Raw genomic sequence first — 60948 nt, 5'->3', positions numbered from 1 at the left:
GGCATATTCCACGATCTTTACAGTCAAGTCTGTGATTTTATCATAGATATTTTTTGTCTCGGTTGTTTCTGGACATCATCTTAAGTATGTCTGTTTCACAGAAATATTTTTTATAAACCTATTCACTTGGTGATTTTTTTTCTTTCTTTCTGTGTAATGCAGTAAAATTGCCCTGAATGCCAAAGGTGCAAAGAAAAGTAAAAGACAGCCTTCAAAGCAGAAGGCTCATCAGCAGATGAGCTCTTCCAGTGGCAATCATGGTCAAGTACCGGATGAGAGCACTTCCAGTGAAACATCTGAGGATGAAGGAAGGTATGCCTATAAGGAATGTTGAAAATAAAACTTACTTAATGATAAAAATTGGCCTGAGAGCTAGAGGCTAGTTTGGGTTTTTGTTGTGTGTTTAGGTTTTTTGTAAACCTGACGCCTATGAAGATTCTTGTTCTTTCATGTGACCACCTGATGTTCTTTCTTGTTCTTTCTTGTTCTTTCCTGTGACTACCTGATGCGCTTTGTGTTGACAAACACTTCACTTTTGTTTAGAGTGCTTTTGAACATGCTGGCCAAGTCAACAATGAGGTCACGTGCACAAATTCTGATTAATTACATGAGTGTGTGCACAGGCATAGAAGTATTTCATGTGTTTAAAAAGGGTGAGGTATCTCAGTTTTTTTCACTGCAGGTACCTCAGGATTTTTTTGCCCTGCTCCCCGCTCCACCTTTTCTCTTGCAGCTGTTCCCTCCTGACTTCTTGCCCACCCTGAACTTACTTGTGTGGGTTGTGGCAAAGTGCGAAAGAGAAGTTGTTGACACTGTTCAGCCCTAGCTAAAAATCTGGTGTGTTAGCAACACTGTTTTGGTCAGAAATCTAACGCACAGCCCTGTGTGGGCTGCTGTGAAGAAAATAAACTGCATCCCAGCCAGACCCAGGACACCAGAGAATCCAAAATTACAGTTCTTTGACCTGTAGGAGAAGGATTCTCAGTACTGAAGGGAGCTGAACCCCTGGTATTAAACAGGGAATGCACGTAACCGTAGAGCTCCATGTCTGTAGCTGTAAGATTTCTGTCACTTTGCGTGAAGTTTAGGGAACAGTTATTTCAACTGTTTGCTTAATATCTTGCAGAAAAATTAGCCTTCCAGTAGACATTAATAGCACACAATAATTGTTTCAGTCTTGAACTATATCTAGCAAAGTTACTATACCAGATTTTAGTTTAATTCAGTTCTGCAGTTAAGTTTTCAAAGCTACGGTAGGTATTATTCATAATGCAAAGTAAGCATTTCAGTACTGAAATATATTTCTGTTTTCTAGACCTGCAGCAACAACCAGGAGTGAAAGGAACGAGGTACTGTAAAACTAGTTTCTTGGTAAACAGTCTCTATCAGCTTTTAATCACTTCGATGGGAGCAGTGTTTATGTAGTGATCAACCAGATGTACAAATTGCTGCTGGTACGCAGCTTTATTGTATTTGAGACAAATCTGTGGGCTGTGAAGGAGAGAATGAATCATTCCTGCATTTGTAATGGTCTGTAATACTAGACAGTGGAATTACAGAAAGTACTGTATTTTTTGTAGGTCAGCATACCAATGGAAGTAACTGATGGCCCTGGTTTAACTCACTCATCTGACCCAACTTCAGAGGATGTCCGGTTAGAAGCTTCAGCCTACAAGGAGACTATGCTGCTGTTGGAAGAGCTTAGCGTGGTTCATACGGGTATGTTTTCAAGTCTCTGTCTTCAGCTGTTACAAGTTCCCCTTAAAACATGATTTCTTTGTAGGCACTCCTAAGTATTTTAATTTCATATTTTGATATAGTATCTCTTTGTGACTAGAGATCCCCCTCAAAAGCTGTGAAACTGTCACCTAACCTGAGATGTTGCCTGCATTACCAGCCGATGTGCCTTACGTTATCATTGGTTCTCTGTCTAGTCAGAGCTGGAGAAGCAGTTTCTTGCAAAGTACAGTTCAGCTCCTTCTAATGCGGTCATCAAAAGTCAGCAAGAGCTTTTTCTTCTTTATATCCCCTTGATGTGGTTTAAGCCCAGCCACACCTAAACACCTAAGCACCACACAGCCACTCACTTGTTCCACCCCAGTGGGGTGGGGGAGAGCATCGGAAAGGGAAAAGTGAGAAAACTCATGGGTCGGCATGAAAACAGTTTAATAGCAAAAGCCACGCACGCAAGCAAAGCAAAGCAAGGAATTCATCCAGCACGTCCCATGGGCAGGCGGGTGTTCAGCCATCTCCAGGACAGCAGGGCTCCGTCACGCATAACAAATACTTGGGAAGACAAAGTGCCATCACTCTGGATGTCCCTCCCTTCCTTCGTCCTCCCCCAGCTTTATATGCTGAGCATGATGCCGCGTGGCATGGCACATCCCTTGGGTCAGCTGGGGTCAGCTGTCCCAGCCGTGTCCCGGCCCGGCTCCTTGCGTACCCCCAGCCTGCTCGCTGGTGGGGTGGGGTGAGGAGCAGAAAAGGCCTTGGCTCTGTGTGGGCGCTGCTGGGCCATAAGGAACACATCCCCGTGCTACCAACCCTGTTTGCGGCACAACTGTAAAACATGGCCCCGTACCAGCGACTGCGAAGAAAATTAACACTATCCCAGCCACAACCAGCACCCCCCTCAACAGCTAATGACAAAGAGTACAGCAAAATAATGGCTTTGCTTAAAAATAATAAGTACATATATATAACAAATTTCAACTGTCATAAGATGCTTGCATATGTGCACAAGGCATTATATAAACATAAGCATCACTTACTAGGTCTCTTAAACTATGCTAAAATTTCATTAGGCAAGTGTTAACCTTGGCCGAAGGCCAAACTCCCCCCCCAGTGCTGCCACTGCCCCTCCTTGACAAAACGGGGCGAAAAAGCTGGTGGGTCAGTGTGAAGGCAGGGCTGTCACTTCCCAGTGACTGTCACTGGCAAAACAGACTCCACCGATTAAAATACATTTGGATAGTGAGAAACAAAGACCCCAAACCTGAGAAGGACACGTCGGCACCCCCCCTGCTCAAGCTCTGCTGCGCTCCTTCCCTGCCACCTCCCCAGGCAGCGCGGGGAGGCTGCGGTCGGCAGTCGGGACGTAGCAGTTTCTCTGCTGCTCCTTCCTCGTCCCTTTTCCCTGCTCCAGTGTGAGTCCTCCCCCAGGCTGCAGTCCTTTGGGGAAAATCTCCTCCAGCCTGGGCCCTCCATGGGTCGCAGGTCCTTCGGGAAGGATCCGCCTGCTCTGGCACGGGGTCCTCCGCAGCACTGCGCTGTGGGTATCTGCTCCAGCATGGTTCTCTCCGGGGCTGCAGGGGAATCTCTGCTCTGGCACCTGGAGCAGCACCTCTCCCTCCTCCTTCGCTGACCTGGGTGTTCGTTTGCGGGGCTGGTTTTCACATGCTTTTCCCCTTCTCTGCCCGTGTGGTGGTTTCGCCCTTTCCTACGTTTGTTTTTCCCGAGGAGCTGCCAGCACGGCTGAGAGGCTCAGCTGTGCCCTGCGGTGGGTCCATTGAAACCGTCCATGTCCAGCACAGGGCGACCCCTGGCTTCTTCTCACAGGGACCTTCCCACTAACCTGCCACCTGCACCTAATACAGCAAAGCACTGAACAGCTTATACATTGGGCAGTATTTGTGCAGCTTTGTGTCTTTTCTGTCTCAAAACAGGTTCTGCTACTTTGTTGAAAATGCAAAACATACTTCTTGAATATGAACAGAGAATAGAACGTCAGAAAAATCAGTATAAAGCGCTCTCAAGAGAAGTAAGGAAATTGGAAGATGAAAGGGAGGAGTCACAGTTCAGAGCGGAGAAGACTCAAGATTTGAAATCCGTGTTGGCTCACCAAGAAGCGGAATGGAAAAGGGGTATCCAAAGCCTTAAGTATGTAAATTGTGGTCTGATAATGTATTATCTTGTCAGTGGTTTTGTTCCGAAAGACACTGATGGTGCAGGCAACAGGATGAGAAGTTTCCAGTCTTTTGGGTTTGGGTTTTTTGAATCCCGTGGGCCAGTTATGCTATGAAGTACATAATGTGAGAGGGGAAAAACGTCCGGATACCAGCTCCATGTACAGTCTTCTGGATGTTGTTCTAACTTTGTTTTCTAGCAAGAAAAGAGCAAGAGAGTGTGTACGGGGAAATCAGATTTATAAGAGAGATCTGAGAGATGGTTGGGTGTGGGTTTTTTTTTCGTTTTGTCCTCGCAGCTTCAGTTGCCCTATAATACTAGGATTTCTGGTAACTCCACCCAGTGCAAGTCAAACCAGAGCTTAGAGCATTTGTTTGCTTACCTGTTTGTTTGTTGGAAAGGTCAAGTTTGGGATCGCCCCTTTCCCCACACTCCTGAGCTAGACCCGGAGGTGTGAGGTTTCTCATCGCTGTTGACATCACGTCAGACAGGGGTGGCCAGCAGGCACCGTAGGCAGTTGAGCAAGGACAACTGCAGAGCCCTGGCCTGGGAGGGGAGATCTCCTCGTGGTGATCCCCGGTGGGATGGCGTGGCTGGGGAGCTGGCCCAGCAGGGCCAGGCGGCCCAGGCAGAGAGCGAGCTCAGCAGGAGCCACCGTGAGCTGGCAGCTGGGGCGGCCCGCAGCGGCCTGGGCTGTCTGGGGGGCAGCAGTGCCAGGGCACTGGGGGCAGTGAGTGCCCACCCCTCCTCAGGGCTTGCTGAGCTGTGTCTCGAGCCCGGGGTCCGGTTTTTGGCCGCCCAGCCCAGGAGATCTTGCCCAGCCCGTGTGAGGTCGGCAGGGAGATGCCGGGCTGGCGCGGGGGCAGGAGCACCAGCCCTGTGAGGGGAGGCTGCGGGAGCTGGGCCTGGGGGAGTTGGGCCTCCCAGCGCGGGGGAGGGGAGTACGAGGAAGACGAGGCCTGTCCCAGCTTGGCCTGGGTTTGACTTCAGCAGGTGTTCAAAATCCTCAAGCATCTGTCAAGTATAAAGAAGTAGTATTTTCATTCTAAGTGAATTCTCCAAGCAGCGTTAATTTGTACTTTCGAAAGTTACACTTTTTATGAAATTACACTAGAAGTTATATGTAAAGCTTTTTCCTTGCAATATACGCCATTCAAATACAAACGTTTGTCAGTCTTTCAAGTAATTTTAGTGGTGGTTGATTCTTGTTTTGCAGAATTTCTAAAGCAGGCTTTCAATTGGCAGTTCTTCCCTTACGCTGACACTTGATTTTTTAAATTTTTTTTTTTGTTCACTGTTGCGAGTATATGGGAAAAAATAGTCAAAATAATGATCAAACAGAAAGCTGCTTGCTTGTTTGGGTACCGTGGGCACACCATGGACCGTTTTTTACCATGTCAGTGCTTATTGCTGATTGTTTCAGTTGGTAAAGAAGCTGACCTTCCATAAGGCTTTCCTTGTAAGTCAGCTTCAAAATGAAATTGCTGTAGTTTCTCCCAGAGGTAGATCCGACTGGGGTTTAAAACTGTTTTTAATCGTATTCAGCTTAAACCCCATGCATTTCTGAATCTGGTTTTGAACACTGACATCCTTCTGGAGTAAACAGAAGCTGCTTGTTCTGCCTGTGGTCAGCAGTTGTTTTAGACTTACAGAAGGCTTGCTGAAAAATTGTTGGGTCTGCCATAGGTAAGTGGCGTGCTGATTCACCAGTATTGCTTCTGGTCACTGAATCCGTAATGTGTAGGCAATGCTCAGTATACTAAGAAAATGTATACTAACCATAGTAAAAGTTTACGATGCTTTGATCTGATGAGACAACAAACTCCTTTTTCAGCAAAATGGCTGTAATATGAAGATGGATTTTTTAAATTTTATTATAGAAGTGTGCACACTGGTGTGTGTTTCCCTATACAAACTTACAAATAACTGATAAATCACTCAAAGTTTTTTTTCTGTATCTTGTACAACTGATACCATGCACAATGGCATGAAGTTAGAATTCTTTAAAAAGTTGAAAAGTACAGTAAAAATATGAACTCTGAAAACGTTTAACATTTTTTATGGTTTGAGTTGTCTCTGCAAGTTCATCATGTGGAATATCTACTTTTATATCAGTGCTTTTGTTTCTCAAATGCTCCGTTAAATCCCAGATCTTCTTTGAAACAAGAAGAAGAAAAGAGGCTCAGAGTAGAAGTGCTGTGTGAGAAAAGGAGAGAAGACCTCCGAAGGAAAGAAGATCAATGTTGTAAAGAGATGGAGGAGAAACAGAAACTTGAGTTACAGTCTAGGAATTTAGAAATGGAGTTAAGAGCACTGAGAAAGCTCTTGAAACAGGTCTATTAAATAATGAATTAAACTCTTTGTCTTATTTTCTGCTTCTTTTCAATTGTATTCCAGTATGCCTAGAGAAGGAGGCGCTTTGTTCACGGAAGAGGCGTTGGATAACAGTTGTCAAATTTTGAGAACAGTAGAGTACAGTTGGTTCACAATTGGGTGGTTGTTGTTTTTTTTTTTTGCTTTGCAGTTTATTATTCCCTTTTTCCTTTTTCAAAATTTAGGTTTCATTTGTATTTCAGGCAAAGCCTGACCTTTTTTTGAATTACTACAAAACATCCTGTATTTCGCCTTCTTAAATTTTCATAAGAAAATTTAAATTTATTTATTTATAGGTGGATTATCATAACGGTGGGGAATCAAAAATGTTTTCAAGTATGCAAGGGAGAATGGGAAGATGTATTGCTAGCTCTGTTTTTTCTTAAGATGCAAGCAGTTTTATTGTATTACTGCAGGTTGAAGAGGAACGTGATGAAACACAGAGACAGCACTCTCAGGAAAAGAGGGCCAGAGCCCTTCAAGAAGGAATTTTGAACAACCACCTTGGGAGACAAAAGGAACTAGAAGAAGAGACAAGAAGATCTATAGGAAAAAATTCAGAGGTAAGCAGATTTTTTTTCTAATAAATTACATTTCACCATGTTTGTTTTAAAGTCATAATAAATCTTACATAACTTTTTCTGTTTCTTGATGTTTATTTACTGTTTACCAGTGTAACTTATCTGGGTAAATACCTTTCTTGTTTTCTCTTATGTCTAAAAGTTCTGGAAAGCAGCATCACTCCTGTATGTACCTGAATTACTTGTGCAAGTCGGAAGCTAATAGAAGACACTATTTACCCCATTTCTTAACCTATCTGTTATTTTCCATTTCATAGACATTTTGTCATCGCTTTTTAGGCTTTCTAGCAGTGAAACACCTAGCTACCTATGGCAAGGTTGACCAGGAAGAAAGTTGTTTGACAGTGTTTGTGTTTCCATTGCTTTTATTTTTTAATTAGTTATTCCCTTATTGAACTTACTTCAAGTATGCCTTTCTTTGCCACCTCCACATAACTAAAATTTTATGATCGACTCTCAGCAATGAATTCAACTCTCTGTAAGAGTTAGAGTAACTGGAGGAGAAAAAGCAATCATAAACACTGTATTAAAAAAGATCTTGAAAAGAGTTTACTGAATTTCCTAAAGAATGTGCAGTGCCTTGAAGCCTTTTTGTTCTTGGCTGTGCTGCCCAATAAATGTAGGGTGAATGTGTTTAAGTGGGAAAAAGTTATACATACAATAAAGAGGAAATATACAGGACTATTGCATTCCGGGGGTGATTGAGTCTTATAGCTAACTTTCAGTAATACAAAAGGATAAGTGTTCAGAAGACATTTGAGAAGGAAAATACCCTTTCTGGCCTTGTTTTTACCAGATCTGTAGCACAACTAATTCAACCTTAAAGGCAGTATTATAAAGGCATGCACATACAAGAAAGCGCTGTCATTTTAAAAGCTTTGGTTGCTGGTTTAAGGGGGGAAAAAACCGTAACTGTATATTTGGGATGTTCATTTAGGTTTTAAGGCTATGTTGCACTTCCGTTGGGTACGTACGTTGTACATGTGCATGGGTTCACAGAGTAGCTTATTGCCTGAAACTTCATCTTTGAAGTCATGCTTCGGTACTAGAAATGTTAAAATGCAGTTTATTGCTGCAGGTTTTTTGTAGATTCATTTCCCAATTGGCTCTTTATTCATTTTCCCTGTCATTCAGGAATCCAGCACTGATAGAGAACAGGATCTGTTGTACAAGAATCAGTTACTACAAGATGAGATTGCTATGCTAAGGCTAGAACTCACTCAAGTAAGACTTAGGCACCAGGAGGAACAAGGAAAATATTTCAAGGAAAATGAGACCTTGAAAGAAAAAAATGAAGCTCTCAAAAAGGAACTTAAACTGCACAAGGAAGCATTAAGACAAATGTTTTTTCAGTTCAACGCGGAGCTGGACTTAGTAAAGAGAGAATCTGCAGTGCTGACTTCCAAACTTGAGCAGACAAACAAAAGCAAAGACAGACTAGAGACAGAAATTGAATCATTGCGTTCCTCCCTGAACGCTGCAGTTCAAGAACTTGAACTTCATTTGTCATCAGAAAGCAATGCTGAACGAAGATTTCCCAGAGAACGTGATGAATGCCTTTGCTTGCAAGTCGAGCTCCATCGTGACCTCTCTGACGTGCAAGAAACCAACAAGAGCTTGTCTCTGCAGCTGTGTAAAGCTAAAAGCAAAGCTAATAGGCTAGAAAATGAGCTTCACCAGTTGAAGCAAATGCTCGGAGAAAAAGCTTTGCTTTTAGAAATGACAAAAAAGAATTAAGTCAAGGCCAGTGTCGGGCAAAGGAATGCGATCATGCTCGACAACTTGAGAAAGATCCAGTAAGCAAACTTGTAATAAAACAGGAGTCCCTGCAGGAGCGATTGGCCCAGCTCCAGAGTGAAAACCTTCTTACTCCATCAGCAATGGGAAGAGATGCAGAACAAGAGGATCATGAAAGAAAAAATAGCGGATTATGGGCAGGAGCGTTTTAATGACATTTTCAACAAACTTAGAGCTGATACAGAAAAGCAAGTTTATCTAATAGAAGAGCGAAACAAGGATTTAAATGCCAAGCGTACTGATTTAAGGGAACAAGTCTTTAAATACGAGACTGACGTAGTAGAAAGACAGGTAAAGTATATGCGTAGAAAGAACAATTTAAAGTTTGTCCGTTCTTGAAATTAGTTTGTTCCTCCAATGTATCCGGTGTAAGTTACATGCATGGGACCAAAGAATACTCATTTGTCCTGGTTTGTTATGTTTCCCTCGGAATTGCGGAAAGTTTTGGCAACGGGGATATTAGTCCTCAGATCTAAGCAGAGAACAGAAAAAAGGTATCCAAGTCTAAGCTTTGATCAAGAAAGGTGATTCTTCTCTAGAACTTTTTTCCATCTATTTTCCTTAGTCCATGTTATGCCCTATAGAATAGTCTAAAGTATTTGATGGTTTTGATGTAAGTATTGCACAGATGACCTGAATGAGAGTGGTATAAAAGGAGGAACCATCCAATACACGAGGGCTGAGAAATGAAGATACAGAGAAGTGAAGTGGTTGGGGATAGATTTATATGAAGCTTCTACAGAGGGGAAAAAAGAGGTTCTCTGTAAGCTGCTATCAAGATTGAAGAGTATTAGTAATGTCCAGCTGTTGATTTCTGTATGTGTTTTGAGGGTTCTGAGGGGCCTGCCTGTTCCTCAAAGTTCATGTCAGACGGTGACCTTAAGCTTTCTCTTTTATGATGTGTAGCCACACTCCAGCAGTACTGTCAATCATTGTAAACTGTGACTTGCTTTGTATTCTTACTACCAAAATAATGGGTTCCTTTTGAAGATCATGTGAGAGAGTGTGTGTGTGTTATATGTATATAGCTATATATATATAATGAGCTATCCAGATTTTTGTAAACCTAATCTATCAGTATTTCTAAAACGAGCTGAGTAAGAAGACTACAAGAGGATGTGATTCAACATACCCTTAAAGTGTATCTCAAAGGAGCTTTCAGATATTTGTATTCATTTAATTGTATTTGTATAGTGAAGAAACAGAAGAAAGAACAATCTAACACAAAGTCCTGCCTTCAGTCACCGGAGTAATATTTGCAGTCAAACTGCGGCTCTTAGATCACAACAGATTTCTTTGGGTTTTGTTAGGCAAAAAATACCCGATTGCAGTGTGTTCCTGTGTATTGTTCAAGGAAGAACAATACCTGAGCCTTTTTTATGTGTTAGGAAACAGGAATCCTCATGAACAGCTGCTGATAGTCAAAGGTGCTCAGCTGAGAAAGATGACGAGAGGTCATCATCTGTGCAGATGCCTGCTGGTGGCAGGCAAAATTTCATACTTTTGGGTTCAATCTAGACAGGTCTAACCGTATAACAAAATAAGTTAAAGGCGTACTTCATGTTCTTAGAACTTTCTTCATGCTAATTTAACTGTTTCGTTAGGGCATGTTTGGACAACTGCAGCAGGAGCTTGCTGCTGCACTTAAAAAGCAATCTATGCCAGAAGCTTCACTTGAAGTTACTACACGCTACCACAGTGACCTGGAGAGAGACAAGCTGCGCTTGCAAAAGGAGTTGGAAAAAAAGGTGAAAACTAAGGTAGTTAATGTCTGTAACTATATGAATAAATCTGAGCGTAGCTGTTGAAAGCAGGAGCGAATGTTGTCCTTTTGCAGCACCTTTTGCAGTGTTCTTACGAAAACTGAAGTATAGAGGGAACCAGAGGAGCTTTGCAGGAAAGCTGTAGGGTGATTCTGTGTGTGTGTGCATGTCATCTTATCCCCCAAAGTTGTAACCTCATCCTGTCGCTTCTAGAGTATTCCTTCTTCCCACCAGCTCCAGCTGCTGTTCTTGGTTATGGTTCCTAAGGTGTGTTTTACACTCCACACCAACCTTGGCCATAGGTCTTGGATGGGTGGAGGAGAGCTTAGGCCTGTTTCTGTGTAAGTTACTGCATTCTCCTGCGCTCTTGTCTTTTCCGGCCACCTTACTTTTTCTTCTGCCACTGTTGCTTTCACAGACGCAGAAGCAGAACATGCTGGCTCTGACATCCAAGGACTTGCACAGCACGTGGGAGGAGCACTTGAAGTCAAGATCCCACCTTGAAGAGCGCGTTGCTCAGCTGGACGAGGAGAAGGCTGAACTGTTGCAACAGGTGAGCCCAGAAAATTCTCCAGGCACCGAGCCAATACCCAGGAGAACCACATGCACCTTCTGGTCAGGTTCTTACAAATCATTGTTTTCTGTTATCCCTGCCATTCAGGCTGCGAGTACCTTATCGTTTGGGGGTCATGGAGGAAGCAAATAAAAGCTAGATGGGTATCCTTGTGTAAGTTCTGGAGTGGCTCTGTTGGGAAGAGTTCCCAGTGTGGTTTGCTATCAGTTGAGCACATCGAGCAAGGCCACAGTTCCCAGTTCTTCCTTGGATTTTGTGTGGTCATCTTCTGACCCCTTGGTTTCTGGGCAGGTTTAAAATGCTTGATGTTTCCAGTGCGTGTGTGGAGGAGCTGCTGTATGTTTTCAGCGTAGCGGGAGCTTAAAAGCCTTGCCGAAAAACATACTGAAGGAATGCTGGGTAAATGAACGAGTGCTTGGGAAACAAGCAGCGCCTGCCAGTTGCCAAGGGACAGCCTTCCCCTTTTCTCCTTTTCTGTAGAGGGAAAATGGAAGTACAAAGTCAAAACAGCTGCCAGCTCTCCTCTGGTGTGGCTGAGAAAACACCAAGAGGAGGAAAACCAGCATGTGGCTAAGTAAATGGCCACACAGAAGAGGTGGAGGTAATGGCCGAGGGGAATAAAATGTTGAAGAACTCCAAAAGATCAGATTCCTCCACAAGCCCCTGCCTGCTGGTTGCTGGAAGATCCCATGAAAGCTTTGGATGGATCCATGTTCTCCCATGAAGTGCATACCTACGTAATCCCTACTATGAGCAGAGGCACTGCCAAAAGTGTTCTCCAGCATCTTTTCCACCTGTTATGTCTAGAAGAGGATGGCCTTTGCTTCAGCGAGGGCATCTGTTTCTGTAGTTACGTATTGGTCTGTTTGATGTGAAACCTGAAGGGATGGAATATCCTCAGGAATTCCGTCCCGTGGCATTCTGTGGAACGTGGCTAACGGATAGAGACGTCCGGCAGCTTCTCTGTGGAGAGCGCTAGATGCACAGACTGTACGTAGGTATTTTTCCTGTGCTCTGTTTGTGTGATACACTTTCAAAAGAGAAAAGAAAGATGTGAGAGTGAAAGAAAGGAAGTGAAGAAGCTGGTAGAGTTGAAACGCCCAGCTGAACTACGTCTGGCCCAAGAAATGAAAAGAAACCTCGATCTGCAGAAAGACTGTAAGAGGGACGGCTTTTTAGCATGGTGAAGAGGTATCCCTGCGTAGAAGTCATGTTTTATTAAACTTTAGTGTAAAAATAGGTGTACCTAACTGTGAGCAGATGCCGGCCTCGTGTTAGTTCTCAAGGTACTTCTGTACACCAGCCCCTAGTTTTCACTAGCTGCCAAAACAACTGCAGGTGCAGGTAGCCCTGCAGTTCTCCTGGGAAAAAGGGAGTCTTTCATTCCTCTTTTCAGGTGAAATCTGGACTCTCCAAGTGTATGTGGCACAGGAATACTGGTTTTTCCTGGTAATTCCTGGTGTGTCAAGCACGTTAAAGATGAAGCAAGCTGTGTCTGTGCTGTTTACATGAGAGTATGTGAAAAAGTCCAGTTTTGTTCCTTTGCTTCATTGTTTTCATGACTAGTTTGCTGTGCAGGTTGAAGAGGCTGCTGAGCAGAGCTACGAAGGAACTAAGGGTGTATGAGGAGAGAGGGGGACTGTCCCAGCTTAATTTGCAGGGAGAAGTGAAGAACAGGTATTCTGAAGTGGTCAATGAAATTGGCAGATTAAGAACAAAGGTGAGCTTTGCTTTGTTTGGGTTATTGTGGTGTTTTTTCTTGTGAAACCTTTGTTCTTTCTTTATACTTCTTTTCATATTGTTGACTTTTTTTCTTGGCTGTATTTCTGAAATTATTTGGCTGTTTTTTGATGTTCCTTCTATGGTCACAGTAGTAGGCGACTGTAATACTGATGTAGCTCTTAGGGGTAAAGACGGAAGTGTTACGTACACAGCAGTATCTGCGAGGGCACATCAGGGGTAGGCTGTCCTGCAGAGGAAGGGCAAAGCAAGAGCCACAGCAAGGCTGGCAGGGTCTGTGACCACACAGGCCAGGGATCAGCCCCACAGGCCCTCACCAAGAAGAGCAGAAGAGTTCTGGGGACAGTAAGCAGAGTGCGCCAAGAGTGCAGATCACCAGGCCGGTCCATAGGGATGGGCAGGTCTGCAGTCCTACTGGGCCGTCACGTCCATGGGTGAGGGTCAGGGCTGAGAGCAGTGAAGGCCCAGCACAGGCCTGGCTGCAGCTTGAGGCCGTGGCAGCATCGTCGGGCTCCGACGGATGCATTCCCTCTCGGAAGAGAGGGGAGTAACGCCACCATCACTCGGAACAGCTCTGTGCAGTTGGCCTTGCCCAAGGTCACCCCCTGAAGCCTGTCTCGGGCACGAGTTGAGCAGGAGGCAGGTGGGGGTTTGCTTTTCGGAATGGTGTCTTTGCTTCCCAGGGCACAATGCAGTGTGAGGTGGTGCGGAAGAAACCCTGTAACTTGTTGCTTACTAGTAGCTGACTCAGTCCGTCTTTCCTGGTCTTAGAGACCCACAAATGGTTTTGAGGTTGCTCTGCGGCGAATGAAGAGACGGGACGCAGCTTGATGCAAGCAAATGTCAATTTATTGTACAGAAGCACACGTTTTTATACACTTTCAGAAGCTGCGCGTTTCAAACTAATTGGTTCTTGAAGCTAAGCCTTGCATACTAGGCAATCCCTGATTGGTGGTTAACTACCAGCAATTAACAGCAAGGTGTTACCTTTCCTTGGCGCCATCCGTCTCCCACTCCCCTGTGCTCTGCAAACATGCCTCATCATGTTAATTGTTGTCTAGACAAGCTCGAGCACATTCCCCTCAGCTAACCGATTGCCGCGCATGGTCCTAGTTTCCAGCCCGCTCCTGCATTGCTCTGGCCGTTCGGTAGCATGTGACCTTTTAGCTGCTTCTCCGCTCATTACTGAGATAGCTGTGTTTCAAAGTTATGCTCCTTTTTAGAAGATATTATTGTAGAACGAGTCAACTGCCTTGACAGTGGCTCATTTTTAGTTCACAGGTTAGCAGCATATTTGTGTTCCTGTTGGAAGAGTTATTTTGAATGACAGGGAATGGAATTACGTTTGGGCAATTTTAAATAAGTGTAAAGTTTCTACGTATTTTAGAGACTTTCAAGTGTTGACTCTGCTGGTTTCCCCCACTTTTTTAAAAATAAAAGATGATGGGATATCATGTTTTATGGTTAATAGGTATAGACGATGGATGCTTCTGGAGGGGGAAAGAAGGGGATAGAGCTGTAGTTGACCATTGGGACCTATGGGAAGTCTGATATTTCCTGGAAATCTTTTGAAAACAAACTGCAGCTTTGACCTAAAGAGACTGTCTTCTGCCACCACTGCTGCAAAAGCGGTGTTCTGAACTGCTACTTCCAGATCTTTTAGCGTAATGGAAGAGAAGGGTACCCGTTTCTTGCCTTGTCAGTTCTGTGACAAAGCTTTGACCGTGTGACAGCATGTGACAGTTCCTCTGAAGCGTGACACATGGTTCTTTTTCTGATGAAACCAGAATGTGGCTGTGATGTAACTGGGTATGGGTGTGTTTGATTTCCTATGATCGTATGAACATCTCGCAGAAGAATAGCCCTAGTGCTTTTCAGCCTAGCCCTGCGGGTGTCATGCCGCTGGTTTGGTACCTCTCGGTCCGTGACCCACTGCAGAACTGAGGAAGGATGGGAACCTGAGGAATGCTGTCAGAAATTATGTGAAAGCTGTTCTTGTTTTAAAAGAAGAGCCTGGTTTCACTTTTGTGATAAATAGTCTTGATGGCCAACTCCTTTACCAATTTTCACAGATTTGACTAATTTTAGATCCCTCTGAGTTCCCTGTTTTTTTCCCCTTTCCTGTCTACAGGTTGATGAACTTTCCCAGCAGCTGGAGATAGAGCCTAAAAAAGGCATGCAGCTAGAAGCACAAAATCATGATTTGCGAGAGGAGTTGTCCACCATGCGTGGGAACCATGAAAAACTGGAGAAGAGCAAAAGCCAGCTGAAAGAAGAGGTGGCTAATCTCAAACACCATATGGAGACTAACATGGTGGATCGCAGCCAAATAGAACAATCCAAAAGAGAGGTGGAAGAGTGAGCTGAACAAGAAATAAGACAAAAACGGCAAGAAGTCAATCTGATTTTGCAGGTAAGTTCATTTCTTATGTGTGTCTGTTATAGACTTCTGTTTTGGTTGTCATTTATAGGGGCGGGGGGTGGTGCCTGATTCCATGTGTTACGCTGTACTTCTGTTTTTCCTGAAGGGCAGTGGGAGAAGGGAATATGGTTGGGCAAGACGCTTTCATGTGCGTGCAGTGTGCCTGCAGGCCCTGAATCAAAAACTTGCCAAGGTAGAATTTCATTTTGCAGTTCTTGGAGGGGTGTCACTGTCCACTGGTCTTGTTCTCATTGTTTATCCTTGAATGGGTATTGCAACTTAGAGTTGTCACAGCCAGGCATACACATCTTCCTTAGTCATTGCACAAGGGGCAACGCTCAGAAAAGAAGTCACCAAAGCTGCAGGGTGGGGGCTGGGGGTGCGGCATCTCCATAATTTCTTTGAGGAATGCTATGCCCTGTCCTACAGAGGTTGTGTTCTTCCATCAGTAGCTTTGATGAAGAATAGTGCTAAGATGGGGGTTCTTTCTGAATGAAAAGAATCATTTAGTGTGGTAGTTCCAGGGTTCTGCCCTGGTCGCTGATGGCAGTGAGGAGGCACAGTTGCCTCGCTGAATAGAGCTGGGCCCTTGAAATTGGGTACGTGCAATTGACTGGCGAGGGGAGTTCTCTTTTTCTTTGCGGTGGTTGAAAGTGTGTATCTACTTCAGATGCAGGCAGCCTCCCAGGACAGATTAGAACAAATCAGGGCCAGTCGTCATGCTTTGCTGACAAGCCAGCTAGAACACAGAATTGGAGACCTCGAACGTGAATTGGACAGGATAAAAAATACCCAACGAGACAGTATTTTTCAAAAAGAATCTGTACAGGCAGAAGCGGAAAAGTACAAAGACCTGTATCTGGAGGAAGTTAAAAATGGAAGGTGCCTAGGAAATAAACTGGAAGGGTAAGTCCATGCATTTTTGGCGTGATAATAAGATACTACTTTTTCCTCAAGCAGTTTTCTTCGTTAAATACCTTTTCTACATCTGGTCAGCATTATGCATAAGAGAGCATATTTGTGATGAAAGTACCTTAAGGCTCCCCCCTGTTCATTGGCACTATCTTCGTTTCTCTTCAGTGTTCCAGCAGTAACACCACCGATCATGGGCATTAATAGGATATTTTTGAAGTTGAGTTTGTTTTAACAGGCAGCCTTTTTGCCAGTCTCTAATCTCCTCTTCTTATTCTAAGTACGGCAGAAAAGAGAATGTCATGTCCTTTACTGCTTGAATAAGGATAGGCCCTTCAGAGAACGGCATTTGGTGCTATGAAGAAGAACAACAAAAATCTTTTGGCTTCCATTTTAGCCGCATGTCATAGGTTTCAGCTTGCTTTGGGAAAGGAAGGGAAGCCCAGAGTTCTTACGCCGGTGATGTACCTTTCAGGAAGAGCTATGTAAACACACGGTGTGCACAGACTGCTTTGAGGCCTTAATGCTGAGAAGTCCAAAGAATTGGTTAACTCTTGCTGCTTCCTGCAGGTAGTGTGGCTACCTAGAAATAGGCTCTTCAAAAAACCTCAGATCAAATTATGGACATTTTTTTTGAACTCTCTTAATCCCTTCCACTTTCAGAAGTCAGATAATAGTCAAAGACCTGGAGGGTAACTTTGCGGAAGTGTTATTACCAAAGATAATTCTTTGTATGCTTCTGAATGTTTCAGAGCTAATGAGAGATGAGCAGAAGCCAACGCTAAGCTCCTTCAGGAGTGCCATGGAAGCAAACCTTTAATTGCAAGCAGCGCTGTCAGTGGTCCAGTTCTGTATTCAACTGAACTGGGACATATTAGCAACAATCCGGCACTGAATAGAAGTCTAAATCTAGGAGGAAGCTTCCTAACCCCGACCGTGAATACGTTACCATCAAGAAACAGAGTTGAAGCCTATGTGGCTAAGGTAAGCGTTTTTAAATACTGTTCTCAACTAGTGTTGAAGAGTATCTGTAAGCAAGGTTGTGCTTTTCAGTCTAAAGTTAGAATCCATTTCTAGTTCCAAACCATATGCTCTAATATGCTAAACCAAATTGCTCATCAAACCAGTATACAACTAGGTGGTAGAAATGAAGACTTCTGGTCATTAGGGTTATAAAATTTCCAGAAGCGCTCAAAGACCAAAAAATACTGAGTTCTAAATGATGAACTGCGTAACAGGTTTTGTTTGCAAGTTCTCTTTTGCAAGAGAAACTGTGATGAAGAATACTGTGGCATAGGAAGCTCCCAAATAAGCTCTTCAGTAAAATTTAATGCGGATGCCCCATCCCTGGCAGTGCTCAAGGCCAGGCTGGGTGGGGCTTGGAGCAACCCGGTCTAGTGGAAGGTGTCCCTGCCCATGGCAGGGGGGCTGGAACTGGATGATCTTTAAGGTCCCTTCCAACCCAAGCCATTCTGTGGATGACCTTTTTTAAAACAGCTATCTTTATGATGAGTGCAAAATCCCATCAGACTTCTTTGTTTGAGACACCTTTTCCTCCTTCACTGATGTTCATGCTAGCAGTTTCTTCACCGGAACTGGTTTTAGTACAATACCAACAAAGGGATGCTTCAAAACTAGGATGGTATGAACAGGGCACGTTACTTCTCACTTGAGTGCGGGACGAATGCTGTGCCTCGGAGGCATTTGATTTTGTGGGTCCTGCTATGTGGTGTTATATGTAACTGCTCCTCAGGAAGTCTACAGAGCTTTCTAATTTGGTAAAAAGCTGCAACCTCTGCAATACCTCTGGTCAAAATATGCCCTGTAATTAGCAGTCAGCATGATAGCACATCCCTCACAGAATGGTAAACGTGATATCATGAGACTTGGAAACAGATGTCAGTAGTTGTAATCGGTTTCCCACCTAGCATAGGACTGAGGCATGGGCAAGCTTGCCTGTTCAGTCAGTGTCTGTCCCTCGCACATTCTGTTGTTGAATGGATGTGAGAAGCATTTGGTCACCTTTAAGCCTTACCCTGGTTCAGTGGTCCCACCTACATTGGAAAGAATCCATTTAAAATAACGTGTCTACATACTGCACCTGGTTTAAGAAAAAGAAAAAACCAAACCAAACAACAAAACAAAAATAGACAAAGCAGTGTGTAGGTAGTGCGTAGCAGCGGCAGTTAAGAGATGAACTTTTCTGTATCGTTGTGAATGTGGTTTTTGTGTCAGAGGGGTGGACATAACACTACCTAAAGAACGTGGGAGGCAATTAGTACTGTACCACCTGCAGGGATTATTCTGCACGCAAGCAGCAGAAAGGAGGCGAAATTCAGGGATCCACTGCAAAACTGAAGTAAGAAGAAAGCCAGGACAAGGGAACAAGAGGGACAGGGAGCAAGTGAGGGCAGGGAAAAAAGAGAGAGAGATGGGAGCGAGATGTTACAAGAAGAAAAAGGCAAAGGAGGAAACCATCCCACTTCTAGGAAAAAAGCTGTCCTAGTTTAAAAGAAAAGGGTTTAACAGTTGTGGATTCTTTTTTTGAAGAAGAAACAGGAAAAAAAAAATAACCTCCCTGTTACTAAATCCAGCTGCACATCTTTTTATGGTATTTCTTCCTGTAATCACCAGTTAGGGAACGACTGAGACTAATTGTAGTGTCACTGCTTGTAGCCTCGAGTCACCTGACGTTCAGTGTATTCAGGGAAGTCTTAAAACCTGATCTTCTCTGGAGTCCTTCAGAAGAAAGGAACTGAGTTCTCAGAGGTGCAGTAGTTGCTAGAGGACTAGGCGAGTATTTCGCTTAGAACTGCGGGCTTAATTGTTCTCAGTCGGGTGCAGTATGTCATGTGCATAACATGCATCTGAGAAAAGAGGATTGAATTGCAACATAAGACTTTGAAGTCAGGAAGTAACAAAAGGGAAAAACTGCATGTATTCCTCTGCATACAATAATGGGTGGCAAATCTCAATCAGTTTCCAAATGCAAAATCACCAGATGCACAGTCTGTGCTGTCATTTCCGCAGGAGTCCCGTGCCATTCAGGAGGCAAGTTGGAGCATGAGGGAAGAAATCAGAGATTATAGTGTTAGTCTACTTTGAAATGCTTTGCTGGTTGTGCTGCCTGGTATTCTGTCTGTTCACCAGACTGTTTCAAAGCAGAAGAATTTCTCTGACTCTAAGCCTTTTCTTCACTTCACTGTTTACTTCAGTTATGCCTCAGCTTTGTTTTCCCACTAACCTGGTTCCCTTCTACAGAATTTGCCTTGCCTTTAAATTCAGGATGCGCAGTGCTGCCTTGGCTGGAGATGACAAATGTTTCTGCCACTGAAGCTCTAAATGACAGGGAGTTAAGAAGCTGAAATTGCAGTGTGCCTCAGGCAGTCCTTTTGCACTACTTTTTTTAGTCAAAGCTCTCTGCAGATTTGGTGTTCCTTGTAGTAGCTTCCTCAAGGTGAGAAAGGCTATTGGAAGTAGGGAACATGCCAGCCATTCTGAAGAGGAAGATGTTTGTGTAAATTTCGTTTGTGCACAAGCTTTGAAATAGCTTCAGGGGCAAAGAGGTGAAAATAGTTCACACTGCTCTTATTCAAAATGATGGTGATCATTGGTCCTGCAGCTGTTGGAAAAAACACTGGTAAATGATGCTGACAAGAGGAAGGAGTGCTCCACTAGCAAGTGGACACAGTTTCTTCTTTAGACTTAACTAAGGAATTTGGTGTTTAAAGGCTTGAAAGATTGCACCGTTTTCCTAAACATGAGGCATGACTATCAGTGATTACACATAGAGCCGTACATGTTGAAGATGGTAATATCACAAGTTCAGCAAAAAATGAGCGTGTTATTCTTAAAAGAGCATAAAGAAATGTGTTCCATTCCAGTATAGCCCCTTCCCCTTTATCAAATATATACGCTACAGAAATGAATAACCTTGAAGTGCAAAAGGATCTTTAAAAATAGAAAAAAGTTCATATTGGCACAAGCTTATTAACCAGTAGAATCCCAATCCCATGCAAATGTCTTCGGGTTTTTTTGGTGTTTTTTATTTGTATTAGAGCTTCAGTAATGTGGAATAAATTACAAGTACTTGACAAATTCTGTGCATGTCATTAGACAGTGACTGTAGCAACTAGCAATTCAGCATTTCAGACCTGCTCCCTTAGTCCATAGACTAAGGCAAGGAATGTCTCCTGCAAGTGCTGCAAGGAGGTTTTGGGACTGGAGTCCTGCTGTTAGGTTTAACAAATGTCAAGCTTAAATCCTAACAGCTGTGCCAAAGGCAGGTGAAAATGAACGTGCGTGTCTTGACAGACAAGAACAGTGAACTCTGCAACCAGGGTGAATCAGTGGGTAAATGAAACCAGTTTAATGTGGGAAGGGAAATGTCTGCTTCCTCTTCATCTTTCAATTTCTGTTCCATTTCTGATTTGGCTTTCTGCACTCTTGTAGCAGTCTTTGTTGTTAGCTTTTTTACTTGCTTCATTTACATGTAGGCCACGTTCTTGTTTCTCACTGAAGACCTGTGAACATAAGGCCATTTTTCTTTCTTCTTCAGCTCCTTCATCAAAAATCTGTCCCTCTCTCTTCTCTGCAGCCAGATACATGGCAAGGTTTGCAGCCAGCATTGTTTAATGTTGGGATGGTATTTTATACTGGAAATGTTGTCTGTTTATGCTGTTAGGTTTTGATTAAAACTTACTGATGTATTCACATTTTCCTAACACTGCGCATATTTTGAACTTTAGTTTGTCCAAGTGAAAGAATGACTGCTGCAGGGGACTTCTCTGCTTTATGTATTTGTAGTGCAAGGGCTTCGGTGGTAGTTAACCGTCTGTGAGGTGTAGCGCAAGGGCTTCGGTGGTAGTTAACCGTCTGTGAGGTGTAGCGCAAGGGCTTCGGTGGTAGTTAACGGTCTGTGAGGTGTAGCGCAAGGGCTTCGGTGGTAGTTAACCGTCTGTGAGGTGGTAGCGCAAGGGCTTCGGTGGTAGTTAACCGTCTGTGAGGTGGTAGCGCAAGGGCTTCGGTGGTAGTTAACCGTCTGTGAGGTGTAGCGCAAGGGCTTCGGTGGTAGTTAACCGTCTGTGAGGTGGTAGCGCAAGGGCTTCGGTGGTAGTTAACCGTCTGTGAGGTGGTAGCGCAAGGGCTTCGGTGGTAGTTAACCGTCTGTGAGGTGGTAGCGCAAGGGCTTCGGTGGTAGTTAACCGTCTGTGAGGTGGTAGCGCAAGGGCTTCGGTGGTAGTTAACCGTCTGTGAGGTGGTAGCGCAAGGGCTTCGGTGGTAGTTAACCGTCTGTGAGGTGGTAGCGCAAGGGCTTCGGTGGTAGTTAACCGTCTGTGAGGTGGTAGTCTATGGATTTAATCTGTTATAATGGAACTTTGAGCTCTAGGAGTAGGCTGGTTTACCCTCCTTGCCACTTCTGATATACAAAAAGTTCTTGGTGGTCGCAGCAGTTGTGTCTAGGAACTCAACTTCAGAACAGTACTGGTACTCCAGACTCGGAGCATCATTTCACGGAGTCTTACAGGATCCAGCTTACTCTGTGCTAAAGCAGCCTGTGTGGATAAGTAGTAAGTCAACACCACTTTCTGAAAAAGAACTGTTGAGAAGGTGCCTGCTGCAAATGAACACCTGGTGTGTTACCGCCTGAAGAGATGTGCAGTGAGGTGAGAAGTACCTGCTCAGGAGGTTTGGGACACTCAGCTGTGATGCCTTTCCCAGGGGTTTGGGGGGAAGGAGAAAAGTGGAGGCAAGTTAAGGTCCTCGGAGGTGTATTTTGCCTGGCTCTTCATTCATCCCCTTTTCAGAAATCAGTGTGTTGGCTTTATTTCCACCTATTTCTCTTCCCTCAGACATGGATGAGAATCACAAAGACGTTGATGGAATGAGTAAGAGGAAAACAAGACCTTTTTCTTCTCTTGATTGATTTGTACATGTTGCGGAGGGTCCTGTGGACCTTCTAGTCATTGTGAAGACTCAGGAAACCAGGGAAAGTGGTTTCTTCTAACACCACTAAGTACTACGACTTTGCTTGGGCTTGGTCCTGGGTTTGGGCCGTATTTTGGTCTAGGCATTAGTTTTCCTGCTTTTCTCTGTTACCTGTGTCTCGTCTCAGGAGTTAGGGGGTCCTTTCTCCCCGGAATTTTGCTTCTGCTCGTACCTGCTTGAAAACAATTAGAGATTTGGGGGGTCCTTTTCCATTGTTCATGCAGCTCTGTTGGCACAGAGTATTTCAATGAAGTATCACAGAGTGGTGCTTCTCCTGCAGGATCCGGTGAATTTGGTCCCAGCTTTCCCTGTGTTCCTGGAGAGAGAGCCCTTCCCTCCGCTTCGCTGGTTTACAGCCCCGCTCCTCTGACCCTTGCAGTTACTGCCTGTTACTGCTGCTCTTGTGAGGGTAAGCAGAGTGGTTTCCTTCCTGAGGCTCTTGCTCTCTCTGTCCTGTTGAGTACCCTGTGCAGTGTTTCCGTTCTTGTTGTTGTTGTTATGCTGCTAGGTGGGTCTGCTCATTTCATGAAATAAATGCTCCTTCCCCCAGGAATTCAGTACTAAAATCAAGAGAGTCACAGAAGGAGTGAGGGTGGAAAGGGGCCTCTAGAGATGATCTAGTCCGACCTCACCCCTGCTCAAAGCAGGGTCAGCCGTAGCAGGTTTCTCACTGTTCTGTCCAGCCAGGTGTTGTACATCTCCAAGGATGGACCCTCCACAACCTTTTCTGAGCAACTTGTTCCAGTGGCTGTCCATGCTTACAATTTTTTTAAAAATAATAATTATAAAAATCCTTGTGTTAAAATTTCCTCTATCTGGATTTGTGCCTATTCCTCTTGTTCTTTTGCTTGGCACCGCTGAGAAGAGTCTGGCTCCATCTTCTGTACTCCCCCCACCAGGTACTTATACACATAGATAAGGTCCCCCTGAGCTTTCCTGTTCTCCAGCAAAGAAACAGTTGCAGCTCTCAGCCTCTGCATATAGCTCACAAGGTCCAAGCTCTGCAGCATCTTCATGGCCGTCGTAGCCCTGGAAGCTGTATGATACGTGTTTGGAAATTCACTTCTGTGTGTCACAAATTTGATGGAAAAAATGTAGGAGTAGCAAGTACCATCAAACGTAAACAACAGCGTATAGCGCTTGGACTGTGACTCTTAAATTAGGAGATGTGATTCCTTCTTGTGAAGGCTTCTGAAGGCAGAATCATAAGTGAGAATAACTTAATTGGTAACAATACCCACTTTCTAGGGGAGAAGAGGCGTAAGTGCTCCTTTGCAGTGATCCAGGCTGATTCCAGCTACATAATAAACCCCACAGCACTCGCTGCGTAGAAGCTGTAGCTGCGGTTGTTTTTCTTAGTACACAGTTTGCAAGAAAAAATTGTGTGTGCTTTTATATTTTTATAAATGTGTGTCGTGGTATTTGCAATAACAATAAAGAAGTTTTGGCGTCATCTGTAGGAGCTCTTTCAATTTCCCATCTTAAGGTGGAGAAAAGAAGAATATTGGCACACGCTTTTTTCTATACAAATGGTGTATGTCAATCCTGCAGCAGCTGCTGGTGCAGCTCTTCTCTCTGTGAAGTTGCAGAAGCCAGCCTCAACTGGCTGATTTGTCCCTGTGGGTGGCATTTGTACATATCTCGGCATGTAGCTGACATCCTGTTTGTGTGTTTGATGATAAACTTCAGCCGTACCTTCACTGCTATAACTGCGCTAGGCTTTCTTGCTTTCTTCCTGTGTATTTTGTTAAATGCCCAGTAATAATCCAGCTGGCGAGTTACAAATTGTTTTGTTAACGTTGCTGAGCAATGAGGCAGCTGCAGCCCGACTGACCAAAAGTTTCTCTTCAAGAAAAATCAAACCCCAAACCAAGGTGTGTCTACTTGGAATTATATTTTTAGGTTTTCTCTCATTATGTGTGGATTTTAAGAATGTTTTAGAAGTTTAATATTAGAAAAATGTCACTGTTAAAATATTAACTATATTTTCTGTATAATTCTAGGTACGGCAGGAACTAGATGAAAGAATCGCTAAAGAACTTAAACAAGGTAATGTGTCACTGTTAGGGGCATTTTTAAGGAAAAAGAGGAGTGTTCCTAACTCCTGAATGTAATGGCTTGAAAGCTGTCAAGTTCCTGTGCTAAGCACAGGGAGGTTTTTCTGCTAGCTTTCCAGTTTAGACTTGAATGTGAAAATTTCCTGCTTACCAAAAGATTGTGTAGAATGTTATGCAGTTGCCTGAAAAAGACAAGTGCAGAGAAAACTAACCCGCTTCCTCTACACGGGTGCACTTGGCTTAAGCTGAAGTCACGTTTTTCTAGAGTGAATCCTTGAGCACAAACATCAAACGTAAAAGAAGCCCTGAGAGAAGACATTTATAGACTTCAGCCATCGCTGCTTCTTCCATGTGCGTCGGTTGCATTCCGCACTACATCATACCGCGCCCATTCTCTGCTGTTGGGTCTGGATTTTTGCTGTTTCTTGTCCATTGCTTGTATTTGTAGCTTATATGTTGCAGTCTTTTTTGAATAAGCAAGAAAAATATAATCAGTGATGAAAGATACCCTTTCTTTGGGAAAAGATCATTTAGTAGCACTTAGGCAAACATCAGATGAGTTGAATGCTTTTAACACATAGCATGAAACATGCTCTATAATTTGAGGCCAGGTGTCGAAAGAGGAATTCCACCTGTTTCAGGGTAGTCGTTCCTCCAGAGTCACTGCTTTGCTTTGCAGTGACTGGTGCTATTTCAAAGCAGGTAGCCCCTGCGAGAATTTCCTTCTGTTCCTGCATGCTTTTGGTAATACAGAGAGTGTTCAGCTGTAGCTTCACAGCTCGTTCCGTGTGTCCGAATGGACACAAAGCCGTTGCATTTCATCCGTGTGCATTTTGAACCTGACTGTGCATCTGCTAGGTGTCATAGAGTGCGTTTGGTTTCAGGACCTTGTCGGAAAAATGTGGCTGGAGAAGAACAGGAAAGGTGGGCTTGCTTTCGTTGAGTATGTGTTTTTGTGGAGGAAAGAGGGTTTTGCCAGGGTGAGTTACAAAGACGCCCCTCAAAGAAAGTGCCAGGCTAGGAGACTTGTCCTGGCCTGACTGCATTGCAAAGGTGTTTGCGTTTTCACCGGCGGATTCTTTTTAAGTTTGTCACAGAGAAGGCAGAAGCTGGTTTTTAGGAGCAGAGTTCCAATAAATCACTGCTTTGAACATTCAAGGAAAACAGATACTGGAGGTTCGTGAGGTCTGCAGGGGGGCTCAGTTTAGCACTGGTGCAAGCAGGAGTCATTTGTGGATTCCCTGAAGATGTTCAATGTGTAGCCTATAGAATTTCTGTCACTGGCTTTAGAAATACTGTTGGCTGGTAGGCAAATGTGGAAAAAGATTGTTTCTTCCTTTGTGCCTAGCCCTTTGATTGTTATGTCCCCTTGGAAGTTTTTAAATCTCTTTCTGGACTGTAGTCTCTCCAGTTATCCATGATGTTTTCATAGTGACTGATTTGGCCCTGTCTAGTGTAAAAGCAACACCGGAATGTTGTTTCTCTTCTCCCTAGCCACTGCTGAACTTGAAGCTGGATCTGCTGCAGCTTCTCCCATGGTATCTTCTGACGGATCTTCAAAAAGTATCCACGTTGACAGGATCCCCTTTGCAGGGCAGTACAGGAGCACCGCAATGTTTTAACCAAAAATTACCTGATTTGAACAAAATGCTGGGAAAAAAGCTCTGGAAATCATTTTGTTTACATAGTGCGTCTATAGTTTCTCATCCCACAGTTCAGATGGGAAAATGTGTTTATTGCAGTCCGAATGTGAATTCTAAGTCTATTAAATGGATGTCAAGCACATTGCACTTGCCTGTTGGTTTATTGATGCGTAGGTGTTTTATTTTGCACTCGCCATGAGAAGCACACCTATTTTTGTCGGACTAGCAGAATGACTCACCTTGATTCTTGAGCGTGACAGAATTGTCAAAATGTTTCTTGTTAACGTAGAAGCATTATTTTTTCTCCACTGATGTTCTGTGTTTTAACAAAAGCATTCCCTTTGTTCTGCTTAATCCTTTCACCCTATGTGTTTTTAATGTTTCCAGTGTTACTTTAATGCTTAGGACATCATTTGATGTGATTTGAGCCTGCTGCTTCAGTCCAGATGCCGTGACTGCTTCTGCCGATAAAGTGAAATCTTTACCAGTGGTCATGCTGGAGGACGGGGCACTTTACGTTGCTGTCACCTTATGCGCCTTAGGTTTAACATTACTGTGAGTGTGTAGCAGTGCAGAGAGAGCTATGTGGTGGGTTTGGTATGTTTGTTTTGGATCACAGGACCACGGAACGGCTGAGGTTGGAAGGGACCTCTGGAGGTCATCCGTTCTAGCTCCCCTGCTCAGGGAAGGCCGCCCAGAGCTGGTTGCCCAGGACCATGCTGGCTTTTGAGTATCTCCCAGGATGGAGCCTCCATGGGCAGCCTGTGCCAGTGCCCAGTCACCCTGATCGGAAAGAGGCATTTCCTGACGTTCAGCCCCAGCCCTCCGTGTTTCCGTTTGTGCCCGTGGCCCCTCACGGTATTCATCTTGGGGTTTGTGTTAAAGGCCGCTGCAGCTGTAGACGTTCCCAGTTACTACATCGGCAGCTGCGCTGTACCTGAAACACTTCATGTGCGGGAAAAATGAATGTTAAAATATTAACTTCCAGTCTCCTCAGTACTTTCCAAACCTTGTATGATAGGGCAGCCAATCTTTTTGTTGCTGCTAGCAGCTGACGATACGGTGGCGGTAGCCCAGATGGTAGCCAGTGTTCTGGGACATTTGTGTCAATAAAAGAAGCAGGTTTACTTATTTCAGGGAGTTACCTGTTACTGAAGATCTGCGTTGTCATTTCCTGTGCACAGAAGTCAGCAGTGATCAGAAGATGACAGAACAAAGTCCCAGTTCTGGGAAAGGAAGAATGGTTGTCCCGAGATCAATTAAGACTGGAAAAATCTGGGGGTTTTACCCACTAATTCAAGGACCTGAGTTAACAGGCAGTGAGGAAAGCAATGAATGTTGCTGTGACGCTGTTCCTCTTTATATGAATACATATTTGTGAAGTTAATATACTGTATTTAATTCCAGGTATTCTGTTTCAGCTTGAAATTTAATAAACTTTGTCATCTAATATATGTCTTTGTTTTATCGTTCCCCTTCTTGACATCGCTTTCTACCCCTTTCCCTAACCGTACAGCTCTCCAGAGCGCTCTGCTCCTTTCAGCTCTGTTCGCCGCTGCACCTTCAGCCTGTCCTGGAGGCCAGGCAAAAGGCCAGCATGTGTGTATGTCCTTTTCCACAACTGTGTTAAGACCCCAGGCTGGTGTTGGGGTACTCGTGATCAGTTCCCAGACTTTCCCTGTATTTTAGAGCAGTCCTCCTTGTGGTTTGGGCAGAAGGTAGCAGGTGAGCTTCTGGTGGCCGTGGAACGCTGGGAAATCGCACAGGTTTTGATCCCCTGCAAAGGAAAAAGGTGTAAAGAAACTTCTCCAGCCTGCACCAGAGTGGTCAAAGAGAAGTTCAGCTTTTGCTGCTTTCTAGTGTCTCTCCACAGAGGAAGCAGGGACAGAACATGTTGACGTTCACGTTGTGTTGTCAGTCACTGTGATAAACTCAGACGTGGCCTGTGCTCAAGTTTCTTCACCGCTCTCTGCTGCCAGCTCTTAGTGAGAGGGGAGAGCTCTTGGCTGGTGGAGCAGCAGAGCAGAAATTCGGTGTTGGCATCTGCCAGAACCGGCATTGATGGCAGTTATGATGAGGCGTGAGGGGGGTACAGAGAAGGCCAGGCAATTCCTGCGCTCGAAAGTCCATCCCCAGTGTCACTGTGGGGACACTCCTGATGAAGCAGGAGAGGGCATGGCACTTAGGGGAGGCTCTGAGGCCTGGAAGACAGGGAATGTCTGTCCCATCTTCAAGAAGGGCAAGCCCGAGGAGCTGGGAACTGCAGCCTCACCGTGCTGCCTGGGAAGGTGGCGGAGCACGTACTCTGGAAGCCGTTTCCAAAGATTGGGGACAAGAAGTTGGTAGGGAGGAGCCAGCATGGGTTTGCACAGGGTGAAATCATGCCGCACTAACCTGGTACCTTTCTAGCGATGTGTGAGTAACTGAGTGGACAGAGGAAGAGCAGTGCGTGCTGCTTACCTTGGCTTTAGCAAGGCTTTCTCTGGCTTGTGCCCCAACAGTCAAGTTCAGGTTCAGGAACTTCCTGATCTCTTTCCAAAGGAGAAAGCAAGCGTGTTTCTTGATTTCTTTGCTCAGGTACATTAGAAACCCTTTGGGGTCAGTAGCTGCAAGCAGGTTGCAGATCTTTGCAGTCAGTTGTATGGAATAAACAACTCTGTTTCAGAAAACCTTATTATGCCAGTTGCTTTTTCCTCATGAGCAAATGTGTCAGGAGTTTCCCAGGTTTTGCTGTCTTCAAAATACCACGTTGAATTGTGGCTACAAAACATTAGTTTTTCAGTTTCTCATTGGCAGAGCAGTGGTTGAGTAGTGCTGCTGCAGCACTAGTATGTCTACCCAGCAAGGCCTGACTCCTGAAACATCCAGGCATTTGCTTATGATTCATTGCTGATCGCTGCCACTCCGTTCCACTGATGCTCTGCAGAGGGAACAGTTTAGAAAAGCCTTGAAAACAATTCATTAATGCAATAAACATAAAGGACAAATCGGAGACAGGGCAGCTGTCTTCTCCTTTTTGATGTTCCAGCACAGGCACTAGAAATGGCTAAGCCCTTGCTGAATGAGGGATGGGTGAGCTGCAGCTGCTTGTATTGTCTGTGACAGCCATGAAACACTACATTCTTGAAATACAAACGTGAAAATCTGGTAACTCATTTCTTTTTTTCTCTATAAACCGACACCTTCCTGCTGAAGTTCATCATTTTCATATTGACCATCTTTGTGATAATAGAACCATGAACTTGACCTGTCTTTGCCGTGTCTGATCACACAGTCTTATGATTGGATGCGAAGAAAAATCACGGTTACCTCAGTCATAACCAGTGGGGATTAATGAAAGGGGAAAAGATCAGGTTATTGTATTTTCTTGAAGAGAAACCTTGGGTCGTTCTCTGCTTTCTGTTGCAATACAAAGATTCCACGAAAAAAAAAATCTCGGGAGGGGTGGAGAGAGGAAAACTTTGAGCTCATGCAGTTGGTAGGACAGCTTGAGCTACATACCACTGAATACTCCATTGGAAAACTCAGGAGAACCGTCTATTGCTAGAATTCTCAGTTATAGTAGCTGAAATACTTCTGTGACTCTGAAAATGATAAAATAATTCTTGAACATAAACCAGATTTTAGCTGAGAGAAGGAAAGATTTACACAGTTAATTTACTACTCCCGTTTATGATACCTGCTTGTGTATCTTTTAGCTACGTAAGGGTACCAGAATGGGTTTGACTTTTACATAGCAGCCGGGGGGGAGGCAGCGGTGTGTTTTGCCAGAACATATTTTTCATTGGTAAAGCTGCTCTGCTCAATGAGAGACTATCACCAGAGCTGTCCGTTGTGTTGGGTTTTTTAAAGTGATTTATTAATCAAAGATGTATTGTCTGGCAATTTTTTATAGTTATGTGTTGGCTGCAGCAAGTGCTTTTGGACAAAAAAGGAACAAGAATATTTTTTCATTCTCCATTTTATTTTCAAGACTAGAATTCTTCAAAGCTAATTTTGGTATTTTTAGTTTCAAATCAACATTTTCAGAGCAAATTAAGTTGTGTAAAATTAAGCAAACGGGAAAGCAAAACTGTTTGCAGTAGTTTGCTGCTTTTCTTGGTGTGGTTTTGGCTTTGGGCAGCCTCAAAACTGTTTGGGTTTGCTTTGTATTGTTCTCTACCTCTTACTTTCCCCCAGACATACTCATTGAGCTTGAACAATCCGTGACTCCTACTGCTCAAAGGCTGTTGTCTTACGCAAGCAGCTTCTTTCTTACAGACTTCCATGAAACTCAATTTTATCTTTTTTTCTTTGTTAGTAATCCAGATTAAAAGGTTAACAGGAACTGTAGAGTTACATATAGCTTTACAAGCAAGAACTTAAATAGTTAGGCATACTGACTGCAAGGGGGAAGTCAGGATAAAAAAAAATGTAAACCAAATAATACTGTGGCTAAGAGATGAAAAACATATTACTGTTACTGCATTTGCGAAAATGGTAGCAATTTTTATGGTAAGTAATATTTTTTTCTCAAAGTGACTACAGTTGAATGTGATTTACAGAAATGAGCTGTGGTGTTTTGTTGGTTTTTTTCCCCTTTTCCCTGTTAGTGGGCAGGAAAGAATCAAAGTGCAGGGAGTTTTTTATTGCTGCACTTGAGTATGGTCTTTTTGAACAACCTGCCTGCCAAGTTTGTTAGGAATCTTACTTAGATGGCACTGTTTGTTACACTTGTTAGAATATTGCCAAATAGTAGCTTGAAATGTGTAGGTGAAGTTGCACTGATAGCTGAGCTGATTTAACAGCTCAACAGTGCCAAACAAAACTCTTCCTCTTTTCTGCCGGTGTGCCTTCCACCTCCCCTTGTATAAGCTTCGTTCAGAATGCTCTAAGACGCTGCAGCTCACTCAACTATTAGACAAAAGAAAAGTTCTTTGCCAGATTGTAGAGCTGGATCAGCTTAGCACAAGGGCTAAAGAGCACCAAAAATGGCTTAATGCGGAACTAAAAGTTGGTGCATGGGGACGAAGGAGGAGTTTAGGTTTTGAAGAGGATCTGATTCTTCATCCTTTAGTGGACCTGAGCTATTAAGTTGGCTCCAAGGTATGTAATGCTACCGTTTGAGAAGCTGAATTGTACAACATGTTTTTCAGGAAAAAATGTTGTGCCCAGAAGTTGTGGTAAATTCTTCTGAGTCCCTGTCATGCGTCCGCCTGCCCCCCCGTCAAAACTAAATGCATGATCTGAGTCGATCTGTCCTCTTTAAGACTATACGTATTTTCTTCTGATCTGTTTCTGTTATTTTTTAGAAAGTCTTGTCTTTTTTTGTTGTTGTTGTTTGAATTGCTGATGCAGTAGCTACCAGAAGGTGGAAGATGACCTCACCAAAAGCCAAGAAAGGCACAGCATCCAGAAGGGGAGTCCAGAAGTAAATTATAGATGGAACAACAAATTAAGTTGCTCTTTGCCTTACCTCTGGGTTGTCTTTTTTTTTCAGTTACTGTAGCACTGGAATCTATTTCTTTCCTTTTAAAGTGATGAATCCTGAAATGTTGTTTGTACCTGTTTTGAAGAATACATGTTTTATTAAAATAGATGTTTATTAAATAGCTGTTTTATTAAAATATTTGCATGATTTATGAATACTTCAATACGAATGCAAAGTTTTGCCAACTTTGAAGTGAGGATGTGTTTTCTTTATATACACAAATTCATGTCTTAAAGGCAAACTAAAGTGCTTTTTTCTGCTTTATAATGTAGAAATAAAGCTTTATTTACTTTTGTTGTGGGTACTTTATAAAGAACAGTGGTGTTGCATCTGATTTCTTCTAATTTTGAGTGAGTCCTATTGAGGGCCACTTAGATGTACACCAAGAGGAAGTCTGAAATGGTAGAGACACCTTTCAAATATTTTTCAAGCGTTTGAATTAAAAAAAGAGAATGTAAGACAAAAGTCACGTCCTTGCATTCCAGTTTGTTACAAAATATGTGTAAACAATTATTTGGAGAACAGGTAGTGAATGTTAGTTATTTTTTTCATAGTATTTGTGTTTGTGTCACTTTTCTAATTACTCAGATTTTCTCTGGAAAGGAGGAGACCAGCATTTCAGACATAGGGCCCAGGGAAAAGAGAAGAACAAACCAAAACCCAAGGTCCATTCTCAACTGCCCCCTCAGGTTTTCTTTTTATGTTAGTGAAAAGCTGTAATTATTAATAATTTTGTAAAGTGTCTAGTTCCAGTGGAAGCTTGACTCACATGTGCTTCTCATAACAAAATTATGGTTTACCTTTTTTTCATAGTTGAGAAGCATGTAACCTTCCAAAAACTTTCTTAAAAGTACTTCCTTGCCTGGCTTTGAGTCGTTTTCAGAGTTGGAAGTAAAAAAATGCAGTGTTTAATTTTGGTGTGAAATACCACTACTTTACATTTAGATACTGCAAAAAAAAAAAAAAAAAAAAAAAAGTTAGGGCATGAACATTATTCTTATGAGGGAGAGTGCTTTATGAAGTTCGGCAAACCAAAATGAATGCGTGTGAGCCAGTGGGTGGTGTATTTGTGTGGATGTCCAGTGCTCTGCTAGCTTGATTTTATGTCTGAATCGTTACTGAAATAAATACGTTGTAGCATAAAATGTTGAATGAATGCTGAGGTTATGTTTTGAAAACAAGGGAATCCATTTTTTCTAAATAAAACTGGAATAACATATTTAAAAGTTCGTTTCTACTCTGACTGCTATACAGACTCAATCAGCAAAGTGTGGCTGGTGACTTTAAGCATAGCATTCTTTTCATTTCAGATGCAAAAACAGGACTGCTAAAGCCTCTCGCATATTTAAAACTCCTCAAACCAAACTATCATTTTAATGACTTCGTTTAATCATTTTGTTCAAAAAGTATGTTACACTCTTCCGAAGAACTGTTGTCAGGAAAGCATATGGTATTCTCTTGCTGTCTTGCATACTCAAAGTTAATGTCATCCTTTTGTACTTTAGTTGTTTGACATTTTAATTGTTTTAGAAACTTACTTACCAGTAAACTTTCTCTTTATTTTGAAGGTTACAAGCAGTGTGTTTTCTTTTGAGACTGCCAAAGCCAAATGCAGGAAACACAGATATTTCCATATATTTGAAATGTATGTTCTGAGGTGCAGATTTCGTAAGCCATCCCTGCCTCTTCCCACCCCAAAAAAGTCCTGGAAAAAGTTTGTACTGGCAAGTGTTCTGCAAAGAAAAAGGGTGCTTTCCATCCGAGGTGAATGTTGTTTCAGAGCTTGCCGTTGCTCACAAGAGACTGCAAAACTACAGTCTTGGCAAGCAAGAACGCCTTTGGCTCACTGTGAACTGCAATGATGTTTTAAAGCGTGGGATGGTCAGGATAAGCGAAGCGGAAGGCTGTGATAATCCCTGTAGTGCTACTGTACATACCGCGTGCTGTATGTGCTTGCACACGTGTGTGTTGTTTTGCAGAACAGGGATAGGGAAACAGTAGGATTTTGTTGCCATCCCTGTTTGAAAGTGAAGCCCCCAACACAAAAGAAGCAAGCTGCCTTTAGACTGCATCTGCTGCTCCTGATGGCTCCAGGTGTGTGTAAATATTAGAGAACAGCAGGGTCCTGCATTCCCAGAGCCACGTGAGCAGTGCCGTGAAGACAAGTGTCCTTGCTGGTATTGCAGTCATACTCCCAAGCTCTCCTGCTGTTTCCAATCTGTGCGCGCAGCCGTGAAAAAAACGGACTGACATTTCCAGCACAGCAGGGAGACTCTTGAGTAGGGAATGTAAAAGACTCCGCTACCTATGTTTCAGAGTGGCCACTATACATGATAAATCTTCACAGGAGAGCTAGTCGGCACTTCAGCTGATGGTGTAATGAGGCTATTGATAATGAAGCACGGAATGCTTCTTTTAGTGCTTGAACGCTTTGCAGACAGATTGTTTCTATTTTTTTTCCTTAATCGAAAATATCTGGCGAAAGAGTCAAATTCAGGATGGGTATAAGATATTTTTTAGATGGTGCTGCTTTGCTAATTTTTACAGGAATATTTCCCAATAAGTTAATATAAAATGATAAGGTAATTCCCTATGTCTGTTACAGCTAGCATTAAGAAGGGGGTCAGTTGCTTTCCTGAGTAGTTTGACAGACTTTGCTCACTGTTTTATCCTGGTGAGCTGCCAGATTTGGGATGCCATAATAACAGTAATGCAATTAGGTTTTCTGCACATTGTCTGGTTGACTTCTTAGTTAAGAGTTTCTTTCCCTTTGGGAATAAGACTAGACAGACTGTCATTTGCTATTACTAATTCTGCTTAGCATTATCACTGGAGCTTTTTTGTAATTAGCTGTCTTAGTTGGCTCTTAAATTTTAATAGCCAATTGAAGCTACATTTTAGCCAAGTTCCCTATCTAAATTGCATTCAGTCCATTAACAAAGTTGGTTCAAAGGCTCTTAAAACAAAAGCCAGTAGATGTGGTTGGCACTCCCATGTTTGCAGCAGTAGCAGTACCAGCCTCCAATGAACATTCTCAAGAAATGGCACTTCCTTCTAGCAAAGGAAGTGAACAAAGAATGACCAAAGTTTGTTTTGGGAAAAAAGGCTGATTATGCAGAATACTTGTAGAAAAAAAATAGAATTGAAGTGCGTCATTTCTGGAAGAAGGTGGGGGAGATGCAGAAGGGGGAAATTAATGGTTCTGCTCAGACTTGACAGGTTCTGGAAAAGCCAAATAAACGAAGTTATGTTTTTCTCCATTTCAGCTGATCAAAATTATTAGCAAAACCATCTGAAGCACCTTCTGGTGGAATTGTCGTCTTGCTGAGTTTAGTTTGTAAAACAACCTGCCAGACATTAAAAAAACTGTAAGCATGCCAGCACATAGGCTCAGAGCACCGCTTCTCTAGTCGATAGACCCTATAATTTTCTTTTATACTGAAGACCATGGCTGGATACCTTAGCCTCCCAAATAATTTAACGTAACATCAGTCTGAATTTTTTATCCCTAATAACACTTGTTTAAATTAGATTTTTCTCCTCTTTTCTTTCTTTAAGGTGTAGACAGGAGATTAACAGCCTTTGGATCATCCCGTGACAAATAATGGCTTTCTCAGACTTTTCTGCTTTTAAAAAAATAAATAAATCTTTACTGTTGTGAAGACATCAAATATTAATACTGCTACAGTTTTAATACAGAGTCTACTAGTTGCTGATGAGTTGTTTCAAGGATGGTTTGGTTTGCAATGCCCTGTATGTGTGACGATAGGTAAGTATCAGTGGCTTCATTGCAGGAGGTGTGAGGCAAACCCCAGATTATGTCTGAATAATCAGTGTGTGTGTGTATATATATGTGTGTATATATATATATATATGCTTTTACCAGCATATATAGTGGGACATCTAAATTAGAGTTTCCAGAGTGCACCACTTCCATTGTTCAATAAGACGTAGAGCTGGAGCTCTTTGAACATGAGTTGGATCCTGTTGCTTGTAGCTGACCTGCAGTATCAAACCGACTGGAAATGCTCTGTGGCAGTAAGTGCCGGTTCCTTCATCTCTCTTGCTGTTCTGGGGGTGCTGGGCTCTCTGTGGTGATGCAGTACTCAAAGGGAGAAGGAATCTCATCTGTCTGAAGGTTGATTTTCATGATGTCCTTTCTCACAGGTAGGGAGAAAGCAGATGTGGTGGGATCAACTTCTCTGGAAATTCCTAGAGTCCTAGTTGATCTCATGGATAGCTTTATGCAACCGCATGCTAACTCACATGCATTTCAGTTTTCTTCCCCCATATTTTCAAGACTGAGCAACTGAAGATTTAGAAAGGTGATTCTATGAATTCTTGCTCCATTTTAGGCCTTCTTTATCTCTGTAGATGATACCTCTATAGCAACAGTTTTGGGGGTTTGTGTGTCTTGTTGTCTGGGGTTTTTTTTTTTCCTTTTCTCCTGAAGTGATACATAAAAAAGGGAATATACTATTTCTGTGAACTGTTTTGCCTGGATGCAGAGTAAGCCGGACAGCTTAGAAAAATGCAGCAGCTCTAATTGGATGCTACAGACTAGTTTTTCTCTGCACTGATGTGCCATGTTTTTAAACGTGAAGTCAACCCGCTGTATTGCACTTGTACTTCTTTCTAGTTGTCTGTGTTTCATCTTATCTCAATCAAAACCTGTCTTCTTTCAGACTAGAGCATATCCTGCTCATATAGGCTTTCATGCCAGATTTTAATGCCCTTGCATCTAGGTCTACTGCATACAAATAACTGAAGTATTTTCAAATGGACCTCAAGTTCCACAACTGCCTAAGCTGCTGACAAGTGAATCCTGACAGCTTTTTCTCCATCATTGTGAATGCTGCAACAAGCCAAAATTGAGGCTTTGCATTTTCTCAGGGATATCCCAAACAGTAAAAGGGTTGTGGAGGAACTGTTATTTGATGGGAGAAAGATTGCCTTCCGTATTTCTGCCCCTTGTGTTGGCAGGTCAGCTTTCCAACCCTGCAGACCTTAGCTGCTGTGATGGGTTTTCATAAGTATACTCGAAAGAAAAGTGACAAGAGCACAGTGAGACAGCTGTGAAGTGTAGTAGAAGTGAAAAGAAAATAGACGTTTATGAACTTTCCGGAACTAATTCCTTTTGCCGAACCACTCCAGACAGGAAGAAGCTGGCACAGTGGTAATCTGCATCTGCAGCTCCTGAGAGAAGGAAAATGCTTCTTTGGCAAATGGAGCAAGAAACCTAGAAAATTAAGGATTAATATGTTCATTTATAGAGAAGCAGTGAGAACACAGTAACATGAAATACAACCAAGGAGGATGCATTTAGAAGACAAAAGAGCCCTGGAAGGGAAGGTACTTAGCTTTGTTAGAATGCAAAGTATAACACACAGTCCTTGGAACTGGTGAGTTGCACAGCTGAATGTTAAAAGAAATTAGTTCATACCACAAGAAATACACGATCTGTGCCTTGAAAAACTGAAGGTACTTTTCTTTTCTGCCAGGAGAGGAGTGGAACACTGGATCTACTTGAAAGTAAGTAACCCTCCAGCTAATTTTGTCTATCTGCTGCTAAACTTCAACAAAAATAGTCTTATTAATAAACTGAATTCCTTTCTGAAAACAGATATATCTATAAAAATGCCTTTATTCCTGCATTCTCACTAATCTGTCGTTATGGAAATGTTTCCTTTGGAATGGTGAAGGTGGATCTGCACTAGCACATGTGCAGTCCCTGACTCACTTCTAATAATGCTTGGTGATAGCCATAGAGAAAGGTATAGAGTAAATGGCACCACATTCAGAAGACAACATGGTGCTGAAAATATCTGGACATGGTCTAACAGCTAGTTCCTTTTGTCACCGATGGAGCTGATGATCAGTAATTTGTAGGATTTGGGGCTTTTTTAATCAGTGTTGTCAAACCTGGGATGAGGTGGAATTTAAAACTCTCTCTTATCCAGACCAAATGTTATTTGATACACCACTTGAGAGACTGACAACATTTTTTGCCTCTGTTATCTTCATACATTAGCTGGTTCCATGTGTGGCAGTGAGTTACCTCACTGATTGCTTATTTCCTTTCCTCAAGTCCAAGCCCTCCTAACAACAGCTTTGAAACTTGTCATCCATTTCTGGTGTAAGTGCAACACAAGGTTTTCTCGAAATCTGACCAGAATACTTTTTTCTCTGTGTGGAAACTATTCTGTTTTGGGGATGAATTCCATTGTTTCTATGGAAAGCTTGAGTTTTCTGAGGTGGTAGCGCCCAAGATATCATTTGAAGCCAGTAAGAGCTGCAGTTCTCCGGTATCACTGAAAATCAGGTTTATGTTCCTCTAAAAATACACCCCTTGCCTGCAAGAAAGATGATGATATTTTTGGCTGTTTAGCACACTGCTGATGTATCTTTAAGAGCAGTGATAGAAGCAAAATTGCAAGAGAGGCCCTAAAACAGAATGAGCAATTTGTTAATGAAATTGCATGCTGCAAGACTGTAACTCTTAAGCTAACCCACAGAACTTGTGCTTGAACTTGACATTCCAAAATTAAAGGTACTGTGAGCAAGGCAATGAGGAACCACAGGCATGAGAAACACATGTATTGAAATGTGTCATGTTTGTGCTGTGTTCTTCACAGTTTTTGCCTGTCGGCTTTGTTTTAAGCTCTTTCAAGAGGTGGTTGTCTTCTTACCCATGTGCATAGTACCTCGGGTACTAGAATGTGAGATGTTGAGTGCTGATGGTGAAGTGAATTTTCTTTTATCAGGTATTTTGCTTACTTCATGTCAATATACTTCTTCCTTCTGCCTTCCAAGAGAATTTTTTGGTTATTCCAACCAGTAGTTTAGCTTTATTAGACTAATTATTTAGCCTCATTAAGCTAATTATTAGCTTTATTGAAATTGGCATTGCCCTGAAGAGCACTGAAAATGAGAGGAGCCATAGCAGACCTGAGGCACTGGCAGGCATTGAAACAGGCCAGGGCACACCAGAGCGTTGTGCTTAGAGCTGAGGAAATGGAATTGCTTTCCTGGACAGGCTCTCTGATTCTTGCCTAGGGTTGAAGTTCCAAGGTGTGGGCCTTTCCCACAGCAATGGTTGCCTTGTTGCTTCCTCTTCACCACAAAACAAGACAGAGCCATCCACCTTGGCTCTTCCCTTCATCTCTGTCAGTTCTATTCAATCTGATTTCTTCCCCCTTTAAGTGCAGACAATGTTAACTGCTAGTTGATGCACTTCTGATCATACAACTGATGTCTAATCAGAGCCGTGCTTGCAGTGTTCAGAGCCCTGGGACCAGAAGTAAGAGTCCTGCACAGGTACTGGGGAAAAAAGGTGGAGGAATTAAACTTCGATATGTCTTTGATCATTCAGACTCTGAAGAAACTCGGAACAAATCATTGCTGCATCTTTCTGTTTTCAGAACAAGGTTTTTGAGAGCAGTCAAATTCAACGATTACTGTTCTGGAAATTTAAACAGATCACTAAAATACATTAATATTTTTGCTTCCTCCTCATCAAAGTATTTGATTACCATTTGATGGTTGGAGGACTTCACAGTCAGAAACCTTTTGCCTCTCACTGTTGTATCGTTTGCAAAGAAAAAGTAGAGTTCAAGACCTGCCCCAGCATTCATGCCTACTTTCTAGCTCCTTTTGAGAGGTCGAGGGGTGTTAAGAGTAGCACATAGCCTACAGAGGGCATACACAGAAGTGATACCAAAAGGAATGTGAACTGTTTCTGAAATGTCTAAGAGCACCTCTGATGCGGAGCACAGTTCTGAGAATTAGGGCATGCTCTTCCTCTACAGTTCTTTGCTGTGGAAGAAATGGACAAGTCAGTGGATTAATTATGTAAAACTTGTATTTAGTTTTGCTTCCCATTAATGTGATGAGGATAGCATGCATGGGAATTTATTTTTACATTCAGGATGTCTTACAGTTAGCCTATTTTACCAAAGTTAAGATTCAGTCCATTCTCTGTCTGACTTTTCTGTTCTTATCAGCAATCCTGACACTTTACTGATGAGATATAAATATGAAATGGAAGACTCTACAAGCTCAAATGCAGCAAAAGAGCTTTTTATAGGGCTCTTTTCCCCCTTAAGCTGCTCTGTTCTGCCTACCCTAAAAAACAAGCAAGCACCAGAAGAGAAGAATTAACAGCAAACAAAATGATATAAAGGGAGACATTTTTCACCTGTCCTTTTTAGAGGGGTAATTGAAAGAGACAGAAGTCAACTAAATTTAGTACACTAAACCAATGTACAGTGCTGTGAGTTCCTCAACCTAGTGGATCAAATACAGTTCTTTAAATCCTTCCCATTGCAAATGCAAGGAGAGAGAATAAAAAGAGGCTTTGTTTTCAGAGTTGTTATTCAGTTAACTGTAAAATAATTTCCAAAGATAAAAAGGTGTCCTTAATGCTTTACACAGTGTGGATTCAGGTTGGAATCTTTTTGTTCTGCAAAAAGTTTCCATCACCAGAATCTCTTTTCTTCCTTGTTCAGGCATTTGAAACCCACATTCAGACCTGTCAAGTCTTACACTTGGAGAATGAGACTCATTCAGTTGATTCCTGTCTCACATGTTTCTATAGATAGCCTGGATACCAGTCAGAGAGCAGATTTGCTTTACAACAAAGTTAATCTAATGCGTTCATGGGGTCAGTAGCACAGTCCTGCTTCCTTCTGCTGCTCCCTAGTTACGTGTTCCTGCCCCCTTTACCGTGCCAGCGTTGCTCATTCGAGCCTGTGGTGAGCTGGCTAAACCTGCTGAGTGTACATCCCTTTTTTTAAACAGGGGTCAGGGTGGTGGTGGTCTTTGTTTTCAGAAGGAAATTTTAAAGGCCCTTTTTATCTAAGAAATAAATATTTTTCCCTGGCCCGTAATACTTTAATGTCATCTGTTACTGGACTGGACGTGAACCATTCTGGTACTGGCCAAAAGTAGTTGTTGGGCAGCTCTGAATACATGTTCTGTCCTAAGAGCCCTACACTCTCTGAGAAATGCCCTTCTGCCTTCAGACAGTAGAGAATTAGCCAAATACCTGATCAAGCTGCATCATTGCCCCTCATCACTGGTATTTTCCTATTGAGAAATACACATCATAAGTTGCATGTGAAAGTCAATTATGGAAAGCAAACTTAGGCAGGCCGAAAGAAGAAATGAAATCCCCTCAATTACCTCCATTTTCTGGCATTGCTTCTAGTACTGGAGCCTCAAGCATCACTAGGTGTTGTCACTCTCAGCATGGCACTCGCACCACACTTTGCTGCTCTTCTGCTAAGCAGGTCACAGGGTTAACTCCAGAATGTCCGTTTCAAGCTATTAACTTTGTAATCAGAAGTGTTGGGGAATATGATGAACTGGTTTAGAAAAATTTCCAGGGCTGTCAAGATGCACTTGGCTTGCCCCATGACTCCTAGAGACATGCAGTGGAAGCTGAATGATTGGGAGGGACAAACTGGAACCAGTTTGCTTCCTGGCTACCCTGTATGGGTTCTTGTATTATAATAAATGTATGCTTATACAGTGGGTGGATTTGATTTTTCATGAAATGGATTACCAGTAAGTCTATGAGGTGGTCATGACATTATCTTTTACAGTAACATTGAAAGGAAACAAAATACACATCCCTTCACAGAAAAGCAGTGGTCCCCAGGAAAGTCTTTTTGTGTTGGAAGGATAATGAGATCCTTCAGAATTTTAGGCCTTCACCTCAAATGTGCATGCCTGAAGCTTTGTGTGTTATAGTTATGAAGGGAAGGCATTCTTCCCACAAGTGTACTACCTGTTGGAGAGAAAGAGAAATTACAAAGAATGTGGAGTGTAAAATCAGTCTTGATGTTTTAAATAGTATTGACCGGGGACTCTAAAGATTTCCATGGACTGCTTGATAGAGTAGAAGGAGACAATAGAGAATTTTCTGCATGCTGGCTTTGCAGAAACATGTTCTATATTTGAGTGTTTTATTGAGTGCAGCAACAGAGTATACAAAACATTTGGGATCAATAATGATTTCGTACACCTTTCTTCCAACGTTCCTAAGCTATTTTTCAAACATTGAGCCTTATGGCCTTAGGAGGAGGAACTCATATCTAGGTCCCAGGTACCCTCTTCCTTTTAAAGGCAGGGAAACGGGACCAGCAACACTGTTCATATTGCGCAGCACTACATGCTAAGTCAAGTGGTAAACTGCATATGAAATCCCCACCCAGCACGTGCCACTTCATCTCCTGGTCCTTCATACAAGTCCTGAAAAGCATTTGTTCCTTGTTCACTGACCAGCTAAATTATTTAGGAGCAAAGTTAGTGCCCTGTGGAGGCCTTGTGGAGTAAAACAGCCTCAGTCTGTTCAGTCAAAGCTAAGGAGCTATCTGTAGTGGAAGTTATACAGGTTCTTCTCTAAACTCCTTTATCTGCCACGAATGAAGAGCAGTGTGGGTATGTCCTGCATTATTTCTCTTGGTCAGTTGCTCTTAAATACCAGGGGTTGCATTGAACTCATCATGTGGCCTCCCCTGGGCTGGGAATTACATTAATCACCTTAAGATAGTAAATGCATGTGCTGCATCAACCAAGCATTCACGTGGCTGACAATTTCCCTTTACAAAAGCCCTTTAACAGTTAAAATATAATTACCTGGGCAGACATGAGATGATTGACTGACTAGGTTGTATCATCACCTTAACTGTAATTCTAGGACTCCGCTAGCGTTATGAAGGGCAGAAATCAGCACATTTCTGCCTCTTTATCTGAGGGAACTTCCTAATGCTTACAGCAGGGTGCTGGGAGTCAGCATGGTGCTGGTTTCAGTGTCTGCCTCTGTTGCTGAGACTGGATTTGGTTTGGAGCTTTTCTCAACTCTCTTTAAGAAACAGGGAAAACTCAATAGTCTGTTTCCAATAACTTTGTACTTTATAGTGCAAAAGCAAATTCTGATTCTTTAATTATTTGCAACAATAAGTGCAATCTCTCTCATTACATTCTTGAAACCTTCCTCTTTGTATATACAGAGTATGGACATTGAGCTGGTGTATATTTTCTTGGCATTTTGAGGATCTAGTCTTTTCAAAATGATAGCTGTTATTTTATAGGAAGCTGCTAGTACATCATTAATAAAAGATCAGGTATGTTTACCTTTCGAGATATTTGTTTAAAATTTGTCAGTTTTCTAGTAATTCTATGATTGCAATAGGTTCATAAGTTTGTGGGAAGAATTCTAAATATATATTTATAGAGGATGTTTTCTCAAAAAGGGAAATAACAATGCTCAGCATAAGGTTAAAAAGCAATAAAGGTCTTCCGTTGTTTTTACAAGTCTGATTTAAATGAAAGGTGTTTTGTAATGCTAGTAAAAATAGCTTGAGATGTACGCAGTCTGAGCCTCCTTCTCCACAAGGAGCATTTACAAAAATGTAGCTGTGGGCCTTTGCCTGCATAAAGAAATTTCTGTCATTGCTGGACTACTCGCTGACCTTGTAGTCTTCTGTGCCACATTGCAGAAAAGCAGTGTGCTTATTTAATAAATCTTCACGTGTATTCAGGACTTAAAGCCAGGTCCCGCCAATAAACCACAGGCCTCGACTGACTCCGGTGGGGACCAGTGGTGTAGTGGAAAGACCTTTCAGTAAGCTGAGAAGAGCCCAGAGCGGGGGTCAGGGCCGAGTGGTTGTACTGACGGGAGTCTACATAAAGCTGTAGAGATGTGCCACGAGTCGGGTCTGCAGAGAACTCCACTTGCAGCCAGTTTGTGGCAACGAAGAAGAGGAATTTTGCTAGCAAGTAGGTAAGAAAGGAGCTACAAACTGTTTTCAAAAGAAAAGCAAGCTTTAAGCAAGAGGTCTTAGTCTTCCGCCAGAAGGAAGAGGGCTCGGTACTGGGTTGGCCCAAGGCCTCAGGCCGGGCTGTGCCCCCCTGGCACGGCGCAGTAAGGGGGCACACAGCTGCAGTCAGGAGCTTCTTGCAGGCCTGGACCTGTCGTGGTTTGAAGGTGTGTTTTTGAAAGAATATTTGCGCTCGCAATTAACCTTCTCAGCTTCTTGCTTCTCTGTTGCGTTACCTCTGAAAGGGTTAACAGGGGAAGGAGCTACACAGCTGAGAGACTTCAGAGGGAAGGGGGCCCCAGGGCTGGGAAGGGCTGTGCCCCCCAGGAGGGCCTGGGCAGAGGTGGGGCTCTGCCAGCTGGGTCACTCATCTGGGAGTATGGTTCAGAGGCCCCAGGCCAGAAAGAATAACCGACTGCTCGTCCCGTACCCCCTCCTTTTGCCTTTTCAGTGGCGCTAGGGACCTGTTGAAGCCCTGGAGACTGAGGGGTGTCAGCGCAGAAGCCCGTGGGCTGAGCGACGCCATAGGCGGGCAGCATCAGAGGCCTTTCAGCCTTACCCCGCACACATCCATGGAAGAGCTCCTTCTCTGAGGCCCTCTGCACCCTCCCTGTGCCATGGGTCCCGCCACCCTGCCATCGGCCCTGGACACCGTGTGGGAGAGCCAGGCTCATGGGGGGACTGCTGCGCCCACAGCCCCTGCCAGCTGCTCACTGGTCCCTTGGCAAGCACTGCTGTTCTGGAGCTAGTTTGGGGGGTTTGGGTTTTTTTTTTCTTTTGTCTTCGAATGCCTTCAAAAGATAATTACAAGGAGTTAAGGCCATTCGCTCAAGTTACTTTTAATCCTCACAGTGGTTATAATGAAGTGAGTACTGCACATCCATTTTACTAAAACAGGGTACGAGGACACACTTGACTTTCTCTCTGCAGGCGAAAAAGGACAGATCGTTAAGAAAAACAGATCTGCTTTGGAAGAGCTGCAGACTGAGTCTTTTAGATCAGCTGAGATCTTCGGTAAAGGGCTTTTGGATGCTTCCTTTCCCCCCGTTTGGTGCTGATCCCAGCGTCATTGCAGGTTTTATCTCAAAGCAGACGGGCTTACTTCCACAAGAACACCAGTAAAAGCGTGCTAGTGAATAGGAGAGATGTCCATAAGAGAAAAGGAGGTAGAAACATCCCTTACCATGAACAAACACTTTTCTGAAGATTTCCACTTTGCAATACTGGCAGGTGCCATTCCCTCATGGTTCAGGTGAGTGTTGGGGATTTGGGCGTTTAGGTGCTGGCTGGCTTGCCTCAAGCTGAGTGCCCAAGGTACTGGTAGAGGACAGATGTTTTCACATTCAGATCCTCCTTTCCCAGTTCTTGACTGCTCAGAAGTGGCAGCACACACGCAGATGCACACTCACTCACTATTTCCTGAAAAATTGGCTTCTCAGAGCTGCTCTTGAAGGAAGCGTTGTCGTGCAGTCTCTTACAGAGGAACCAACGACAGGGATTTAAATCAAGCCCTTCCTGTGTGTCGGAAGAGTACGTAACTCCCTATCCAGAGTGCATTTTGAAGCTGAGATTACATTGCAGCTTTCAAGCTAGATATGTTTTATATAAAATAATTATGCGGTCTTGTGTTTAAGATACTCACTCAAGTTTCAGCCTTTGGTCTAGGAAATGCTTATTTCCCAAAGTGGAACAATGTCCCTAGGAGAGATTCATACCTCAAATAGCCTTATTGCTTCAGGGCTGGGGTGCTGTCCTGGGAGACTGAAAACAGGGCTGTTCCATTCCAAGTGATCTACCCAAGCACTGCAATTTATGAATAGAAGTCAGAGGTGACAATGGGGCAGGTTGGCATCAGCACTTTTGTAACAATTTAGACTTTCATTTTCTCTGCTCTTTTTTTTTTTTTTTTTTTTTTTTTTAAGGGGGTGGGGGGAAGTTACCATAATGATTCATTTCAATCCAAACAAAATGCAGTGATTTTATCTTTGCTACAGAAAACACAAAAATATATTTGGTTCGGATGCATTTGATTTTTGTCTATTTATTCTTTTGTTTTGGTTCACCTGGTAAATAATATTCTCAAATATGATTAGAGGAGTTATGCAGAGATTCATTGAGCAGAAACTGGTTCATAATTTCATAAATCTTTGCTCAATTGACTTGGAATTGTCTGTCAAAGCTTTGATTGACATGACAACATTATGATGCATTTTTGTCCATGGTGACTCATCCAACATCCTTTGCTAGGATGGAAGAGAATTACATTGCTTTTTCATATCTACTGAGGGGTACAAACACCAGGAAGGGATGGGGATAAATTACTAATATGCATGAATCTTTTGCTTTTGTGTCATCCTGCCATCCATCATGTCTTTCCCCAAGTTTCTTAATGTCAGGACTCACTAGGATGAAAGTCTTAAGTTAAAGGTAACTGGGGATTGAAGCTCTTGCATCACCTTAACACAAAAGCACCATCGATAAGGTTTTGCTTCACTGTTCTGCAATTCAAGGGGACTTTGAAGTCCACGTATGTAAATGACCTAAGTAAACTCTGAATGACCACTAAAAATAAACCTGTTTGCTATTTATTATTTTATAGCACTACTGAATATGTTTGTTACTTCAGAGATGTGAAAAGAGAAGACCTCATCCTTAGTTGTCTCTGCAGAGCATTTGCAGACAAAGAAGTCAGCATGCACTGGTACGATCCTTATTATAATCATACTACTACTCCACTACATTTTCAGAGTAATGAAAATATATTCTCCTTTTGGAATGACGGGATTCAATCCTTTGCCCTGTGTTAAACAGATAGTAGCTCAGACTAAGTGGTTTTAGTAATCCTTCATCCTTTGAAAAATGTTAACCAAATCTACTACTACGAGTTACAAAAAATGCCATGGCTGTATTAAGGTGTTTCACAAAAGAACTTTTGAACTCTGGATTATCATGAAAAGCTCATTCAGAAAAGAGCAAAATAGTTAATTTTGCAGTGAGAGTGAAACACGTTCTTTGAATTTCCCAAAGAAGGTTTTCCTGTGGTAAACTCAGCCAGGTGAGATCTCAGGAGGAATAGTAACCAGAAAGTGATTCCGGTGATGTTTAGACTTGCAGTTTGCTGGTTTGAAATGTGCCACATAAACTGACTGACAAAAATGTTTATTTTCAATTAGGTGTCACTGATGGAGCATCTGTACTTCTTTGAGAGGGTGCAGTGCACTCCAGTCCTGCATTGTTATGTTCTGCCACCGTTAATTCAGAAGTCAGTGCTGATTTCTGCTTCACGTTCTCCTATGGCAGCCTATTTAAGGCTTTAATTTGCCATGACACAAGACAGGTATCAGTCTATTTCCTTTCCTTTCTCACTGTATCCCAACTTGAACTGAGCTTTTGGTGGGCTCACCCCGTGCTTCCCTTATTATCACATTTAAGGCATCCAGGTGGGGAGACAGAATGGAATAAGACACCAGCCCTCCATCTGTTAAAAAACAAGAAAAAAAAGAGAAATGAAATACAAGGGTTTATTGTTCTTTAGGTAAGAACAGATACTGTCTGCATGTCAAGGCCAAACTATATGCTACTAAATCTATCCTTTGAAGTCTTCCATTGGGCTGACCAAGGATAGATGGCAAACTGTTATCATTTGATATGGGATTAGGTCAAGTCGAAGTTCAAGTTTGAAGGTAACAGCGAGAGTCTCAGTTCAGCTGTCAAATGTATTAGTTTATATAATGAATAGCACATAGTCAGCATCTTTGCTACTGTTCTGCTAGTGGGGAGATTCATTTAGCCACAGATCTCCACACTCTTTAGAAGTCTAAAATGGCAATACGTATCTGTTCTAACTTAGTATCTGAATATCAATGCAATCTTTATTCTTTTGGAGAAGAAAAGAATTTAGGTCTAGGATGTACTGGCCTAAAATATAAGACAATTATTTTTTGATGCATTTTCATCAGTTGCCTCTGTGTTTCTGTTTTCTTTGCCTATTTGCCAAACGCCTATCACGTGAATTTATCAGGACATTTAAGCTTTTGGAGATACTTCAAGGACAAAATGCTTAAAAGTTTTTATGATGGCTGGATGAAAAGTGGGATGATGCAAAAAACAAGGGTTCCTTTTGTCACTTTTCACTAAGCTTGTAGAATGTAAGTTATACAGAGATATTATAAAATGGCGCATATGCATAGCGTCTTAACCATAATGGAAAATGTGTGTCAAGGTAACACAGCTGATTTGGTAACACATCTGTAGCGAGAATGATGTTGCTGTCTGCTGGGAGAGGGAGGGAAGAGAGTAAGACATTCTGCCCCTCTACCCCTTGCCCTTAAGATATTCTTATCATGTCTGAGACATATATATATATATATATATATATATATATATTTAACCTAGGAATAAGGAGATTGAGGTCAAATCTCTATTCTGTGTGCTACTTTTTAAATCCCCAGGGAATCTGTCCTTTTTTGAGCAAAACGGTGAGTCTAGCCTATAGCAGGTCAGGGAAAGGCTGCTGAGTACTTCCTTCCCTTCAGTTTCTCCTGCCCTTTTCGACTGTGGCACTGAAGGCCGCTGCTGCTTGGCAGCCCCCATCTCTAATACAACAGCCCAACATTCTTGTTGAAGCTGAGTAAGCTTGGTTTTGGCTAGCTAACGACTATGAAGTTGTTCTCCTGAAGTAAGAAGTGGAGTCATAGTATACTACCATGTGTGGGTGAGTGTCCCATAATCCAGGGGAAAAGTGTGTCTGAGCTGCAGCAACAGCAAACTAGTTGTCCGATATAACAGTTGAAGGGCAAATCTCGCGTTTCCCCTGTTCCAGCCCTGCAGTCCTGCTACTTCCTTTGCTATTTGGTGAGTACAAGGACCGTTGAGCTGACTGGACTGACCAAATAGTGAGTCTCCCCTTGAAAAAGACCGTTACTATAGTCAGAGGGCAAACACCCTAAAAATCATTCTTCTTGTTTAAGTTTTAGAAGAAATATATATACATATATATAAATATAAAGAAATATTTAAAGAACTGTATAGATCTGTGCTAGAAAACCTAGGACATCTACTTACAGGTAGTACAGTAGAACTCTTTCTTAGTGATTCAAAACAATCCATCCAAAACACAAGCCGAGGAAAAACTTCTGCTGTTTTTGACTCAGTTACTGTACTCTGTCAGCAGCACATTGCTGGAGACAGAAGAGAAGAATTAATGTCTCCTGGAAGAATACAGTGTCCAAAAGAAATGCAAACCCAGCAGCACTAAATTTGCACCCCAATCTAGAATGTTAACTGTGTCCTCAGCAGCATCAAAACAGGTTTGCAAATGCATGATATTTCTAACTATTGCATGTATTCTTGTGATGACATAACAAAAATAAAAGGCATACCCAGTGACTAACGTTCACTCTGATTGAATACTTGTTTCCATTGAATTTTAAACTCACTGGGGTAAAAACTTGGGAAAACAACTTCTTTCTGGAAAGGATCCCTTTAGCAAGTGTTGTGACCACTCCTTCAATGGTTTTCAGTTCATTGGTCCCCCTAAAGAGTTCTCCAGTTAAGCTCATTCTATTATGCACGTGTGAAATAGGGGTTTTTTCTAGCCTGAAGTTTTCTTTTAACCTAAATGTAGATAGCTTAAATTGATATCACCTAGGCTCTTTTACCTTTATGCTACTCTCCAATAGCCATGATGTTTTGTTTGCCTGTCAGATGGGCGAAGTGTGTGGTTGTAGAATGGTAGTGCTTTTTTGTCTGTGGGGCACGAAAACAAGGGCGTATTGGAACCCTGCAGTTACAGGTCTGAACGTTAAAGCTTGATCTGTTCATTTAATGGCAGCATTTAATCCTGGCACAGAAAGGCAATTCTGAAGTGCCTGCATAGGTGATAGTTCAGTTGAGTAGCTTAGCAGCAGGCTACTTCTAGATCTAACAAAAAAGAGTGAACAGAATAGTGATTTGAGTTTGAAAAAAAAAAGGGGCGGACACACACCAGAATACAGCAATATTATCCAGAAATCCTGTGTCTTTGCATCTCACGTACATTCTCATTGTTTCTTCACTCCTTTCCTGTTTGCATAGGTGAAATGGACCAGCACTTCATCTGGCAAGTTGTTTTTCTTCCCTTCCTCCTGAAGGGGAGGCAACTCCCTGAAACTCCTGGAGAGCAGACAGAGATAAGGAGCATTAGATGCAGGAGCTGGAGCAGTATCAGAAGACTGAGGCCTATGAAGTCTTTAGCAGAGGAGCACGAGACAGACAAAAAGGCAAATCACACAGACAAGGTATTGAATGGGACAAAAAGATGTGCCTGGAACACCACAAGATTCCCAGCTGGTTGTGCAGACTGACGCTCATTTACAGCCTTTGATGTAAAGGCTTGTTAAAACGTGGATGCTCATCTCAGGGAGCTCAGCTGTGGACATGCAACAGAACAGTTTTCTTCCTGCAGATCCAGGTTTCATAAACGTGACATATACACTAGAAACAGCAATTGTCATCAGCAGTGACCAAACCATTGATAATTGTTCTCCATTGTTCTGGTATTGCTTGTTAAAGAAAATGTGTTTTGAATTCAGAAATTTAAAGTGCTGAAGCAGCTAAGTGGCAGAACCAGGCCTCGTCCCCAGTATAGCCCTAATCCAATCCAAGGCTGGTTTAACACCCAGTCCAGTTAATCAGTGGGAGAACAGAGAAACAACAGATGATCAATTTGTGCACACAGGTGCTTGCAGAAACGCAGGTGTTTCTAGAGAAATCAGTAGATGTGACTAGGAATTGCTTGTTCAAAGACTTAAGTGTGCTTGAAGGAGTGTGTGAGTTAAAGCAGGCAGAGATCAGGATCCGAGGAGGAGCCTGGAACTGAGGCAGAGCCTGGAACCGAATAGATCAGTCAGCTGGGACACGGTCAGGTGATGGATTTGCAGAACTGACAAGACCAAAGGAAACTTCTAAAAACTTCGGACATTGACTAATGATTTGATAAGTGTATATAAGCCACGCTGTATCCCTTTGCTCTCTGCCACTCGCTGGGGTGGTGGCCCAGCTCTGAGTGGCGATTAAAGCAAACCAATTATAACAAAGTTGTGACTATACCAAACCAATGCTGCCAGCAACTAGGTGAGATCACCTGATGAGACTTGGACATGGGTAATTCCAGACACAGAGCTGAAAGTGCTCTTGCGTTTAAATTTAAAAAATCGCATACTGGTGAGGAAGGTAATGAATTCGGTAAGAATGGAAAGTACACCCGGCATTGAAAGGGAGGTTGAAAACCTTGCTGAGGTTTTAGAGAACTGGGAAAAGATACCCCTGGCACAGGCTTTGCTGAAATGAAAATTCATTCTTTTGTGCCAGGAGGAATGGCCATTCCTGACTCGTACTAGAGGAGGACCCATGGATGTGTGGCCTCCTAGAGGAACTTTTAAGCCTCATAAACCAACAAATCTGAGAATAATTTTAGAAGACTTTGGCAGCCAGGATATTGATTATTGGTATATACGGTATAATTGGGCACAGCAAAAATGTAAATCACCTAGAAGAAGGGTCCTAGCTAATGCAACTGCAAATTATTTTTTTTATTTGTTAGTTGTTTAACTTAATTCTCACCCTCACGTACCCTTCCCCTGAGTTGTTTGCCTCAGTATCATGTTTGGAGAGATTCTGTGGATTAGTTAATAAATGTTAACTAGTTATTTTGCCCCTTCCAAATCTTTCATCTTTGTGCATTACATGCCCAAAATGTGGGTGAAAGGACAGGATAGAGGCTTTTCTATTCTAATGTACTTTATAGGCTTTCTTTCCAACTAATCGCCACCAACAGAGAGAGGAACAAACTCCAAAGCAGGGAACATCTTGAGATTTGCCTGTGGCACACTGTGAGCTCACAGGAATAACTTAATCGCCACTCATCCTCTTGGCTTCACACTACTACTATAGCAATCTCTGGACAACACTGTTTTCTTATGGTACATACGCACAGCTGTTCCAGTACTTCTCTCTCCCCAGATCAGCGTGTCCCTGACATCAAGTTAGTTTCAGTTTCCCTTCTGGAATTTGACTACTACTTTTAATTAAACAAGGACCTCACGATGAAGACAAACTACAAGAAGGAGTGTCAAATGCATCTATCAAAAAAAAAAACCCCAAGCCACTTTCTTGTAGAACTTTAGTTCCTTCATGTTTTAGTCACCAGGAATCAGTGTGGGATGGCACACAACGTATAGTCTAAAGCAGTAAGCATAATGCCTTCAAAGACACCATGTACTCCCAGAGGAGTACAATGTCACTTTCCTGACTCACACGGGAGAAAATGAATTGTGGCCGCTGAACATCCAGCCTTCAGAAAAAGACGGAATGCAGCACCAGCCTGCGGACGGGGCTGGCTGACCGGAGGGACGCGTGCTGCACTCCGTACACGAGGCCAGCCAGCTCTCCTCAGCCAGCTGCGTGCAGCTGTGCAACACAGGAGAAAAAACACAGAAGCACTCCAGAGATGAAAACAGCAAATGGATGAAAATTTGTGATCCTATGCCAAAAAATCTGAGTAGGTAAGGCATACTTCAAGGACAAAACTCCATGCTTTTGCTTCGTTGACAACTCACTGTTCCTTCATCTCCCCTCCTCGGGCTTCTGCTCAGCGTTTCCAGCAGGATCAGAGGGCTCATTCTGCAGCTGCCGAGCCTGGGACAGCTCCTCCGCCCAACGTGGGTTATTCACTGACTGTCAAGTTCCACCACCGAACGAGCTCATCTGACAAAGCCCCGAACAGCAAAACCCTTGAACCGTCGATGCCCTGCCTGGCAGCCACCCTGACAGCGGCAGCTGCATTTTACCCGAAAGAAGCCTCCTGCAGCATGTGCGCTCCCGTGAGGGGCCCGTTCTCTCTAATCCCCCCCGGAGCAGTCTCCCCCCGTGCCCGGCCGACCCCCCCCTGCCGCGGGGGCTCCGCAGGCGCCGCTCCCTGCCCGCACCGGGGCTACCGGCACCCGCGCCAAGGCAGCGCCCGGCGCACCGGGCCCGGCTGAGCCGTCACGGCAGGGCCGGGGGCGGGGGGCGCTGCGGGCCCGGCTGCGGGGGAGGGGCTGGGGCGGGGGGCGGCTGCGCGGGGCGAGCGGGGCCGCGGCAGGCTCGGGGGGGCTCTGGGGAGGCGCCAGCCGCCGCCCCCCCCGGCTCTCGGGACCCCCGGGCCGCCCCCCCGGGGGCGCGGCGGAAGGAGCCCCCCCTCGGGCCCGCTCGCCCCCCGCGCCGCGCCGGCAGCCCGGGCCCCGCCGCTCCGGCCCGCAGCGCCGCCAGCCCCCGGCACGGCCCGGGCAGCGCGGCCGCAGCCGAGTGCCGGCAGCCGGCACCGCCCGGCGCTCCCGGCACAGCGCGGCCGCCCCCCGGCAGCGCAGCCCCGCGCCCCCCCGCGCGGCTCCGGCCCCCCCGGCCCAGCTCCCCGGCCCGGCCCGGGCCCCGCCGCCCCCCCGGCGCTCTCCCCCGCGCCCGCCGCTCGCCGCCCCGGCCCCCGCTCACCTGCCCCGGCGCGGCCGCGGCCCGGCGGCGCTCAGCGGCCGCTCCGCTCCCCGCCCCGGCCCCGCCGCCGGCAGCCGCCCCGCTACAGGGAGGGGCCGCCGCCGCCGGCCCCGCTGCCCGCCCCGGGGTCGGAGCCCCGCGGGGAAAGGGGCCCTGGCCCGACCCCTCCCCCGGGCTCCTCGCAGCCCCTCGCCCGGCGCCGGGGGGGGCGGCGGGGGGTTACTCGGCGCACGGGGAGCGAGCCCCGGGAGCGAGCCCGCTGCGGGGCTGGGGGCCCCCGCGCCCCCCCTGCCCCGGGACGCCTCGGCCGGCGTTCCCCGAGCCGCGCTCGCCGTTCCGGGGGGCTCTGCGACGCTCCGCTCCGTGCCCGCGCCGGGACGGGCTCCCCAGGGCACGGACGCCCCCGGCCCCAGACCCGCCCCCCCCCGGCATGTGGGCACATGAAGGAGACCCCAGCGGGGCGCGGAGGGGCTGGGGCGGGGGCGGGGCAGGGGGCAGCTGAGCTGAAGGGGGAACGGGGAGCCAGGTGAACTCCTGAAATCCCCGTGGGGCCGCGGGACAAGGTGGCACCGTCATCGCAATCCAGGCTCACCGACCCGAAAAGGGGGGTCCTAATACCTGCTGGTCATGCAGGAGGTATTGAGGATGCCTTTTCAGGGTGGCCCGAAGCACGCCCTTGCCGAACCAACAAAGCTGAAGAAGTAACCAAAGTACTATTACAAGAAAGAGTACAGAGATTTGGGGTTCCAGCAGTAATCTCATCAGACTGGGGGCCACACTTCATCGAAAAAGCCATTCTGCAAGTTATTAAATTTTTAGGAATAGACTGGCAGTTACACCCCCCATATAATCCACAAGCAAGTGGTCAAGTGGAAAATGAACCACCTAATTAAGCTGCAAATTGTAAAACCTGGACAGGAGGCTGGTTTATCTTGGCCTCAGTCATTGCCTCTGACGCGCCTGAGAATTAGAACCAAGCCCAGAGCTAAAGAAGGGCTAAGTCCTTTTGAGATACTGTATAGGAGACCTTATAGTATACAAACAGGAGCGGAGCGTCAGCCCGAGTTGAGAATGAAGTACTTACTGATTATGGAAGAAGCATGCAGAAACAGCTTCGAGACGTAGTTTTAGGAACTGGAGCTCCAGGTCTTGATGGACCTGTGCATAACATGGAGCCAGGAGATTATGTATGTGTCAGACCTCTTTCAGGTTCACCTCTGGAACAGAAGTGGGAAGGTCCTTTCCAAATACTGCTTACATCCCATACCGCAGTCAGAGTTAAGGAACAAGCATCCTGGATCCGCCACACCAGAGCGAAGGCAGCCCCTAAGTCACGATGGGAATCAACACCTACCAGACCTCTGCGGCTTCGGATCCAACGGAAAGACCGTTGATCGTTTGTATATTAACAATGTTCTGTACAGTAGGAACTCATTCTTGGGACCAGAATCAGTTTGTAAAAGTAACCCATAATGTAACGAATGCTTTGAATCTGGCAGATTGCTGGGTATGTTCAGCATTTTCCAGAGGTAGTAGAGAATTTCCATTATACGGTGTAATGGTATCACAGGCAAATTGGAGCTGGCCATTTAATCATAAAGGATTTGGTTGTTACAAATCTCCAGATAGTACAGCAGGACCCTGATATGAAGTACAGAAATCAGGAAATTCTGCGATAATTAGAGGGAATGATGGGAATGAATGCTCCACTGACAGGATGGCTCAGTTTAAACTATACTGCTCTGAATTGGAGTGTATGTGGCCCGCCAATTCTAACACCAACTAATACAAAAGGAAAATATAGTATTACCCCGAAATGTGGGAAAGTGCATCTAGATATGCTCGCTAATCAGACCTATAGCTGCTTACATCAAGGATTATGGTGGTTATGTGGAGATGGCAGGGCCAGGAAAAACATACCTAAGTGACGGCAAGGTGAATCTGGGGTAGGATACCCAGTTCCCCAAGGCAGAATATTTAATCATTCGCATCCTCCACCGGGTGTTTTGAGATCCCCGTGCAAACTGGTTAAATGAGGAACTAATAAGCCCCCGATGACCCAAAAGCCCCTCAGTATTCCATAGTTTTGCGAGATGGCATCTTCCTTCATTAGGGGTGAGTTAGAAAAAGCAATAATAAATATTTCTGCCACAATAGAACAAATGGAAAAACTCACCATAGACGCTGTACAGGGAGTCCAACAAAATTTCTTCATTAAGAAATGTAGTACTTCAAAACTGAATGGGTCTGAACAGACTTTTAGCAAAAGAAAGAGGATTGTGTATGGTTATTAATCAAACTTGCTGTGTCTATGTTAACCAAGAAAAACGTATTGAAACGGATTTGCAACAAATTTGGATAACCCCCAAAATATTACATCAAGTATCCCTAGATGACACTTCCTTTGGATTTTCTGACCTCTGGGAATAGTTTACTTCTTGCCTGCCTCATTTTATGTGGCTGAAGCAGCCCTTTGTTGTAGTTATCATAATTATTGTATTAGAATTATTGATTTGTATTACGTTACGATGCTTTCTGTGCATGTGTAAAAAAAATAATGATAGCAGTTATGAAGAATGGAAGAAAAAAGGGCTAAGGCAAAGGCTACAAGATGGGAAATATTTTACCAGAATCCATACTAAGAATGGTATTGTTTAAGCAAAAGAATTTGCTAAGGGAAAAGAAAAGGGGGGAACTCGATGCGAGACAGCGCGGTGCCCCCCGAAAGCCGGGCTGCAGGCAGGAGCCGCCCCGGGGCCAGCAGCCGTCGGCAGGCGGGCAGGAGCCTCCCTGCCTGCAGAGAAGGGCTGGGGCTCGGCCCGCTCAGCGCCTCGGGGGGCAGCCAGGGCAGGGGGAGCTGAGCCCACCGGCGTGGGAATACGGAGCCTGCTGCAGGGGCCTGCGAGCCGCTGGAAGAAACGGGCTGCTGAAGGGGTAAGGCTCAAGGACACCGGGGTACAATCACTGTGGTGGGGGAGATCCCGACCTCCTGCTCAAATGGGCCCCCGAAGAGAGCGAATCCCCCCGCCCGGGGAGCACGGGGAGTAAATTTAAAATGAACTCTACCTTTAAACTGCAGCGAGAAGGCAACTAACCAATAATTAGCTCGTAGGTGTAGGCTTTGGGCGGAACTAACCAACTTCACTGTGTAAACATGTATTGTGAGTAAAACTACGTGTGCAAGTCAGGAGGAGCGACCCCCCTTGCACCCGGCACCGCAATAAACACCCCGCTTTATAACTTACCCCGAGTTACGCAGTTTAATTCCGCACGTCAGACGGAATAAGCAGCCTTTTCACTAAGCAATTAGTTCTTCACCTACCATTTCCCCAGCCACTCTCTCACCTGAATGCGCTCAAACATCGACCTGCAGTAAAACTCTCCTGCAGAGCCTCTCTGCCTGCTCTGCAGCCTCAGGATTTCAGGCAGGGAGAGCAGTTCGCTGCTGCTCCTCTCCTGCCCCTCCAGATGCCTTTGCTCCTGCTGCTCCCTGCCTGCTGCCCGGGGGGGATGGGGGGTGATGGCTCACTCCCACCCACTGCCCTGCAGGACAGAGACATCCACCGCATCACAGACAGGGTCGGCCCGGCGAGTCTCTGCCTCCTCTGTACATTGCTTTCCGGATCCTGCTTCCCACCTCAGCCGTAGGGCCACGAGGCACCAGCCTGGAGCAGGGGTACCCAGCCAGGCCTGGGGGAAGGGGTGCATCTCAGAGGCAGAGGGGCTCTAATCGCCCCGTTTGCAGTGAGGAAGTAGCTTGCGCAAGTGAGTCCACATCACAGAGCAAAATCCTGCCACAGGACCTGGGCTACCCAGGAGCACACAGCTAAAATGTACGGAGAGTGGGATACTGCACTGCCTGGTCCTACTCCCGCCTCAGGAGCCCTCAGTGGGGAATTCCCCCGTTTTCTCGCGATACCCAGTACCCCCATCATCACCTCCACTCCAGCCAGTTCACACCCCCATGCCCCTTCGATGGGTGTGCAATTGCACCCGCAGCCCAGCAGCAGCACAGTGAAGCGGTGCAGTACCCAGGTGGGTGGATGCCCCCTCCGTGGGGCAGATCCGTCACACAGCTACAGCACAGCACTCCCACTGTGCCCGGTGAACAGGCGTGTCAGTACTCATTTCTGAATTTGCTGACCTTTTTAATGCGCTCTGTAGCCCAAGGCCTTATTTATCACCCATGCTATCCTCTGCACTGACAGCAGTGTGGATCTTCCTCGCAGGCTGTTGTTTTCTCATCTCACCCCTGACATCAGAGTGCATCAGAAATAACTATTTTTTTCCTCTGTGGCCTCTTAATGTGAGGGCAGCTCCCTGGCATCCCTGTCTAACAGCTAGGCACTGAGGCACGGGGAAATTACAAACATCCCTTAGATCCTGGGCCAGGTGAGCCGTGGGTTTTGCTGGCAGACCCGAAGTGCGCAGTGCAGTGAGTATCTGGCTCTGCAGCCACAGAGGCAGATCACCAAGAGGTGCTGTGCCAGTGGAAAATGAGGGACGCACCCTGGCACGATGGTGGGGAGACTGGATGAAATGATCTTCCTATAGGCCCTGTGTAGCCTCTGCCGGTAACATTCAGTTACCCAGAGTGATTTAAAGAGTCAGTCACCAATATTCGAGTGAGCGGAGGAGGTTATCTTTATTCGCCAGCGCTGGGTGTATGGGGGATCGCTCCACCAAAGTCATGCACATCGAGGGGATTTTTCAGTCCCCTCTTTATACAAGCAACTCAGACCTATTCATTAACTTTCCAGGAAATCGTTTACATATTCATTACAATTCCAGGAACTCATTTACACATCTCACTAAACTAGTGACCATGATTTAAGTCCTTGTCTTTGCCACCTTTCATAAACAACAGGAACTTGGGACCAGATAGCCTTTTTAAAGACGACAAATCCAAGGACTTCGCAATTAGTACACCCATCATGTTAGCAATAAGGGTCCTTGCACGTTTCCCAACTATTAGATAAACATAAGTACATCATCCTATAGATAAGCAGTACATCATTCATCATTCAAGAGCATGAGGAGGGGAAAGATACTCAGCTGCTTTAAGGTTTCTATTCTACAGCACCTTATCTTCTCACTGCCTGTCATCTAGCACCCACAGCAAATAAGCAGGGGACCCGCAGAAGGCACCTTCCTTCAGTTTACAAACCCTGACCCATTCCTTGGGCAGATCGAGCATGAATGAGTGTCCCTGAGTCCCAGAGCAGCTGCATTGTAGAGCCTTCACTGCAATGCTTGCAAGGAAAGGAGCACCTCTCAATTCTTACTGCACTGTTTTACCATAACTAGTTGCCCCCAGCACCAAATCTTGTGCGTTTCTACTTGAAAAGCAGTTTAGAAAGCCCTAAATGATGACAAAGTTTCTTTCTAATTTTTTTGCTCCCAAGTAAACAAAGTGTTTTGTTTGTCTTGCAATAAAATGTTTTTGATTCATATCCCAAAACTGTCAGGGCTTGGTGAATCCAACATGGATTTTTTCCAGGATACAGAATGAAAAGATTGAGTTGTTCTCACTGCTCTGGTCTCCAGGAGGAGCAAAGAAAAGACCGAACTTGCTCCGTACAGGAAATCTGGCCCAGCTGTAATAATGATGAGGGAGAAGCGGAGCGGCACTTTCCTAAGAGCTATTCTTGGGCTAAATTCTAATATATTTTGCAAATGCTGGAAAGTAGTACCCCTGAAAGCCAGAAGGTCTGATGAGTGCTGGCTTCTTACCACTGTGCCACCACCAGGCACAAACAATACATATATTTCTCCTAAACTAACTCTCAGAGGCAGCTGTGGAAATAAACCATTGTCAGCCCAGCCTGAGATGAGCACTTGAAATGTTATCCCAAATTACTGTTTTGGAGGCAATGGTGGGAAGCGCCAAGTGAGTTGGAACTAGTGCAACCAGTTCTGCCTCTTACACAAGAGGTCATTAGCATTTGAACAAGGTAGTGACATGACACTTCACAGGCAGAAACCTTGCTTTGAAGAATACACAAAAGCACACACATCTCTCAGTTATTTGAATGGGGGAAAAGGTTTCTCTTGTCCATCCCAGATTTTCCAGGACACCGCTATGTGTGTTTACTTGTCTGGAAGATGTGTGTTGTATACCCACCCAAAAGTAACTCACACTCTGGTGTGGAGACAAACACACACACGGGTTACTGGTGACAGGTCTTTCCCAGTGTTGGTAGACACAAACTGTTGGGATGCTGTCAGGTACTGCAGTGCTGTCCCTGCTTGCCACGATTGAGAGACGGGACACAGCTTGACGCAAGCAAATGTCACTTTAATTAGCCGGATATCATGATTATATACACACAAGCAATTGTTACATCTAATTCTGATCGGTTCAAAAACTTGCTTATTCAATAACTATGTGGCAACTCCCGCGAGGATCTCACACTAGCTATTTAGCAATTCAGCAATAAAGACAACAATGTCTGCAGCTTTTGCACCACGTCCTTGAGCAAACTGACAAACCGACCACCTTATTCCTTGTATAGTCTCAACCTGATGATTAGTCCCTGTTTCTATACCCTTCAGAAATTTCTCATGTCCCTTTCACCAGGGCTTGTGACCCACAAGCTCGAGCACATTCCTTTCAACTAACTGATTGTTACTTGTGGTTCTGCTTCCCAGGCCCCCTCCTGCACCTGCTCTCGTCCAGCGCATCTGTGTGGTTCCCCCATTCCCAGCTGATCTGGTTGCCCACATGCCAGGACCTGTCCAGAGCAGTTTTTCCCCTGTGATAGAAAGTGCAGCACAAGGCTGTGCTGCAAGTCTGGAAACCCCTCCATGCCCCAGCAGAGTACGGGACAGACTACCACAGCACAGCCCTTTCCCTTACCTCCTCCCACCCTTGGGGTCTGCAGCTCAGAAACGATCCCTTCCCCTCACATGCCCTGCAGCTCAGGAGTCCTCATCTGAAATTTCAGGGGCAGAACTTATGAACGGGGCTCCAACAGTCCAGCTGCCTGGGCATGCTGGACTGGCAGAAAGGCATCAGTCCAGTGTCCAGGGCCTTGGTGCAGTTTGGTGCCTCACAGCACAAGGGTTGTATCGGCATGATGAACATCCGACGTTAGGGGCAAACTCCATCTGCTCCTCCTCAGGAGAAGTTTAAAGTGGTTCCCAAAGTCAATAGGAGTCACGTGTGCATATCTGAGGGTCTTCACTAATCCATCTGCTAGTTAAATAATAGTTAAAAGCCATGCTGTCCACATGCACTGCAATCATTACTTTTCATAATTAGCTAAACGTGTAAGTCAGAACCACTGCTTCAATTTTTTTTTTGTCCGCTGCCTCAGCCATCGCTTGCTTTGACTGCCTAGGCTCTTCGCCAAGGCAGAAAATTGGTTTAGCTGCATTTAATGGGTCTGTGCTAAGTACCACTACATGCTGTGAACGCCTTGATGCCTATTTAATGACTCTTGCCTATTAAAAGCATTTTCAACTGAGAAAAAGAGATGATTCCAGGATGATGTTCAGCAGTGGTCTGGAGCAGCAATTGAACAAATCCAACGAAACCCAAAGAAAATGGTCATGCCGCCTTAAGGTTGCTACAGCAGGTGCTTACAATTAGAAAGCACTCAAAGAAACCCTGGGTGTGGGCCAACACTGTTTACTGCGTATTGACACGCTCTTTCTTCAGCTAAACACGTCTGTTGGACCACTTGCATTGGTGCTTTCCCCAGCTTTGGAGAGAGAACAGAAACGGTGTGAGCAAGACAAGAGAGCCACGGGCACAGGGAGACTCCTACCTGTGTGTAGAACACTGGCCCTTGGGTTGCTTTTAAGACTCAGCCCAGTCCTCACTGCCTGGAGCACGTTTTCCAACAGAATTCAACTCCAGTTCAGATAAAAGTCTATGTTTTGGGCATTATTTTGATGTGGTGTAAGGAGACAGAGACACACACACTAAAATTAGGCTATGGCTGGTTATCAGCCCAAAGAGGCTCCCTAGCACCAAAGTAGGGTTGGGTCCTCTGCTAAGCTGAGCAGAACTGCCAGTTGGACAACTCAAGCTCAAACTTCTCTGGAATAAGGCCCCACCTTTTTCCTGAATGAGTATTATTCCCTTGCCAAACTGCAGTTCTGCTCAGACCTCAACCATTCTGCCTGCAGGCTTCTCGGGAACAAACGTAAGTATTACTTTTATAATGGGGAAAGTTTCTTTTTTCATGCTGCCCTAACTCAAAGCCAGCCAATGCAATTTTGCTCAAGCTTTCAAACAATAATGCCGTCTCAGAAAATGTCTACAGATTGTATTTTTGAATGACTCCAAAACCTGGAAGCCTGTGTCTACGTTGCAGGAGAACAGACTGCCCAGTTACACGATTGCTTGAATACTCCCAGATCATCCCATCACATGTAGGCTC

General features: G+C 44.3%; 2 protein-coding genes across 2 annotated transcripts; both read left to right on the top strand.

Moving 5' to 3' along the window:
* The first annotated feature begins 1584 nt into the window (after positions 1-1584).
* LOC130143481 (ankyrin repeat domain-containing protein 26-like) lies at positions 1585-4104 on the top strand. Its single transcript, XM_056326165.1, has 2 exons — positions 1585-1719; positions 3666-4104. Exons 1-2 carry the CDS (start codon positions 1593-1595, stop codon positions 4019-4021), a joined length of 483 nt encoding a protein of 160 aa, XP_056182140.1. The 5' UTR covers positions 1585-1592; the 3' UTR covers positions 4022-4104.
* A 1640-nt stretch (positions 4105-5744) lies between these two features.
* Positions 5745-27206, top strand: LOC130143464 (ankyrin repeat domain-containing protein 26-like). The gene is given in 14 exon segments (XM_056326149.1): positions 5745-5750; positions 6696-6842; positions 7995-8583; positions 8586-8725; positions 8727-8948; positions 10262-10417; positions 10839-10973; positions 12565-12714; positions 14866-15147; positions 15827-16062; positions 16821-17052; positions 24060-24105; positions 25608-25688; positions 25691-27206. Coding segments are annotated over 14 exon segments (2487 nt in total). The 3' UTR covers positions 25756-27206.
* Positions 27207-60948: the final 33742 nt, after the last annotated feature.

The sequence above is a fragment of the Falco biarmicus genome, unplaced genomic scaffold, assembly GCF_023638135.1.
Source record: "Falco biarmicus isolate bFalBia1 unplaced genomic scaffold, bFalBia1.pri scaffold_30, whole genome shotgun sequence".
NCBI lineage: Eukaryota > Metazoa > Chordata > Aves > Falconiformes > Falconidae > Falco > Falco biarmicus.
Note: the sequence above shows the minus strand (reverse complement) of the source record. Positions and strands in the feature narration are given on the sequence as shown.

Bases quoted from the DNA above. Each gene is read 5' to 3' on its own strand.
- LOC130143481 (XM_056326165.1), top strand. From the start codon at position 1,593: ATGGAAGTAACTGATGGCCCTGGTTTAACTCACTCATCTGACCCAACT. The intron at 1,720-3,665 runs GTATGTTTTCAA...GTCTCAAAACAG, and splicing joins GCTTAGCGTGGTTCATACGG to GTTCTGCTACTTTGTTGAAA.